General features: G+C 34.5%; 4 protein-coding genes and 2 long non-coding RNA genes across 23 annotated transcripts; 3 read left to right on the top strand and 3 right to left on the bottom strand.

The window, feature by feature from the left end:
* The first annotated feature begins 7892 nt into the window (after positions 1–7892).
* Positions 7893–8561, top strand: LOC147404654 (protein FAR1-RELATED SEQUENCE 5-like). The gene has a single exon (XM_086437877.1). The coding sequence runs from the start codon at positions 7893–7895 to the stop codon at positions 8559–8561; it is 669 nt and encodes a 222-aa protein (XP_086294003.1).
* Positions 8562–11806: 3245 nt separating this feature from the next.
* Positions 11807–15266, top strand: LOC147404653 (oligopeptide transporter 6-like). 10 transcript variants are annotated; one of them, XM_086440692.1, is made up of 4 exons: positions 11807–12225; positions 14091–14217; positions 14332–14386; positions 14819–15266. In XM_086440692.1, exons 1-4 carry the CDS (start codon positions 12134–12136, stop codon positions 14851–14853), a joined length of 309 nt encoding a protein of 102 aa, XP_086296818.1. In that variant the 5' UTR covers positions 11807–12133; the 3' UTR covers positions 14854–15266. The 10 variants fall into 10 exon arrangements, 1 of the variants encoding a protein (XP_086296818.1); XR_015177852.1 differs by having other exon boundaries at positions 11810–12225; positions 14091–14233; XR_015177850.1 differs by having other exon boundaries at positions 11815–12225; positions 13822–14233.
* Positions 15267–16841: 1575 nt separating this feature from the next.
* On the bottom strand, positions 16842–21161 carry LOC147404652 (ABC transporter C family member 3-like). 5 transcript variants are annotated; one of them, XM_086440690.1, is made up of 8 exons: positions 20703–21126; positions 19281–19535; positions 18765–18909; positions 18437–18651; positions 18062–18347; positions 17704–17860; positions 17451–17620; positions 16842–17258 (listed from the first exon to the last, which is right to left on the bottom strand). In XM_086440690.1, the coding sequence occupies exons 3-5, from the start codon at positions 18904–18906 to the stop codon at positions 18273–18275; spliced, it is 432 nt and encodes a 143-aa protein (XP_086296816.1). In that variant the 5' UTR covers positions 18907–18909; positions 19281–19535; positions 20703–21126; the 3' UTR covers positions 16842–17258; positions 17451–17620; positions 17704–17860; positions 18062–18272. The 5 variants fall into 5 exon arrangements, with proteins under 5 accessions (XP_086296816.1, XP_086296815.1, XP_086296812.1 ...); XM_086440689.1 differs by lacking the exon at positions 17704–17860 and having other exon boundaries at positions 16842–17290; positions 17395–17675; positions 20703–21161; XM_086440686.1 differs by lacking the exon at positions 17704–17860 and having other exon boundaries at positions 17451–17675; positions 20703–21154.
* Positions 21162–21320: 159 nt separating this feature from the next.
* LOC147404651 (uncharacterized) lies at positions 21321–22482 on the top strand. The gene is made up of 3 exons (XR_015177845.1): positions 21321–21619; positions 21818–21886; positions 21975–22482. It is a non-coding gene; the product is annotated as an uncharacterized LOC147404651 (long non-coding RNA).
* Positions 22483–23018: 536 nt separating this feature from the next.
* On the bottom strand, positions 23019–25613 carry LOC147404650 (uncharacterized). Its single transcript, XR_015177844.1, has 6 exons — positions 24662–25613; positions 24398–24496; positions 24175–24287; positions 23794–24041; positions 23608–23697; positions 23019–23487 (listed from the first exon to the last, which is right to left on the bottom strand). It is a non-coding gene; the product is annotated as an uncharacterized LOC147404650 (long non-coding RNA).
* A 7469-nt stretch (positions 25614–33082) lies between these two features.
* On the bottom strand, positions 33083–53462 carry LOC147404649 (regulator of nonsense transcripts UPF3-like). 5 transcript variants are annotated; one of them, XM_086440693.1, is made up of 12 exons: positions 53094–53462; positions 52580–52686; positions 48353–48448; positions 48124–48222; positions 47896–47975; positions 46368–46481; positions 43672–43819; positions 39875–39948; positions 39081–39678; positions 38284–38408; positions 38144–38196; positions 33083–33901 (listed from the first exon to the last, which is right to left on the bottom strand). In XM_086440693.1, exons 1-11 carry the CDS (start codon positions 53231–53233, stop codon positions 38158–38160), a joined length of 1620 nt encoding a protein of 539 aa, XP_086296819.1. In that variant the 5' UTR covers positions 53234–53462; the 3' UTR covers positions 33083–33901; positions 38144–38157. The 5 variants fall into 5 exon arrangements, with proteins under 5 accessions (XP_086296819.1, XP_086296820.1, XP_086296821.1 ...); XM_086440694.1 differs by having other exon boundaries at positions 33083–33871; XM_086440695.1 differs by having other exon boundaries at positions 48368–48448.
* Positions 53463–61251: the final 7789 nt, after the last annotated feature.

The following is a 61251-nucleotide window of genomic DNA, read 5'->3' as shown; positions in this document are numbered from 1 at the left end:
TTAGTAAGACATATTAATAACTTATTACTATTAAAAGATATATACGTAAAGGGTTGGGATCAGTTAGACTCCTAAGAAAACTCAAGAAAAAAACATATGATCCCAACCCTTTAAATGCAAAATTCAGTGGTTGGGATTTATGAGTATCTTGATAACACAAATCTTGAAGATACTTGTCTCTAGGATAAATCTCAAGTATTGGATTTTGCATTTAAAGGGTTGGGATCATGTGTTTTTTTATAAGTCATTCTTAAATATATATATAGGATCAGGTTTGGAAGCCAACAATAGGGATCCAATTGACGTTAGGGATCTAATACGTTTGTCTTATGAGGCTTAAAAGTTTCGGATTGAGGAGATCATCCTCACCAAAACTCAGCTGAATATGAAGCTTCTAAGTCCATCAAAAGTGGTTTAGAATTGTGAACCGTCGATTTTTTATCAAAAATTGGAAACGACTTTTGGTGGACTTGGAAATTTCAGATTTAGCTGATTTTTTATGAGGGTGATCTCCTCACCATAGAGATCATCCTTACAAAAAATCAGCTCAATTCAAAACTTTTAAGCAACATAGGACAAACGTGTTGACTCTCTAATGTTGGAGGCCCTAAAGAGAGCCAAACATTTTTTTAAACATGGTTTAGAAGTTTTGAAATAAGCTGATTTTTTGTGAGAATGATCTCTATGATGAAAAGATCATCCTCACAAAAAATTAGCTCATTTTGAAACTTTTAACCCTAGTTTACAAGTTGAAGAATCGTGGACCGTCCAATTTTTGTAAACCACTTTTGATGGAGTTAGAAGTTTCAGAACGGGCTGATTTTTGGTGATAATGATCTCCTCATTATAGAGATCATCCTCACATAAAATCAGCCCATTCCAAAACTTCTAACCCATACCTTGGAAAAATATTTGGCTCTTTTTAGGGCATCCGAACACCACCCTATATATAAATATGGTGGCGTTCAGAGGCCCCAAAGAGAGTCAAACATTTTTTCAAGTAGTGGTTAGAAGTTTTGGAATGAACTGATTTTTTGTGCGGATGATCTCTACAACCAAAAATCAGCCCATTACAAAACTTCTAACCCCATCAAAAGTAGTATGCAAAAATTGGATGATCTACAATTCTTCAACTTGTAAATTAGGGTTAGAAGTTTCAGAATGAGCTGATTTTTTATGAGTATGATCTCTTCACCATAGAGAAAATCCTCACAAAAAATCAGCTCATTCCAAACTTCCAACCCATATATATATATATATATATATATATATATGGGAAATGTTCAGCACTAAACATTTTGGCAAAACATTTTTCAAAACATGGGTTAGAAGTTTTGGAATGGGCGATTTTTGGTGAGGATGATCTCCTCACTGTAGAGATCATCCTCACCAAAAATCAGCCGATTCCAAAACTTCTAACCCCATCAAAAATGGTTTACAAAAAATGGACGGTCCACGATTTTTCAACTTGTAAACATGGGGCTAGAAGTTTTGGAATGGGCTGATTTTTGGTGAGGATGATCTCCTCACCGTAGAGATCATCCTTACCAAAAATCAGCCCATTCCAAAACTTCTAACTCATGTTTTGAAAAATGTTTTGCCAAAAAGTTAGCCATTGAACGTTACCCTATATATATATATATATATATATATATAGGAAGCGTTCGGAGGCCCTAAAGAAAGTCAAACATTTTTTTAAATTGAGGTTAGAAGTTTCAAAATGAGCTAATTTTTTGTGAGGATGATCTCTATGGTGAAGAGATCATCCTCACCAAAAATCAGCTCATTCCGAAACTTCTAACCCAAGTTTACTTGAAAATTTGTGGACCACCTGATTTTTATAATACACTTTTCAATGAGGTTAGAAGTTTCGGAATGGGCTGATTTTTTGTGACGATGATCTCTTCATCATAGAGATCATCCTCGCAAAAAATCAGTCCATTTTGAAACCTTTAACCCATACATAGAAAAAATATTTGGCACAATTTTTGACTCTCTTTAGGGCCTCTGAATGCCACCCTTTATATATTTGTTTATTGTAATTATGAAATATTATTATTCTCGTTAAAACATATAGTTGTTTTAGGTGTCAAACTCTTAGATACTCATATGCCAATGTAACAAAATGTTACCCAATTTCATAGAAACTCTTAAGATACTCATGCCTAAGTATAACAAAATGTTATCAAGTTTCACTTCTACAATTCATATAACTGTTTATTATAGTTTGATGACATAAGTGTATTTAATCATTTTCAATGAAAACTTCTTAACATTTCATAATATTTCCATCATTTCCTTAAAATTGTATTGATTTCTACATTTGTTCAAAATATTTTCATTTCCAAGATAATCGAAATAGACATCAAAATCAAAATTTAATGCCTTGGTTATAAGGACATGTGGAGCTCAGGTTAAGGAGGCGGGAAGGATATATGTATATATATATATATATACTTTACCAAACAATCTGCATCACAATTACCTTTCTGATTATCAAAATCATTTTTTTTTTTTTTTTTTTTTGTGCCTCCATTATATGAGTAGTACATTAATCTTGTAGTATACTTATACATAATGGTAGTTAGCTCGAAAAATTAATTAGTTGTGGTAGGGTACGCAACTGAAACATGTCCCTATTTGACAGCCAAGGAGACTCATTGACCAAAAAAAAATCCAACCCGAATGTTTTTAGGGCCGGACATGGATAGGCATCCTATCTAATCCGAATATCCGTTTATCTGAATTAATATGATAAATTCACAATAAAAATATGTGTATAACTCAAAATTAAGAATTTTCCATCATCTTCTCAATAATATATATATATATATATATATATATATATATATATATAGGGGGGCGTTCAATGGCCAACTTTTTAGCAAACTTTTTGGCAAAACATTTTTCAAAACATGAGTTAGAGGTTTTGGAATGGGTTGATTTTTGGTGAGGATGATCTCTATGGTGAGGAGATCATCATCACCAAAAATCAGCCCATTCCAAAACTTCTAACCCCATCAAAAACAGTTTACAAAAAATGGACGGTCCATGATTTTTCAACTGGTAAACATGGGTTAGAAGTTTTGGAATGGGCTGATTTTTGGTGAGGATGATCTACTCACCGTAGAGATCATCCTCACCAAAAATCAGCCCATTCCAAGACCTCTAACCCATGTTTTGAAAAATGTTTTGCCAAAAAGTTTGCTAAAAAGTTTGCCCTTGAACGCTACCCATATATATATATATATATATATATATGGGTCCCGTTCGGCACCCTAAGTTTTACCACACACTTTAACAAACGCGTTTTGTCTTACATGGGTTAGAAGTTTCGGAATGAGCTGATTTTTGGTGAGGATGATCTCTATGGTGAGGAGATCATCCTCACCAAAAATCAGCTCATTTCAAAACTTCTAACTCCATCAAAATTGATTTACAAAAAATGGACGGTCCACAATTTTTCAACGTGTAAACATGGGGCTAAACATTTCGGAATGGGCTGATTTTTGGGGAGGATGATCTTCTAATCATAGAGATCATCCTCACCAAAAATCAGCTCATTCCAAAACTTCTAACCCATGTAGGACAAAAAACGTTTGTTAAAATGTGTGGTAAAACTTAGGGTGCTGAACATTTCCCTATATATATATATATATCCGACTTTAATATACATTTGAAATTTGGGTACAAGTCGGATACGGATATCCTTTAAAAAAGTGGATAAATAGTCAGATATAGATATCCTTAGCATAAGTGGGTAAAAAATTGGATATGGATAATCGGTTATAGAGTTGGATAAGGATATGGAGATAGTGTCACCCGACCCATTGCCAGCCCTAATCATGGGATAATTCTAACCATTGCTTAGTAATGTTTTATTTTGTTTAGTGGTTCAAAAAAGAAATTGCAATTTGTTGGATGCTTAGGATCATCATAAATGACTGAATTTCAAACTAGAGATTCTAATAGGATTTATGAATAGAAGATAGTAAAAATTATAAAAAATGACTCTAGTAGAGGGTTCTTTTTAAGTAGTCCCGAAGTTTTGGATGGTAACTTGATAGTCCATTTAGTAATTTTTTTATTTCAACCTTATCTCATGTTATAATGTTCTTTGAAATATTCAAACTGTCATTTTTCTCATCTTCAAATATTTTCAATTTGCGATTGCAATTATTTCCAACATTTTTTATTTATTGTGAATGACAAATGGAAATAATATACTTCTAATTTTTGAATATTTAGATGTATTTTATTTATTTATTATGATGATGTATAACAAAATTTAAGAATGAAATTAAGATTCCAAAATTTTTATAGTGTTGAGGTCACCACTTTTAATTAAAAAATATCAAAGTCTACAATAAAAATACTGAACACAATAATAATAAGTGGTGACCTCGACACAAGTAAAACTGATTCGTTTTCATTTTTTCGACTAAAATACATGAAAAGATCAACTAAAAACTTGATAGTGATTGATTTTATGTAAATGATTTGAATTGTGAGAAATACAAGGAAATGGAATATTAAAACTAAAACTTAGGGATTAATTAAAAAGAAATCCCTCAGTTGGAGTCCTTTTTAAATATTTTTTCCTAGAAGGTACAGCCGCCATCACTAGGGCGAAACCACATTTTAGGCCCAGATTCCATTTTCCAAAGTGTATCTATTGCACTTTAATGCGTGCCTTTAGGGCACACGTTAAGAAGACCCAACTTTGGTGTATGTTCATGAATAATGGGTTAAAAAAATACCACATTATTCTGCATCTTAAAATTGGGTAGAATATCTACCTGCTACATCCAACATATTTATTTTTCCCTTAAATGGAAAATGGGTTGAAAATTTACATTTTATGTGTTTGATTGGATTTTTCCATAAAAAATTAATTTTTACATTCAGTACAAAAATCCAATTAAGACTAGATTTTATTTTCTCACTCATACCCATAGAAAAAAATGAAATTCACCCCCAAATCAAAATCCTAATCTTATCTTCCTCCTCCCCTATCAACCACCATCACCCTTCTCTCTCTCTCTCTCTCTCCCTTCTTCTTCTTCTACCTCTATCCCTGCTCATCTCTGTCTGTCTTCTTGTTATCCTCTTGCTAGGGATGTACATTCCGGTAGAACCAAACCAAATTTTCAAGTTTGATTTAAGTAAGATTGAAATCGAAATCGAACTAAAATTTTTGGATTTTATTCCAAAAGCAAGACCCAAAACCGAACTGAACCAAAAATTTACAATTCAATTCAGTTTTGGGTTCGAGTAAACCGAATTTTTTTGCATTTCAATTTTTTTTTTTTTAATAAAATAATATATACATGATTTATAATAACTTCTTTATATTTTTATCATAAAATAGTTGCTTTTGGTGCCCATTGTATAAAAATAAAGTTAGAAACAAATTTTTTATTCTATTGCCTATTTTATATATAAAGTATGAAAATAGAACATTTTGTATTCTATTTGATAATTATTTATTACAATTAAATTGTACAAATTACATATATGGGAACGGATCAAGGGACATACGAAAAAACATATGTAAAAACAATGTAACATTAATAAATTTTCAAAATATGGGTTAGAAGTTTCGGATTGAGCTGATTTTTTGTGAGTATGATCTCTATGATGGAACGATCATCCGGAAAAAAAAAAATCAGTCCAATCTGAAACTTTTAACCCCATTAAAAGTGATTTAGAATGTGGACCATCGACTTTTCGCCAATTTTTGCCTATACATTGTAAATCACTTTTGATGGATTTAGAAGTTTCAAATTGAGTTGATTTTTTGTGAGAATGATCTTCTTATCATAGTGACCATCCTCGCAAAAAATCAGCTCAATCCAAAACATCCAACCCATATTTTGAAAAACCATTGTTTTTACATATGTTTTTACATATGTCCCATGAACCACCCCATATATATATATAGGGAGCGGTTCAACGGCCCTAAAGTTTAACAAGTTCCGTGCCAAGTTTTTTCAACCATTAGATCTCCACGCATCCGATGGTTCGGATATGAAAACCGTGTTTTAACATTAAAACTAAAGTAATTACAAGTTGCCCCCTATTTAATTTCTAATTCTTTCATAAATCCCTCTTCTTCTTCGACAGAAGTCTCTCTTCTTCTTCGCACTCTCTTTCCCACTTCTTACACAGAACCCTCTTCTTCTTCGACCTCTCTTTCCGAAACTTCGACGTCAACTGAAACTCTCACTCCCTATTAGAGGCCCTCTCCCTTAACAGGAACCCTCTCTTCTTCGACTCTTTTGTTTCTTCGTTCAGAAACGAAATACTTGCAGACCTAACGAATCCCTCTCGTTAAGTTAGTTCTCTAGGAGAAGGAACAGTAGCCAGGGTGGAGTCAGTGCTCTCTCTCTCTCTCTCTCTCTCTCTCTCTCTCTCTCTCTCTCTCTCTAGATCTGGTTAGAACGACCGTCTGTTCAAAAGTTTCGGAACGACCGAACGGTTCTCTCACCGTCGCCATCAATCTCTCTCAACCCTTTCTCGAAAGGGTAATTCTTTTACTCTCGAATCCTGCGGAAATCGATTAGTTTTTTTTATTTTTTTTATCTCTATTTTTTTTTTTTAGTTGTTGAACTTGATGACAAATTGTTTACCAAATTGATGACAATTTTTGTTGATTATACAAAAATTGATGATAAATGGTTTACCAAACTGTTTCCCAATGGCAGGGCACTCAAGTTTATGTTGAATTGATAATCCCTTTGTGAACTATAGTTCACCCTCATTGAAGTAAGAATTTTGAGTTTTAAGTTTTCAAATCCTAGTTATGAAATATAACATCCACAAACTAACATCTTTTAAATACATTATATCAAAAGAAGATAATACAAGCAAGCATAAGGATACCACCAAAAGACTATGGTAATTCTATGAAACTAGCACACACTTTCATATTACAATTCCATGCTTTAGAATTAGCTTCCAATTGATATTTTATTAATAGAAGAAAGGTGAGACACATTAGGACATTCAAATATCTTACCTGAGTATTGGCTTCTGAAACAGACCCAGTATTGGTGGAATCTACACAAGATTATAATGGAAGATATGGAGAACTATGTTTAGGGGATAGAAACCAGTGTTCATCTGAAGCCAGTGATGGTGATGGACCAATTATTTGATCTATTTTCTTAGCTAATTATTTGTTGATCTGTATTTGGATGCCATCCTTCATGTTCATGTATGGTTTTAAAAACTGGTATCTCATCTCGTCTGTCGCAGAAGCCAAGTTGACTCGTCTGATATGGTGATGAGACAAGACTTTTTCCTCTACTAAGAGTGCAGAGTTATGTCCTCAAACCGAACATACTATCATAAACTTCCACAGTGAACAACAAATGATTTTTTTTTTTTTAAATTGTCCAATTAGCTTATCTGGTAAGAATGTAATCATGAAATGGTCTGGCAAGAATCTAAACCCTTGAGGCTACTTCTATAGTTTATATTCATAAACATTTCAGTGCAATAAAATTGAAAATAGAAGTCATAGGTGAATAAACAAATGAATTACACTCTCTTGATTTTTTCTCGATTCTTAGGAAAATAATTGGATCTGAAGGTATTCATTTGTTTGACTTAACTTGAAAGATAATGTTAAGTCTTTTTGATTTTTTTCTCTATTCTTAGGAAAATAATTGGATGTTTGATATATTGAGTAAATGAATATTTGATAGTGAAATAGGTGGTGTTGTTTATGATCCTTGGTTTCTCTAAAGATAGTTTATGTTATGATTAATGGTGAATTGGAAGAATTTGTAGGTAACATATACGACTAACTATTGTAAGAAATAATGAAATGTTAAAATTGAATTATTTGAAGTTTATTGATCTTTTATCAGTTGTAGCAATCTATCATGGATAAGATTGGTGTTGACAAAGATGAGGGAATGCCTATTGATGACATTGTGGGATCGTCGATGGTCGAAGTAGATAGTGATGAATATGCTGATTATCAAAGTCCTAACAAAGACATTGAAGATCTAAAAGCACCTTATGTGGGGATGTTATTTGACTCAAGTGAAGAAGCTCAAAAGTATTATGAGGATTATGGACGTCGACAAGGATTTTGGATTCGAACTCGAACCACTACTAAGTCACGACGGGGTTCAGATGAGCCAACTGGAATAACATATGTTTGCTCACATGAAGGTAAATTTCAACCAAAGAAGGTAGAAGAAGAAAATGAAATCGAGAAAAAAAGAAGTTGTTCCACTGTTAAATGTAGTTGTAACGCAACTATGCGTATTTTAAATGACAGATGGACTACTAGATGGAAAATATCGATTTTTAAGGATGACCATAATCATAAGGTAGTTACACCAGCTAGGAGAATGAAAATGAGGTCAAACCGAACCATGCCAAAAGCAGCTAAGAATATAGTCGAAGCATTCCATAGAGAAAATATGCCAGCTGGGAAAATGTCATCAATTTTGAGTGGGGACATGATCGGTTTCGATAACAGAGATTGTTACAACCACTTGAGAGATGTTAGACACATGAAACTAGAAGGGGGTGATGCATAATCAGTATTGAACTATTTCAAGAAGAAGCAAGCCCAAAATTCACAATTTTTTTATGCGATGACGAATGCAGGGCAGTTAACTTTTTTTGGATTGATTCTCGATCACGAATGGCATATGAATATTTTGGGGATGTGGTATCATTTGACACAACTTATCGGACAAACAAGTATAATATGTCGTTTGTCCCATTTACTGGAGTAAATCATCACCTTCAGTCAATACAATTTGGGGGTGCTCTTCTACAAGATGAGACAAAGGTAACGTTCATATGGTTGTTTGAGACATGGCTAGAAGCAATGAGAGGACGTCATCCGATATCCATAATCACAGACCAAGATTTAGCAATGTGGAATGCAATTGCCAAAGTGTTTTCCAACACCCGTCATCGTCTTTGTATTTGGCATATCGAGAAGAAATTCGTTGAGAAATTGTCACATATATACTCTCAAAATACTAACTTCAAAGGTAAAATGAAAAATTGTATATGGTCAACATACACGATTGAGGACTTTGAAAATCAATGGAAGTCAGTGATCGTGGAAAATAGATTGGAACACAATGAATGGCTTCAACAATTATTTGAAATAAGGGAGTCGTGGGTGCCAGTCTATAATCGTCAAACATTTTTTGCTGATATGAATACCACCGGTCGTAGTGAAAGTATCAATGCCTTTTTCGATGGGTTTGTTACTTCAAGGTCAAATCTCACCGAATGTATTGTTAAGCATTAGCAAGCATTGCAAAGAAATGTAGATGCAGAGAGCAAAGAAGATTTCATTTCAGAGCATAAGTTTTGATGTGTTCATAAGGGTGAGTTACTTTTAAAGCACGTGGCAAAATCATACACCAAGAATGTGTTTGAGAAATTTAAGCAAGAATGGGTCAAAGTGATTCGATTTAGAATTGAAGAAGAACGGGAAATCGAGAATGGATATAAATTGTATGTGGTGAAAAGTAAATATGATGTACCTGAGGAGTTCATGGTCAAGTTTAATACGAGGGTACCTGTGAATGCAAAAAATTTGAATTTTTTGGAATACTTTGTCGACATTTGTTAAAGGTTTTCGCTCGTCATGACATTGATATTATCCCGTCCCACTATATTCTCGAAAAATAGGGACAAGAAGCCAATCGTAAATTCAGAATCACGGGTTCATATACAATGGGCAATGAGAATGAACAGTCGGATGCAATGAGAATTAACTACTTATGTCAACAGACTACTAGATTGGCTTGTATTGTAGGAACTTCAATTGAGGGATACAAAATCTTTTTGGATGACTTAAATGAAACATCCAAAAAAATTGGAGAAATGAAACTTATAGTTGATACATCTTATAATAAAGATGAGAAAAGTAATAATGACCAAATGGATTTGTTACTTTTGGATCCAAATGTCTCACAAACAAAAGGTAGGAAGAAGGATGAGAAGGGAAAAGAAAAAGTTCAGTATGTTGGTAGATTGAAAAGCAGTGTCGAGTTGGCCCAACAGAAGAAAAAAAAGGAAGTGTGCATTATGTCAAAAACTTGGGCATGACAAGCGGATTTGTCCTGCAAATCCAAATAAAAGGCAGATTGGATGTATCGAAGGTAATTAAATTAATGTTTGTAAGATAATATGCATATATATCTATTGAAATATGACATAAGGTTTTTTTTTCCTTATTTATTATTTTCAGTTAATGAAGAAGTACAAGATTTAGACCAAGAAATTGAAGGGGCTGCGACAGTGCCAATGGATGGACATTGAGGGAGATAAGTATCAAGTATGTTTTGATATATAATTCTTCCACTATTTGGAATTTTGTAAGGTTTCAGAATGGGCTGATTTTTGGTAAAGAGGATCTTCTAATCGTAGAGATCATCCTCACCAAAAATCAGCCCATTCCAAAACTTCTAACCCATGTATGACAAAACACGTTTGGTAAAGCGTAGGGTAAATTGTAAGGTGTTGACTATTTCCCTATATATATATATACCCTATAGGGTGTTGACCATTTCCCATATATATATATATATATGGAAATGTTCAGCACCCTAAGCTTTACCCTACACTTTAACAAACGTGTTTTGTCTTACATGGGTTAGAAGTATTGGAATGGGCTTATTTTTGGTGAGGATGATCTTCTGGCTTATTTTTGGTGAGGATGATCTCTATGATTAGAAGATCATCCTCACCAAAAATCAGTCCATTCCGAAATTTTTAGCCCCGTGTTTACAAGTTGAAAAATCGTGGACCGTCCATTTTTTGTAAACCATTTTTTATGGGATTAGAAGTTTTGGAATGAGCTGATTTTTGGTGAGGATGATCTCCTCACCATAGAGATCATCCTCACTAAAAATCAGCCCATTCCAAAACTTCTAACACATGTAGGACAAAACACGTTTGTTAAAGTGTGGGGTAAAGCTTAGGGTGGGGAACAGGACCCATATATATATATATATAGGGAAATGTTCAGCACCCTAAGTTTTACCACACACTTTAACAAACGTTTTTTGTCCTACATGGGTTAGAAGTTTTGGAATGAGCTGATTTTTGGTGAGGATGATCTCTATGATTAGAAGATCATCCTCCCCAAAAATCAGCCCATTCCGAAATGTTTAGCCCCATGTTTACACGTTGAAAAATCGTGGACCATCCATTTTTTGTAAATCAATTTTGATGGGGTTAGAAGTTTTGGAATGAGCTGATTTTTGGTGAGGATGATCTCCTCACCATAGAGATCATCCTCACCAAAAATCAGCTCATTCCGAAACTTCTAACCCATGTAAGACAAAACGCGTTTGTTAAAGTGTGTGGTAAAACTAAGGGTGGCGAACGGGACCCATATATATATATATATAGGGAAATGTTCAGCAACAAACATTTTGGCAAACATTTTTCAAAACATGGGTTAGAGGTTTTGGAATGGGCTGATTTTTGGTGAGGATGATCTCTATGGTGAGGAGATCATTATCACCAAAAATCAGCCCATTCCAAAACTTCTAACCCCATCAAAAATGGTTTCAAAAAATGGACGATCCACGATTTTTCAACTTGTAAACATGGGGCTAGAAGTTTTGGAATGGGCTGATTTTTTATGAGCATGATCTCCTCACCGTAGAGATCATCCTCACCAAAAATCAGCCCATTCCAAAACTTCTAACCCATGTAGGACAAAAATGGTTGGCTAAAATGTTGGCCAAAATGTTTGGTGCTAAACCGGCCCCATATATATATAGGGTCGCGTTCCTAAGACTCATATTGCGACTCACATCGCGACTCACCATTTCAGCCGTTCGATATCGATCAGATCTACGGTTCAGATCGTGTGTAACGTTGCAAACGTTTGTAAACAAATACGTTTCCATATTTGCAATTACCTCCCCGTGAAAACGAGTTTTTCTTTCCTCTTTTTCTCTTGCTTTCGATTTCTTCCTTCCTCATCTCTCCAAATCAGAAACTCAACAGTCAACTGAGCTCTCTTCCTCATCTCTTTGATTCACTCTCTCTACAACGCTTCTTCCTCATCTCTCTCTCTCTCTCTCGATTTCTTTCGGCGATTCACTGCGTCTGCTGGAAAACGACTCACATGACGACAATGACGACAACATCTACAAATCTGCTCCTCATCGACGGCGTCTTCCTCATCGACAGCAATCTACTCCTCTCAGATTTGCGACGGTTCATTTCTAAATGACTTCTTCCTGACTCTCACGCCATTTCTGTGGATATATGGTGATCTTTTTTGTTGAATTTTAGGGTTTCATACCCAATTTTAATCTGGGTTTGGTTTTCTGAGTAGATCTGGTACCTATGAGTTCTTGCTTTCATTCTAAGAGATTATGGAAATGTTGCATAATTTTGTGATTTTGATGAGGTTGCATTCTGGAGGTTTTCTTCAAATGTGTTCTTTTAATGGGGGGTTAGTGTTTATATTGTTTGTATTTTTCTTACTGATTTTGATTTTCTTTCATTATGGTTGAATTGATGTCTTCTGAATAAATTTCTTTTTTTTTTTTTTTTTTTTCTCTTGGCTTATGGTGTAAAATTTACTGAATTTCTTTAATAATACATTTATTTGAATTGAGTTTCTAATGCAGAAACTTGGTGGGTTTAATAAATTTTAGATTTTTCATAGCTTGTACAACCTGAGTTTGGTTTGTTTGGTTCTCCCTTATCAATGCTTTTATAGCTGTACTTGGATTTTATGGGATTACAAGGTTCTCTATTGCTCTTGTTTGGAACTAAGATCAATTTCGCAATTGATGCTCTATTTAGTGTTAGTGGATGGACAGACCAATCATGCTTGGTTAAAGGGTCTTTCAAATGTGTAGGTCCTGGATATTTAGTCAACAAAAAACTATGCTGCAATTGTGTATATTGAACTAGTTTGCTTGTGTATTAATCCATTTGAGTACATTTTGGAGTGTCATCTCATCCTCATCCTCATCAAAGCCTTGTATAAAAAATTTGGGGTCTGTTGAAGGAATCTTATTCCTCCATTCAATCCAGTCTAAATCATAGTTCTGTTAGTTGAATTTTGTTAATTTGGATATCATACTGAATCAAGTGTGCATTGCTTGCCTTTTTCTTTTATTTACTTTTATTCATCCTTTCTTCCTTCCTTTGTGACGACCACCCGTTTAAAGTAGATGTTTGCTACTTTGTTAAAAATGAAATATTTAGATGTTTGCTGCTGCATTGTTCCTCCTTCATATAATTTGCAATTATTGTTGCCCCCTTTTTATATATATATATATCTATTGGTAATTGTACACAGTGGATATAACATACATGATACCTGAATCACTCTTCGAATATTTGATTGCTTTGGCATAGATGTTAGCTGGAAGATATGTGCTTTTTGTTCTTCCTTCCCTATTTTTTCATTTTTAATAATATATTTTAAGCTGCTGCAGTTATCTCTGAGGGGGCTTGTATACCTATTGCTTTGTTTAGTTCAATGAGTTGCATATTTGCATTTAGTTTCCCTTTGGTCTTTCTTGGTTTATCTTCTAGTTGTTCTCGCAAAGGCTCTATTCATGGATGTATATATTTTTTTATTCAGCTTTCTCCCACAAGTATCATATGGTTAATTTCACTATCTCAAACCATGAGACTAGGAGCACTTGGTTATGTTCCTCAGTTTGGCATATCTCAAAGTTTGACAGATGGACCGCAGTTGCCTTGATTTTGTTCATATAATCTGCATTTTATAGAAATAATTCCTTTTTAAAAATTAAAAAAATTGGGAACTCTTGTAATTGTGTTTTCTAGGTGGTTGGTGCTCATCTCTGGAGCTCTTTAAAGAGCCGAATAGAAAAGTTGAGAATAGGTCAGTTCAAAATGTAACGTGGCAAACCAGCTACACTTCCTCATCTGGGTCAGATCAGTCCCCTTCTAGTTCAAACTCTGATGCTCAGGCAATTCTGTTCCACTGAAACCTGTTTTGTCTTAGATTTTTCTGTATTTATGTTGTGTTATGTTCCTTCCCAACGTTGATGCTGCTATTGTGGGATTGAAATGGCTGTATTTTGCTTTTCTAGTATCGTCAATTCCAACTTCAACATTGACCTCAATGCCTATAAGCGTACTGGACCACTATACCTCAGCACCTTATTTGCCATGTCCTATGGGATCGGTTTTGCTGCTCTTCCTGCTACCATTGTCCATGTCGGCATCTTTCATGGTTTAATTATTTGGTTTCTTTCTCCCTGCAATTGGTATTTTATTAATCAAACATAAAGTCGTTATTTACATACTGAAATATCTTTTCTATGTGATTAGTCATTGTCAAACACCATAGAAGGAGGAACCAGATGGCTGGTTAATAAATTCAAAGGTGAATTTCACTATCCCTTGTTAGTTTCCAATATTTTCTTTTCCTAGCATGTAAAGCAATCCAGTAATACATTATAGCAAGTTTAACAATAAGTTGACATTTTCTTTGTAGTTCATTGACTAAAATTAATTCCTTGTAAGTCATAAGAAGCTATAGCTGCACGAATTGAACCACAATACACTAAAGGCATGCCAATATAATACCAAGTTCAATGCACTTTAGCCTTTATGACACAGTTGTGAGATGGTATGGAGATTAGGTGTTCTTTTACTTGAATAGTTTTATTTATGCTGCTTTGGTAGTTTAATGGAATTGAATTGAGAATGTGAGTCATGTTTCCGAGTAGGATGGCATTGACATGTAACTTTTTTTTCTTCTTCTCTGAAAAGGATTCTTCAACTTTTTAATGAAATGGAGATTTGTTTTTCACAGGGAAATTGCAAAAGCCACTGCTGGAGTTATTATAGGAATATGACATGGAAGTAGGCATCTTTCCTCGAGATGCCACGAACTTCGAGTTCAATGAAGAGACAAAGAAGCTAACTGTATTCATACCTTCTGTATGTGAAGTCGGGTACAAGGATTCATCTGTCTTGCGTTTCTTTACCACCATGACTGGGTATCTGGAGAAAGGAAAGCTAGCTGATATCTAGAGAGGCTTATGAGGTTCTAAAAGATGGAGTGTGTGTGGATAAGTTTTAGGAGGGTCTCTTTTAAATGGGTATTGATCTGTTGGAAAAATCTCTATTTTTGTGATGGTTGTAAAGTGTCCATCTATTGAGATTATATCTGTTTGTTTCTGTAACGTCTCCTAACAACAAATTGGATACTTATTAAGCCAATTGTCTGAAACTTATGAAATGCTTGTTTTTAAGGCTCATGATGGAGTTGGTCTATACATACTTAACTCCACCTTGTGGAGTGTATTATCTATATGGGTGACTCTAACTTGATTTCTCAAAATGCTTGTTTGTTGTTACGCATGTTTGAAGTCTGGATCAAACCAAACCAAATAATTTGCCATGTCCTATGGGATAGGTTTGTTTGTTGAGAAAGTGAAGCAATGTGTGGCATCAGGTTTGGACCCATTCAATAACATACAAAACCTTGTGATGGATATGTATAACAAACCTATCATTGCCCAACCTTTGAACATGGGTGGTGGTTGCCTGTGTTTTTATCCAGACCTAGGAATTAGAGACCTGGATTATGTGTCATATGGGGGAGTTAGCTTCTAGTCATTTTTTATGCCCCTTATTAGCTTGAATTGTATTTCGGTTTTAATACACAACAAGAGTTAAATTAAAGAACACAATTTACAACTTATCCTTCACAATAGACTGATTTTTTTTGCCTTTTAAAAAAAAAAAAAAATCATAAAGTTGTTACTTTGCATAACTGTATATCGACCAAGTGAAACTGATTTTGTTACAAAATCCAGTCAAACTTTAGTCAGTCCTCCTCAGTTTGGGAGGAGCAGAACCCTTTCCCTTTTCACAGTGTGTTTGGACCACATTTTGGTGAATATTTGTGGTACCTCCATTTGTGGAATGGAAGAACTGTAAGTATAAATTTTGTTCTTGGTGTTGCTCACACACTCTTGGCCCTCTCCCTCCATTTATAAATATATGCACTATCTAATGATCAAGAACTGATCAAAAAGTATTTGACAAATGTAAAAGGTGACAAATTTATCAACGTGAAAACTGTTTGATATCGTGTTAAGGATTATTTTGAGGTGGAAGGAATTAAGTTAGAACTTAACCTTAAACATTTTTGGAACATGGGTCAAGACGAGAGGTTCATGCAATCAATATCTATATATTGTGTTCTTTCTCAGTTATTCCAAACTGAAATGTATATGATGATACCCTTCATTGGTAGAAAATAAGTTTGCTATCTGAAAAGACCAATGAGTTGGATGGGAAAAGGGAGAAAGCTCTCTTTTCTTGGTTCTCCTGTTACAGATGAACTGTGGCATTCTTCCCTAGGAAGATGGGAGATTTTTTTAATATTTCAATCATGTTAATAAAAGATCTAAAGTCGGTTTTGCGGCTGATTTAGTTATAATAAATTATCCAACTGTTCATCCCTGTTGGTTCAAAACGACAGAGTTTAGTGTATTTGACTGCAGAAATTTTGTGAATGTGCCAAAACCTCATAATTCATGTTGATAATTGTTGGATCCATGTGGTTAATCTTTCTGGAACTCATCTAGTTTGACAATGATAGAGTTTGCTTGAAATCATTCGAAGAGGTTGTCAGATGGTTTCTATACATTTTAGGGAGGCATTTGTTTCAGTGCAAATAATTCTGGTAAAATTAAGCTTGTTTAGGCCTGAACTGAAGGTAATCAATGGTGTATCTTGTTCCTGGTGGTGTTGGTTGATTTGAGACATTTTTATTCTATATACACTCTTACATCTATAATTACCATGTCACTGCCCAAGCTGTGTTATTGGAAATTCATAAATAAATATTTTATGAACAATACAACTGGCTTATTAGAATATATTTACCTATAATTAAGTCCACACAATTGCACAAAGATTCCTTGCATAAATATGCTCCCAACACAGCCACATCATGCACTCAACCTACTCCCACATCACTATTTCTTACACCAAGTATACATAAAAAAGGGAAGAATACAAATTGAAAAAAGAATTAAAGTTGTAGCCATTGATCTCCATCTATGAAATTTCTATCTAAAAAAGGTCTTGCTTCATCGTAGCTGAATGCTATTGCCCATTTCACCCGTCTATGCAAATCAACTCCTCTATCTCGACATTTGTATTCCCCAAACCTCCATTGTTGTTTGTATGCGCTTGTTTCTCCGTGGATTCATCGGCAGATTGATAATTCTACTTATCTGCTCAAGAGATCATACAACAGAACAAGAATCTTAATGGAGTTAGTAGTACCAAGCAAAGGATCAAAACCAGGCATGAAGTCTAGAAAAAAAAATACATAAAAGTATGCAATTTTATGGTTTAGTCTTTAATAACCTTTGTTGCCTTTTGTTCATGATATTAGAAAACAAAGAAAATAATACAACTCATACATGTATATATGCATGAATTAGATTTGTAAAGTTGCATCCAACAGTCTGCCTGACTGCATTGCTGAGCGTGTTTCCGAAGGAGCTCAACCAATAGTTCCCCTACACCTTCCCATGGAACATCAACCAATGTTGGGCATCCTTGTACTCCTTTCTTTCGAGCATCACACAGCCTAAATGGACAAAACAGGTTGATGCTAAAGCACTCATTCCTTCGAAGAATAAACCCTGAAAAGAAAAAAGAAGTTCAACATACTAGTACTGTGTTGATTTGATTACTACTGTATGTGCTGGTAAGTTGATTCCATGTGCAAGAGTATTAGTAGTGCATAGAATTTGAACATCTCCCCTAAGGAAAAGACCTTCAATGAGGTTTCAATCCTTCATACAAAGCCCACCATTGTGATAACTAACTGCAAATAACACAAGCTTATCATTGAAGACATAACTTGAAATAAAGTACAACAATACCAAACAAACTAAACCGAACCAAGTTGCACCCCAAATTTTGAGCTATGAAATAGCATCTATGCAGAAGAGTGTCCTATTGGTGAAACCTTTGTGCAAGTTAAAGTTCAACACAATTTTTAGTATTCGTATAAATGAAAACCCACCTCCCACATCTGTTCATTACTGTACTCTTTGAGTGGGACGAGGTTGCTTCGTATAGTCCCCTCAAACATGGTTGGGTCTTGTGGAATTATGCTTAACTTGGACTGCAAGTCGTGCAGACCAATCGGGGAGATGTTGATACCATCTATCAGAATCTGACCAGCGGCGGGTTCGACAATGCGAAAGAGTGTCTGAATTAGAGTTGATTTACCACTACCCGTTCTCCCAACAATACCCGTCTTGCACGTGAGCCCGTAAGACAAGTGGCATGTGTGGGGCATAACGGACCTACATACATGTGGCATAGAGATTCGGTATGACTAGGAGTCATGTGTACAAGTGAGCATTGCTTATGTTTGACATAGAACACATAGTACCTGCAGATCACAAATATCGACTTCTCCATTTGATGGCCAACGACTGTCTGGCCTATTTGCTTCTATAATAAGAGGAGGTTCACTTGGGATACCTGTGTACTGAAGTATTCTCTCCACAGATATAATTCTGTTATCAGCATTGCAAGGATTCCATATGAGTCTGGCTTGTAACATGTTCAAATTAAGTCCATATGTCACCGCTAATCCCGCAATGCCTATAAAACAAAAGAGAGAAAAAAAAATAGATTAATGTTCTTTCAGTGGGTCAATCGCTCATAGTGCTTCACAATAATGGTGTCATAAATGATTTCAAATGGGATCGACTTACTGGGATCAATTACTCCCTCTGGCACAAAGATCAAGAATATTAAAGAGAAGGCAAATGTGATTAACGACAACATATCCAAGCGAAAGCATAGCCATTCCATTGCAAGAGAAGCATTAAATTTGGGCCGGGAATAACCATCCATCAGCTTCAGGTTCATGTGAAATAGATACAAAAGCCACATGTCATGTTATTTCCTTCTTATGCTGCCATTTATTAATTCTTGTTGAAACAAATGGATTCGCAATTGAAGAGTTTGCAAGCATGTGTCAACATCACTAGAGCTCTATACATACATACATACATTAAGGGAACCAACGTTGGGAACCAAAATTTGTCCTATATGGGAAAAGTTTCGGATTTGGCTGATTTTTTGTTTGGATGATCTCCTCGCCAAAAAGATCCACACAAACAATCAGCCCATTCCTAAACTTCTAACCCATATAGGAAATATTTTGACTCCCAAATGTATGCTGCCGAACATTTCCCTATATATATATAGTGGAAATTGAGTCTTACTTGTTTCTCAAGCTTATACAACTTGAGGCGGAAGTCGATCCGTTTTCGGTCCAACCTTTCCTGCTTTAAACGGATTTCCTCCTTCAAAAACTCCAAATTGTCCAACTTCTTCTGTCATGAAGGTGGAGCCTTAGGACCATTTGTCATCCCAGGTGCAGAACCAACCTTCGGAGCTATGGATGGGAGATTTTCTTTTCCTCTATTAGAAACAGATGTCACACCACTCGGAGCTGCAGATGCAGTATTGGCCCCACCCTAGTTAAATATTAAAACACACAATCCAAACATTACAAAAGCTTGGTTCAACTAATTATTTCAACATTACAAAGCGTCATAACACATTGAAACAACTTTAGCAGTCATTTACAATTAGGATTAGGCTTATATAAAATCCTAAATCTCATAAATGGAAATCTTTATAAATAAATAAAAAAAGACAAAATAATGAGAGAGTGTGTTTCTATTGGCACCCCAACTTTTACCTATTCTCAACATTACAAAGTGTTATAACACATTGACACAACTTCAATAGTTATTTACAATTAGGATTAGGCCCATATCAAATCTTAAATCTAACAAATAGAAATCTAAAACAAAACAAAAAATTTGAGAGTGTGTTTCTATTGGCACCTCAATTTTCACTTATTCTTTTCACTTATTCTCAATGATGACTTATTTTTTTAAGGGGTGAATCTCCATTTCGTACCCTGAATATGAAAAAATTTCGGATTCGGTACAATGATCATTTTAACTCCCAAAACATGTTTTTACAGTGAATTCGTCACTTTTATAATCTACGAATTCATGAATTCTGTCAAGTCTATGAATTCTGTCAGGTTAAAAATCCATGTCAATAGACAAAATTCTAAAACTAAAAAAATTTGGTTGTAGGAGTTTTAAATTAAATTTTCTTCCATTACATCATTATTTCTTTATCTGTTTTTGATAGGTAAAAATTACATATTTAACAGAAATGATAAAGTTTTAATATAGAAGTCATTAAACTCTCTCATGGACATCATCATTTCAATCTAGGGATTTCTTTTTTTCTTTGTCTTTGGGTGTAAACTCTTTAAGGAATTCAAGAGTGGCATTTTTTTCAAGATTTCTTAGGTAGATGGGTAAATCTCTACAACCTTGGTTATCCGGTTGTAGAAAAATCTAAGAATAGAGGTTGAAAGCCCTAAGTCACCACCAACCTTGTCTCTGTAATAAAAAATTTGCTTTTTAAAAAAAAAAAAATCCAACAAGAAAGTGAAATAATTGAAAGCCCTAAGTCACCACCCAAAACACACTAAAAACCGAAGAAGAAGAAGACGAAAATGGAGATGGAGATACTCAGCAAAAAAATTAAAAAGAAAAATTATTAAACAAATAAAAGTGCAAAAAAAAAAAAAAAAACAAGGGTTTGTGATTTGTTACCTTAGGGTTTCTGTCGAGCTCTTCGTTTGTGTGAGTCGTCGTCTGTTCTAGATAGAGAGAGAGAGAGAGAGGGAATAGAGATGAGGAAGAAGCGATGTAAAGAGAAACAAAAGAGAGGGCAGAAACGAAGAAGACGAGTTTTCGTTCGTTCTGATTTTCTTTCCTCTTCGTTTCTTTCGATTTTGTTTAGCAAGCAAGTCGATCGATCTGAAATTTCGTTCAATCGCAATGAACACAAGAAGATTTCTCTCAGATTTCTCTCTGCGTTTTGAAATCAGATCTGAAAGTTGCGAAGAAGACGAAGTTTCGGCTGAGCTGAAATTTCGTTTTTAGTTTTTATTTTTTATTTTGTTATCGGGGAGGTAGTTGTAAATAACGAAATTTTATCGTTTTAAAAATAGGTCGCGATCTGAACCGTAGATCTGATCGATATCGAACGGTTGAAATGGTGAGTCGCGATGTGAGTCGCAATATGAGTCTTAGGAACGCGACCCATATATATATATAGGGAGCGGTTCAGCGGCCCTAAAGTTTAACAAGTTCTGTGCCAAGCTTTTTTGACCGTTCGATCAAAATGCATCCGACGGTTCAGCTAGATTTTTACGGTTTTAGAAAAAAACATATTTAATTACAACCAGCTCCCTGTAATCTTAATTTTTTGTTTTAAATCCCTCTTTTTTAAAACAAAGCCCTTCTTCTTCAAAGGCCTCTCCCTGTAACCTAAACAGACAGACGCCCTCTCTCTCTCTCTCTCTATCTCTTTCTCGTTACAGCTCGAAAGACCCCTCCCATCTCTCCCTCTCTCTCTCTTTCTAGATCTGGTAAGAACGACCGTTTGTTCAAAAGTTTTGGGATGACCAAATGGTTCTCTCACCGTCGTCGTCGCCATCAATCTCTCTCAACCCTCTCTCGAAAGGGTAATTCTTTCACTTTAGATGTTTTTGCTATTTTTCGGCATCCAGTCAGTCCCATGGTTCACCAACCACAATTTTTTTTTTCAACCTTGAGAAGTATGTCAGTTAACTGACAGTTTTGTTTATGTATCAATTTATGGATTTTTCTATCTTGGATGGCTGTGCAATATTACATTAAATTTCCTTATTTCCATTTTGCAGAATGAGCTAGCTATTCTGGAATTCATACATCTGTTAGTTGAAACCATGGATCGCCATTTTGGGAATGTGGTAAGTCTTTCACTTGTTGATCTTTTGATTAATATTCTTGGAATTTGTTTTGTTTGCCACATTCTCTCTGATAAACTAAATTATGCAGTGTGAACTAGACATCATGTTCCATCTAGAGAAGACACATTTCATGCTGGAGGAAATGGTCATGAATGGGTGTGTCATTGAAACAAACAAATCAACCATTCTGCCACCGATACAGCTGATGGACAAAGCTTCGTAGTAGCCCATTCCAATCAGATACAATCAGTTCTTTGTTGTTGTTTCAAAGTGGGACACTCTTTGATTAGAATGAATGGCTGAGATGGAATCGTCTAGCTTCCAAATTTCTTATGTTCTTAAGGTGGCTGAGCCATCGTTTCGTTTGGACGATTTAGTTTACTTGGTAAATGTTGTGTATCAAACTGAGCCATCATTACGTTCCTTTATTTTTGGTTGATCGGTTAATAATTGCATTCCTTCATCTCAGATTATTTGTATTTTGTAATACCTTGATTCTGTCCTTGATGCCTTATATATGGCATTCGAGGGATCGTACAGCCTAAGAAACATAGAGTTGAGGCCCGTAAAATGTGGCATTGCTAGCAAAATATGTCCCAAAACATGTTGTTGCCACCTCAATTCCTTGGGGTTCTATTGATAATCCCCATTGAAGAAAACACCAAAATCCCAAAGATCAACAGAAATTAAGAGAATCCCCATAAAGAAATCTGAAGAAAACTTCAAGAAACCAATAAAAATAAAATGAGCCAATGGAGCATAAATCAATCTCCTTACATCAACTGAATACAGCATTATTCATTGTCTGACTTAAGCATTAAGAGGTTCTATATCAAGTACCCTGTTGGCATGAAGGGTTGGTTTCATTACGACCTCACCAGAGAGTGCAGATAGCGTGAAGTAATGACTTATGAATGTCTCCAGTAGGTATTCCAAGTGCTTTTCCAAATGAAACCCAGAGTCCGTCAATACCATTTCAACCCAGTTCACTTTCGGTACACATCGATCTTTGTGGCAAGTTCTACAAAATCTTGTTTTATTTTTGGCTGTAAACCCTCATCTGATTTTCATTGGAAATAGAGATCCCACATGTTGGGAGCTCTCCGACTGCCACAATTGGAAAAAAAAAATCTAGCTCAAGCGCAATATACAAATTTCCATAATAGAATAAATGATGCAAGTTTTGTTGCCAGTGGAGTCTTTATTTACAAAATCGTAATACATGTAAACAAGAATTGCAGATTAAATACTTCTTTTTCATTTGCCCCAACAAAGATTCCAAGATTTGATGCTCAAGCCGAAAATGCAAAGCCATTGGCTTATCTCGCCATTAAGATCTCCCATGGATGGTTTAGGAGAAAGACTCATAGAGTGTAAACCTAAATGCTTGAGTCTTCTTGAGCGCATATCTTCTATCATGGATTTCCCAACGAAGATTTAGAAATGTTCATCTTTTCCTTTGCAGGAATCTCAAATTCTTACTCATTTTATAATTTGAATTGGCCTCGGAAGAAAAATCTCTTTCAGGTGAGCTTCTCAATCAGTGTATCCTCTTCGTCATTATTCCCATATGTTCTAAGATATGCCTCTTCACCTTCATCCTGATAAGAGAAACTCAGTTCATTATATACACAAAGAAAGGCCAATCTCAAAATAAAGATGGGATTCCTGTTAACATGTATTTAATATGATATGGTAGGCTACAAAACACACTCACGCACCTCCTCAAAGTCATCATCAGAATTATAAGCATCATTCAACCTCAAGTACAGTTTTTCATTACCCGTTTCCTTAACAATCTCGATCTGATCCTGTAAAATTCATGGTGTTGGGAGAAATGGTCATAAGAAGACAGGTATGTTCATGTCATCAAACATAAATTACCTATCAACGAAAATAAATCATACCAATTCAGATTTTAGCTACTCAATTATATCCTGAAGATCTGAAATATGATGCTTGAGTGCCTGCATATAGTAATGATTTGCTGCCATTGTTTCAGCTAGGGTACCAGCCACCAAAGGACCTATCTGAGCCTTTGCAATTTTAAGCTCCAACTCTTCTTCATACTTTGGCAACTCTTTTTTTTGAATGCCGAGGTTGGTTTAAAATTAACAAGTGCAAGAAGAGCAATAAGAAGCATGTTCTCCCATATCTAAGAAAATATTGATCAGCAAAAATAACATTAAAATTTTGATTGGAATTATATCAATTTGAAGATCATCAATAGAGTTTTCACACAAGCATCACAATGCTACAAGTTGCAGAATGTTGGGACCAGAACTTACTTCTTATTAATCAAACTCTGCTAGAAGAACAGCCATCCCCTTCTTGTCAGACCTCATAAGTGGTTTCTTAAGCTCTTTTTCAACTTTCTCCAATGCATCCATCATCGTAGCCTCTGCACCAAGTTCATCGGTGAGGCCTCTCTTGTAAAAACATATAGTACATAAGGTATGAGTTGCAATGCACATACTATAAGAAAACGTCCAATTATCTAAAGGAACATACCTTATTCCTTATATCTCTAGTCATTTTTGCATTAGTAGCCTCTTGAGCAAGCTGCATATCCATATGTGCCTCTACTTCCTATTCTTTTCGTTTGGTTTCCTGCAAGCAACCAGCCTTGAATGTTAACATGTGCCTATGTCATGAAAGTCATTATTTGTATTTGCATTCTTGAAAACCAACTATGAAATGCTTCTAGAAATGCCTTCACACCACTATGAAATAAAAAATAAGATAAATTAAAGCAATAAAAACAAACAAACTCACCAGTCTGCTGTCATTCCATCCTTGCTTGTGACAGCTCTAAGAGCAACAACATGAGAATGTGTTCTTTGATCACCTTGCACACCAACTGATCTTATTGGCAAAAACACTGCAAAAGCTTGCCAGATGGAATCATAAAGTCCTGCGTCCTTGATTGACTGAATATGCAGATTTCCAAATATCCATATTGAGATGTTTTGAAGGGCAGATATTATACAAAAGAAGAAAAAAAAAATCCAGAGTATGTGAAGACGGCGATGGCAAGAATCGTCCGTTTGGTCGTTCTCTCTGATGAAGGTTTCAAAGGGGGTTTTGAGAGAGACAGAGAGAGAGAGATTGATTCGTTAGGGTCTCTGCTCGTATTTTGTTTCTGAACGAAGGAAGAAGAGAGGGATTTGTGAGGGACTTAAAACTGACAATGGCGAGATCTAGGTTCGTTCGAACTGGGTTCTCTTGAGAGAGAGAGAGAGAGAAATAGGGATTTGAAGTAGAGCTCCTCTTCGTTTCTGAACGAAGGAAGAAGAGAGTCGAAGAAGAGAGGTTCCTGTTAAGGGAGAGGGCCTCCAAACAGAATACAAAGATGTTTGAGGGGGCAGTTTGTAAAAATACAATTATTTAAGTTAAAACCGTGTATTCAATTTGACCTGTCGGATGTGTTTTGATCGAACGGTCGGAAAAGCTTGGCACAAAACTTGTTAAACTTTAGGGCCGCTGAACCGCTCCCATATATATATATATGGGAAATGTTCAGCACCCTAAGTTTTATCACACACTTTAACAAACGTTTTTTGTCCTACATGGGTTAGAAGTTTTGGAATGAGCTGATTTTTGGTGAGGATGATCTCTATGATTAGAAGATCATCCTCCCCAAAAATCAGCCCATTCCGAAATGTTTAGCCCCATGTTTACACGTTGAAAAATCGTGGACCGTCCATTTTTTGTAAATCAATTTTGATGGGGCTAGAAGTTTTGGAATGAGCTGATTTTTGGTGAGGATGATCTCCTCACCATAGAGATCATCCTCACCAAAAATCAGCTCATTCCGAAACTTCTAACCCATGTAAGACAAAACGCGTTTGTTAAAGTGTGTGGTAAAACTTAGGGTGCCGAACGGGACCCTATATATATATATATATATATATATATGGGAAATGTTCAGCAACAAACATTTTGACAAACATTTTGGCAAAACATTTTTCAAAATATGGGTTAGAGGTTTTGGAATGGGCTGATTTTTGGTGAGGATGATCTCTACGGTGAGGAGATCATCATCACCAAAAATCAGCCCATTCCAAAACCTCTTACCCATCAAAAATGGCTTACAAAAAATGGACGGTCCACGATTTCCCAACTTGTAAACATGGAGCTAGAAGTTTTGGAATGGGCTGATTTTTGATGAGGATGATCTCCTCACCATAGAGATCATCCTCACCAAAAATCAGCCCATTCCAAAACCTCTAACCTATGTTTTGAAAAATGTTTTGCCAAAATGTTTGCCAAAATGTTTGTTGCTGAAAGGGACCCTATATATATATATATATATATATATATATATATATATATATATATATATAGGGTCAGGTTCAAGGGCCGTCTGAGAAAACATATAAGAAACCTTTCGTTTTTTATAAAATTTTAAAATATGAGTTAGAAATTTTGGATTGAGCTGATTTTTTGTGAGGATGATCTCTATGATGGGAAGATCATCCAAAAAAAAAAATCAGCTCAATCTGAAACTTCTAACCCCATTAAAAGTGATTTAGAATGTGGACCGTCGATTTTTTACCACTTTTTATCACTAATTTGTAAATTACTTTTGATGGATTTAGAAGTTTCTGATTGAGCTGATTTTTTGTGAGGATGATCTTCTCATCATAGTGACCATCCTTGCAAAAAATCAGCTCAATCCAAAACCTCTAACCCTTATTTTGAAAAACGAAAGGTTTCTTATACGTTTTCTCAGATGGCCCTTGAACCGCCCCCGCCCCCATATATATATATATATATAGGGTCCCGTTCGGCACCCTAAGTTTTACCACACACTTTAACAAACGCGTTTTGTCTTACATGGGTTAGAAGTTTCGGAATGAGCTGATTTTTGGTGAGGATGATCTCTATGGTGAGGAGATCATCCTCACCAAAAATCAGCTCATTCCAAAACTTCTAGCCCCATCAAAATTGATTTACAAAAAATGGACGGTCCACGATTTTTCAACGTGTAAACATGGGGCTAAACATTTCGGAATGGGCTGATTTTTGGGGAAGATGATCTTCTAATCATAGAGATCATCCTCACCAAAAATCAGCTCATTCCAAAACTTCTAACCCATGTAGGGCAAAAAACGTTTGTTAAAGTGTGTGGTAAAACTTAGGGTGCTGAACATTTCCCTATATATATATATATATATATGGGTCCCGTTCGCCACCCTTAGTTTTACCACACACTTTAACAAACGCGTTTTGTCTTACATGGGTTAGAAGTTTCGGAATGAGTTGATTTTTGGTGAGGATGATCTCTATGGTGAGGAGATCATCCTCACCAAAAATCAGCTCATTCCAAAACTTCTAACCCCATCAAAATTGATTTACAAAAAATGGACGGTCCACGATTTTTCAACGTGTAAACATGGGGCTAAACATTTCGGAATGGGCTGATTTTTGGGAGGATGATCTTCTAATCATAGAGATCATCCTCACCAAAAATCAGCCCATTCCAATACTTCTAACCCATGTAGGACAAAAAACGTTTGTTAAAGTGTGTGGTAAAACTTAGGGTGCTGAACATTTCCCTATATATATATATATATATATATGGGTAGCGTTCAAGGGCCAACTTTTTAGCAAACTTTTTGGCAAAACATTTTTCAAAACATATGTTAGAGGTTTTGGAATGGGCTGATTTTTGGTGAGGATGATCTCTACGGTGAGGAGATCATCCTCACCAAAAATCAGCCCATTCCAAAACTTCTAACCCATGTTTACAAGCTGAAAAATCGTGGACCGTCCATTTTTTGTAAACTGTTTTTTATGGGGTTAGAAGTTTTGGAATGGGCTGATTTTTGGTGAGGATGATGTCCTCACCGTAGAGATCATCCTCACCAAAAATCAGCCCATTCCAAAACCTCTAACCCATGTTTTGAAAAATGTTTTGCCAAAAAGTTTGCTAAAAAGTTGGCCATTGAACGCCCCTATATATATATATATATATATATATGGGGGGCGTTCAAGGGCCAACTTGTTAGCAAACTTTTTGGCAAAACATTTTTCAAAACATGGGTTAGAAGTATTGGAATTGGATGATTTTTGGTGAGGATGATCTCTACGGTGAGGAGATCATCATCACCAAAAATCAGCCCATTCAAAAACTTCTAACCCCATCAAAAACAGTTTATAAAAAATGGACGGTCCACGATTTTTCAACTTGTAAACATGGGTTAGAAGTTTTGGAATGGGCTGATTTTTGGCGAGGATGATCTCCTCACCATAGAGATCATCCTCACCAAAAATCAGCCCATTCCAAAACCTCTAACCCATGTTTTGAAAAATGTTTTGCCAAAAAGTTTGCTAAAAAGTTGGCCCTTGAACGCCACCCTATATATATATATATATATATATATATATATATATATATATATATATATATATGGGAACGGTTCGGCAGCCCTAAAGTTTGCCAAGTTTTGTGCCAAACATTTTTTATAAATCACTTTTGATGGGGTTAGAAATTTTGGAATAGGCTGATTTTTGATGATGATGATCTCTACAATGAAGAGATCATCCTTACAAAAAATCAGCTCATTTTGAAACTTCTAACCCTAGTTTACAAGTTGAAGAATCATGGACCGTCCAATTTTTGTAAATCGCTTTTGATGGGGTTAGAAGTTTTGGAATAGGCTGATTTTTGGTCAGGATGATCTCCTCATCATAGAGATCATCCTCACAAAAAATCAGCTCATTCCAAAGCTTCTAACTCATATTTTGAAAAATGTTTGACACCAAACTTGGCAAACTTTAGGGCTGCTGAACCGTCCCCTATATATATATATATATATATATATATATATATATGGGTCCCGTTCAACACCCTAAGCTTTACCACACACTTTAACAAATGTGTTTTGTCTTACATGGGTTAGAAGTTTTGGAATGGGCTGATTTTTGGTGAGGATGATCTCTATGGTGAGGAGATCATCCTCACCAAAAATCAGCTCATTCCAAAACTTCTAACCCCATCAAAATTGGTTTACAAAAAGTGGACAGTCCACGATTTTTCAACGTGTAAACATGGGGCTAAACATTTCGGAATGGGCTGATTTTTGGGGAGGATGATCTTCTAATCAGAGAGATCATCCTCACCAAAAATAAGTCCATTTCAAAACTTCTAACCCATGTAGGACAAAAAACGTTTGTTAAAGTGTGTGGTAAAACTTAGGGTGCTGAACATTTCCCTATATATATATATATATGGGTCACGTTCCTAAGACTCATATTGAGACTCACATTGCGACACACCGTTTTGTCTTATATGGGCAAAAATGTTTGGAATGAGCTGATTTTTTGTGAGGATGATCTCTGTGATGAGGGGATCATCCTGGCAAAAAATCATCCCATTCCAAAACTTCTAACCCCATCAAAATTGATTTACAAAAATTTGACGGTCTATAATTTTTCAACAAAAATTGGACGGTCTAGAAGTTTCATAATGAGCTGATTTTTGGCAAGGATGATCTCCTCACCATAGAGATCATCCTCACAAAAAATCAGCCCATTCCAAATATTTTTGCCTATATAAGACAAAATGGTGTGTCGTAATGTGAGTCCCAATATGAGTCTTAGGAACGCTGTTCTATATATATATATGGGTCAGGTTCAAACGACAACCATTTCTACACACATATAGACAACATGTTTTGTCTTATATGGGCAAAAATGTTTGGAATGGGCTGATTTTTTGTGAGGATGATCTCTATGGTGAGGAGATCATCCTTGCCAAAAATCAGCTCATTATGAAACTTCTAGACCGTCCAATTTTTGTAAATCAATTTTGATGGAGTTACAAGTTTTGGAATGGGATGATTTTTTGCCAGGATGATCCACTCATCACAGAGATCATCCTCACAAAAAATAAGCCCATTCCAAACATTTTTGCCCATATAAGACAAACACGTTGTCTATATGTGTGTCGCAATGTGTGTCGCAGGAACCCGACCCCATATATATATATATATATATATATATATATGGGGGCGTTCAATGGCCAACTTTTTGGCAAAACATTTTTCAAAACATGAGTTAGAGGTTTTGGAATGGGCTGATTTTTGGTGAGGATGATCTCTACGGTGAGGAGATCATCCTCACCAAAAATCAGCCCATTCCAAAACTTCTAACCCATGTTTACAAGCTGAAATATTGTGGACCGTCCATTTTTTGTAAACTGTTTTTGATGGTGTTAGAAGTTTTGGAATGGGCTGATTTTTGGTGATGATGATCTCCTCACCGTAGAGATCATCCTCACCAAAAATTAGCCCATTCCAAAACCTCTAACTCATGTTTTGAAAAATGTTTTGCCAAAAAGTTTGCTAAAAAGTTTGCCATTGAACTCTACCCTATATATATCTATATATGGGTGGTGTTCAAGGGCCAACTTTTTGGCAAACTTTTTGGCAAAACATTTTTCAAAACATGAGTTAGAGGTTTTGGAATGGGCTGATTTTTGGTGAGGATGATCTCTACAGTGAGGAGATCATCCTCACCAAAAATCAGCCCATTCCAAAACTTCTAACCCATGTTCACAAGCTGAAAAATTGTGGACCGTCCATTTTTTGTAAACTGTTTTTGATGGGTTTAGAAGTTTTGGAATGGGCTGATTTTTTGTGATGATGATCTCCTCACCGTAGAGATCATCCTCACCAAAAATCAGCCCATTCCAAAACCTCTAACTCATGTTTTGAAAAATGTTTTGCCAAAAAGTTTGTTAAAAAGTTTGCCATTGAACGCCCCCCTCTATATATATATATGGGTCCCGTTCGCCACCCTTAGTTTTACCACACACTTTAAAAAACGCGTTTTGTCTTACATGGGTTAGAAGTTTCGGAATGAGCTGATTTTTGGTGAGGATGATCTCTATGGTGAGGAGATCATCCTCACCAAAAATCAGCTCATTCCAAAACTTCTAACCCCATCAAAATTGATTTACAAAAAATGGACGGTCCACGATTTTTCAACGTGTAAACATGGGGCTAAACCTTTCGGAATGGGCTGATTTTTGGGGATGATGATCTTCTAATCATAGAGATCATCCTCACCAAAAATCAGCTCATTCCAAAACTTCTAACCCATGTAGGACAAAAAACGTTTGTTAAAGTGTGTGGTAAAACTTAGGGTGCTGAACATTTCCCTATATATATATATATATATATATATATATATATGGGTCAGGTTCAAAGGACAACCATTTCTACACACATATAGACAACGTGTTTTGTCTTATATGGGAAAAAATGTTTGGAATGGACTGATTTTTTGTGAGGATGATCTCTGTGATGAGGGGATCATCCTGGCAAAAAATCATCTCATTCCAAAACTTGTAACCCCATCAAAATTGATTTACAAAAATTGGACGGTCTATAATTTTTCAACAAAAATTGGACGGTCTAGAAGTTTCATAATGAGCTGATTTTTGGCAAGGATGATCTCCTCATCACAGAGATCATCCTCACAAAAAATCAGTCCATTCCAAACATTTTTGCCCATATAAGACAAAACACGTTGTCTATATGTGTGTAGAAATGGTTGTCCTTTGAACCTGACCCTATATATATATATATATATATATATATATATATATATATATATATATATATGGGTAGTGTTCAATGGCAAACTTTTTAGCAAACTTTTTGGCAAAACATTTTTCAAAACATGAATTAGAGGTTTTGGAATGGGCTGATTTTTGGTGATGATGATCTCTACGGTGAGGAGATCATCATCACCAAAAATCAGCCCATTCCAAAACTTCTAACCCCATCAAAAATAGTTTACAAAAAATGGACGGTCCACAATTTTTCAGCTTGTAAACATGGGTTAGAAGTTTTAGAATGGACTGATTTTTGGTGAGGATGATCTCTACGGTCCAAAACCTCTAACTCATGTTTTGAAAAATGTTTTGCCAAAAAGTTGGCCATTGAACGCCCCCCTATATATATATGGGAAATGTTCAGCACCCTAAGTTTTATCACACGCTTTAACAAACGTTTTTTGTCCTACATGGGTTAAAAGTTTTGGAATGGGCTGATTTTTGGTGAGGATGATCTCTATGATTAGAAGATCATCCTCCCCAAAAATCAGCCCATTCCGAAATGTTTAGCCCCATGTTTACACGTTGAAAAATCGTGGACCGTCCATTTTTTGTAAATCATTTTTGATGGGGTTATAAGTTTTGGAATGGGCTGATTTTTGGTGAGGATGATCTCCTCACCATAGAGATCATCCTCACCAAAAATCAGCCCATTCCAAAACTTCTAACTCATGTAAGACAAAACACGTTTGTTAAAGTATGTGGTAAAGCTTAGGGTGCTGAACGGGACCCTATATATATATATATATATATAGGGAAATGTTCAGCACCCTAAGTTTTACCACACACTTTAACAAACGTTTTTTGTCCTACATGGATTAGAAGTATTGGAATAAGTTGATTTTTGGTGAGGATGATCTCTATGATTAGAAGATCATCCTCCCCAAAAATCAGCCCATTCCGAAATGTTTAGCCCCATGTTTACACGTTGAAAAATCGTGGACCGTCTATTTTTTGTAAATTAATTTTGATGGGGTTAGAAGTTTTGGAATGAGCTGATTTTTGGTGAGGATGATCTCCTCACCATAGAGATCATCCTCACCAAAAATCAGCTCATTCCAAAACTTCTAACCCCATCAAAAATGATTTACAAAAAATGGACGGTCCACGATTTTTCAACTTGTAAACATGGGGCTAAACATTTCGGAATGGGCTGATTTTTGGGGAGGATGATCTTCTAATCATAGAGATCATCCTCACCAAAAATCAGCCCATTCCAAAACTTCTAACCCATGTAGGACAAAACACGTTTGGTAAAGCATAAAGTGTAGGGTGTTGAACATTTCCCTATTTAAAATTACCTTCCATTATCCTGCAGAAGCCAGAATCTAAAAGATGATCCAGGATTCGAAGTGCTTCCCACTTCTGCAGAGATAGCAGAAAGCAGAAACTGAGAATGTATAACAGAATGCAAAAGATGATCCAGGATTGGAAGCGCTTCTGACTTCTGTAAATAACAGAAAGCAGAAACTGAGAATGTTACCAAACGGTTGGTTGACGAAAATACAACCAACACATCCATCCATCCATCCATAACACAAAATATTAAAAGCATAGAAAGTGAAAGATAACAAAAACTGATAACATGTCATATATCACCAAAAACCAATTATCTCATCAAGTCATACCCACACCCTAAACACCTCCAAACAAAACTCAAATCATTTACTCTCCACTCCTTCCATTCCCTACTTCTACACTCACAAGTCAAGGCTGCCATTCCTCAGAAGTTCTGTCTTTCATCTTCAGTCTTCACCCACACACAGATATTTACACACCAACTCTTATTTAACTATCACATATATGATGATTTCTAAACCAAACAGATCTACATAAGAAGCGAGTGCATGTAAACCCAGCACTTGCTGTCCCAAGGTTATATTTACATTTTAAAGTCAGAAAAGAAATCAACCTAAAACCCAAAGTGCCACTATACCAATTTGAATCAAGCCGAGCTCCCTTTTTACAATCTCCCAACAAGAAATCTGTGAGTGCATACCTTCGCTGGAGACCCCCCAATGAGAATCACCTTGTTATGTATGGTTATATCTGCTTATTCATCTTTGGCCGAACGAACAGATGATGAAAATTTTTCTTAATTGACAAAATAGGTAGCGACTTCAGTGTCTGCACCATTCAGTTAATTGAAACCTCCACTAGGGTCTGAAATATTACCCCTGCTTTATAACTTTGCTTACATTGGATCATCTTTTGAGAGATGACATTGTGTCTCCAACCACGTCAGACCTCAAAGATGGGAAATTACAGCAACCATTCACTGAAGAATTATAAGTCGTGCTGCTGAGAGTGGGAACAGTTGAAAGCCTCCTCTATTCTTTTACCATGTCATAATTTCTCTGATTTCATTGCATAGGAAAGAAAAAAACCTACAAATAAGTGAAACAGCTAATAATATTAGATAAAAGATTCAAAGAATTAGTGGTTAAAGAAATAACTCCCTTTCTACCAAATTGAACCTCTAAATGTAAAACGATTAGACAGGTGGAAAGAAGTATCGATTAAAGAAAATGAATACTCGCAATATTCTATAGAGAACCATTACTCAAAGTAATATATAGATGAAATGACTTGCTGTATATCAAATTCAAAATTGCCAAAATAACAATAGGAATAGTAGGCCTACAAATAAAGTTAAAAATCTGGTGGCATTCCCAATATTAGTGGAAGGCCTCACATTTCTCCAGTTAAATTCTTCAATTTTCAGAGTCAGAATTTTAGGTTAAAGAACAAAGCATCAACCAAATTAGAATAATTTCATGTTCGATGTACATTTAGAACTCTAAATGACCCACATGTCATTGGTTCTTTTGGTTGGCAAGAGTCATAATTGAGCACAACAAAATAGAAATTGGACATATCATTCTACATTTAGAACTCCCGAATTCTTGAGCTATCCAGTACGTGACTGTGATAAGATTATACTGAATTTAAAGTACTGTCTGTCAGCAGTGAAGCATTTGGAACCAAATTTGGCAAAAGAATGTCCAATATGTGTTATACTTATAAGGCTAATTTACCAAAACATGCACCAAAAATGGAAAAATTACCTAAACAGTGCACTATTCAAATTAATTCCAAAAATAGTAATTTAACATCTTCGGAAATAAGTTTTTTTACCAAAACGGTAAGAAATAAAATGAATAGTATTTTTTACAATTTCCGTACCTAAAATACTTTTTTTTAACTTTATATTGAAACTACATTTATACTGTTAGAAATATCGGTATTTTATATATGTGTCATAAGAGCATACATGTAATTTCATTTGTTCTTTAGTTTTACATACCACGGTTCATAGTGAGAGTCAAGTTCGACTCCTCCCACTTTATACATTCTTTTCTTCTTCTCTAGACCCTAATCTGATATTCTACATTGTTACAGAGCTTCTCTTATGTTAGATTTTGGTTCTCTGTCCTATTCTTCCGCATTTTTTTTCTTCTTTTCTTTTATAGTATAAAGTTTATAAACCAGATTTTTCTAATATTATTTGTACCTGAGATCCTCAGTGGTTAAAATCCTCTATTTATAAGATTTTGTCTTTGTAGTTGGATAATATCCCTAATGTGATCATAGAACAAGGGATTTTCGTCAATATTAGTAATTGGTTGTGGTATGATGTGGTGGTTAGATTTTAAAATGTGTTTTTGGCCTTCAAGGTCAATATTAGTAATTGGTTGAGAGCCTTCTCTACTCATATGAGGAAATAACCTTAGTTGAATCCACCCTCAACAGAAGCAACCTCATTGTTTGATCCCATTCTTCACTTCGCTCACCATCACCTTGCACACACATTGGTACATTACTTGGAACAAGGAGGAAAGTCTACGGTGTGAAGCTCAAGAAGAGAAAGTCGATGATGAAAGTGAAGCTCAAAGACATCAAGAACTCAAGCATGGATTAAAGGATCTTTAGAGTTGAGTCAAGTCCTTGCGAATGTTTTTTTTTTTTTTTTCTTTTTTCAATCTAAAGGTTCTTGGTTCCTAGTCAAAACTAAACTCTTGATAGAGTTGAGGACTCTACTCAAGAGAACAAGATTGTAGATTCCATTTGAACAAAATCCACAAGTTTGAGAAATAATGTTTCTTTCTCAAACCTATAGGTTTAGATGAACCATAAACCTATCTTAGATAGTGAAGTCCAAGACCCTAGAGAAGGGTACTTGGTAGTGGATGTAAGCAAGTTGTCGAACCACTATACATCTTGTCTCTCTTTTATATTTATGCTTAGATCTAATTTGCAATGAATGTACTTGAATAATGAGGAATGCCTTGACATGAATGACATGCTTGAATTTGTATAACTTTAAGTACATTTGTTGTTCTAACATAATCTTGAGACCTTGAATTGTTTCTCTTGTTTGTTGTTATGCCTCTATTAATTTACACTTAGATGAATGTCATGTATGACATGTTGAGCATGCTTGTATGCTTTAATTGAATGCCTTGAATGAATGTCATGTATGACATGTTGAGCATGCTTGTATGCTTTAATTGAATGCCTTGAATGAATGTCATGTATGACACGTTGAGCATCCTTAGAATCTAAGTGAACATCACTTGCATTACAAACTAGAGACTTACAACTTTCGGGAATCGATGAATGAACCTACGTGATCTCATAGTTAAATTAAAACACTTAAGAGAATTTTGATAATTGGAAGAAATTTTTTATTATCCTAATCACCTCCCCTCTAGTACTAGACACTGTACAAAGTATTCAATTTCACTCTTCAGTTGCGAAAATTACTTCGTTTAGAGTGTTGATTGCATTAACTGCTATGTCTAACTAGCTCTTGTATCAGTTAGATGTTAAAAATGTCTTCCTACATGATGATTTACATGAGTCGGTGTATATGGAACAACCTCTTGGGTTCGTTGCTTAGGGGAAGACTGGGAAAGTGTGTAAGCTTTAGAAAACACTCTATGGTTTGAAACAATCTTCATGGGCATGATTTGGTAAGTTCAATGATGCGGTTCTTGCATTTGGGATGATGAAGTGTTAGACATATCATTCAGTTTTCCATCAAAAAATTGAAAAGGAGTATGTGTTGCTAATAGTCTATGCTGAGGACATTGTATTTACTGGTAGTGATGCTAATGGGATATAGAGATTTGAAGTCTTATCTACAATAACAATTTCATACCAAGGACTTGCGAAAATTGAGGTATCTCCTTAGTATTAAGGTGGCTCGTTCAAGTCGTGGTATTAGTCTCTTTCAAAGAAAGTATGTACTAGATTTGTTAGAAGAAACAGGATTACTTGGGTTCAAACAAGTGAGTAACCCCATGGATCAGAAGTTGAAATTTACAGTTGAATAGGGAGATGTGTTTGATGATCCCAGTAGATGCAAGAGGTTATTTGGAAAGTTGAATTACCTTACCATCACAAGACCAGACATCTCACATGTTAGCATTGTGAGTCAATTTATAGAAGCACCTAGGATGTCACACGGGGTAGTTGTTCAGCGTATTATGAGATACCTAAAGGGATTTCCAGAACGTGATTTGTTGTACAAGCCTAATGATCATACTCAGATTGAGAGATGTATAGATGTAGATTGGGTTAGTTCTCTCTTGGACAGGAGGTGTACCACAGGTTATAGTACCTTCATAGAAGGTAATCTTGTATTATGAAAAAGCAAGAAGCAAACAATGGTGGCCAGGTCGAGTGTACAGAGCCATGTCTCATATTTCCTGTGAACTTTGGTTGGGACATTTTCTCCAGGAGTTTGGTTTCACAGTAGAGACACCTATGAGTCTTTTATATGATAACCAGGCAGCCATGTATATATCTTCCAATCCGATGTTTCCAAGCAGACGAAACATACTGAGGTGGACTGTCATTTTGTTTGTGAAAAGCTTATGAGAGGTGAAATTGCCACAACGTATATCAAGTCTGGATATCAACTTACTGATCTGTTTACTAAGTCATTGGGAAGTGATAGGGTTACATTTTTGTGTAAAAAGTTGGGATTATATGATATATATTCTCCGGCTTGAGGGAGAGTGTTAGATATATCGGCATTATCTATATATATATATATATATATGTATGTGTGTGTTTCATAAGGGCATATGTGTAATTTCATTTGTTTTTTAATTTTATATATACCACGGTTCATAGTGAGAGAGTCAAGTTCGACTCCTCCCACTTTTTCCATTCTTTTCTTCTTCTCTTCTTCTCTTCTTCTCTTCTTCTCTTCTTCTCTAAACCCTAATCCAATTTTCTATAATACCCCTCCTATCTTTATTATATAAAAGAGTTTGGTTTTGATAAATGTGAAGGGTAAAAATGGTAAAAAGGTAAAAGAATGAGAAAAAGGCATTTTTGGTATGAAAAATGTAGAAATTACTATTCATTTTATTTTTTACCTTTTCAGTAAAAAAAAACTTATTTCCAAAAACGGTAAATTACTATTTTCGGAATTAATTTGAATAGTACACAGTTTTGGGAATTTTTCAATTTTCGTGCTCCGTTTTGGTAATTTGCTCTACTTTTAATGTGAACAATTCAATTAGTGACAACTTAATCGAATATGAAAATCTAAATATGTCATTTCCAGTGTGAGATGAGAGGCAAAGTGTAATACACATGGTATAAGGGTGTACCAGTTTAAGAAACATTAAGAACCAGAGCCCGCCTTCTGAACCCATACTTGCCTCTGCAGGTGCATTAGAGTGATACTCAAGACTATAAAAACAGAAAATAGAAGGCGATTAATACAGAAAAGTTATATATATTACTGCACCTCATGGGGACTGTAGCCAGTGGCACCTCCTCTTTTGGAAGGCTTTCCCTCACTTAAATTCAGGGAGCCACCATGATCCTTAACTCCTTCTGTTGGTCCACGACGACCAACATGTCTAAGGGTACCTAAATAAAATGTATACACATGTGAGCATAGTAACCAAGTTGGAGATCGGGAATAAGTCGGTAAGAGGAAATATCAAAAAATTCTGTAACATCCGAAACAGTCAAGTTAGGTTTAGGACTATGTAATTGTTTCTACTAAGTGGTCATGTTATATTATTAAATACCATATTGAACTCAAATCTCATATTGATTTCACCCATGCACGCACAACAAGTAACCACAGGTCCACAATATGGTCAAGTTTTATATTCTTCAAAATATAAAAGTGATAACAATCACAAGTCCAAGTTAGGATCCATCAACTGGTCAAAATCAATGTCATCCTCATTTGCATCATTATAAATCTTATGATTTATTGGTAAAATGGACACCATCATCTCCATCAAGGTCATGTTCTCTTACTAGTGCATCAATGTCATATTTATTTTTTCCTAATTTAATCGCAAAGTTTGTGATTTAATCGTGAAGTTCGTAAAAGTTGTGCGTTAATAAAATGTCATAATTAAGTTGTGATTAAATCAGTGAACAAAAAAGTCACAATTTAATAGCAAATTTTTCAATAAGTCGGAGACTTTGGTGACTATGCATGTGAGTTGAAGAACATAAACCACAAGAATCATGTTAAATATGACACGTATAATCAATGTGGATTTTGATAGCCAAAAAACTAACCATTCTCTAAAGAAAAGAAACTCCTGCGCCCGCTCCCAAGGGTTTTCACTTCCCCGTGCATGTGGTCATGCACATTTTCAGTAATGGTCATGCATTCCAAAGAATCTGACAGCTGTGTAGCAGAAGTAGAGGAAGATGACAAGGACTCCTCGCGTGCATGCGATCCATCTGAACGACGAAGAGACCAAACACCACAATCAGGTCTATCCTTATTTCTAGTGTGTTTTCCTTGCTTCTCACTACTGATAGAACCAAAAGCATGCAGATCACTCCCAATAACCTTATCCTCTAGAGGTTTTCTTGAATCACAATCCATACTGCATGCAACCTGGGAAACACTTGAAAGATGATTCTTCAAAACCGAACGCACATTGGTGGACCGAGGTGGTTGCTTTCCCTTCTCTAAATTCAAGCTCTGGCTTTGCTGCTCAGACAGAATCCCTATAGATTGACTCTGACGTGCTTCCTTGTTTGAAATTATGCTCCTTATCATCCTTCCACTCGCCTCACGCCGCTGGTTCTGTTTGAAAGAGGTTGATGAACCTGTGTTTCTCACTGTAGATGTTACACTCTGCTGTTCTGAAACACACCCACACACCTGTGCAATGCATTGTGAAAAGTAGTTGATAAGACATTTGCACTTGTAAATGACATTTTTTCAAATGCAGACAAGTTACATTCAGAATGAGCAAGAAACAATCCCTGTCAATATATAACAAGATCATAACAAATTTAAAGAATTTTTTTTAGCCTGAAAATGGGAAATGGAAGAAGAATATGAAATAAAAGCTTACCTGAGATATCTCTCGCTCTTTCCCTTTCAGAAGCAGGATTTTCTTCTTTCCAGAATCAACAGCCAAAGAAGATCCTGAAATAGTGCGTCAGTGCCTGGAACTGCTTATTCATTAAATACATATAGCATAGATAATAATTATCTATTGCAAGGTAGGGGGGGGGGGGGGGGGGGGGGGGGAGGGGAAGACGGGTTGGAACCTAAAATGAAGTATGTATGACCCGTAGAGTTGAGAAAAAAAATCATTTACTCTTTAACTTTTCCAGGCCCACCACAGCCCAATGAGCATGGCCACATGCATGATAGTGTTTATACCCAGCAGATGTTTTAGTCAAATAGGAGATTCTGAATTTTGTCTTTTCCTTTCTTAAAAACATTTTTATAAGTATAATGTATTCAGAGAATTAGAAAAGAGTGCAGTTCACACACTCAATCCACGAGGACAAAATGACATACAAAGGGAAAAAATAAAACCAGAAGAGGGACAATCTAAATAACCAAGGAAAAAAAGGGAGAACTACATTTTAGAAAAAAAGACCTATTTCTCCTAGTTAATGTTCTCAATTTTTAAACAAAGGGAATAGGATGAATTGAGTTTGTGTTCTAAAAAGGGGTGCTCTCAATTGTGTTGCCAGAGCACAGTGAATTGAGATCAAGAGCAACACAGATAAAGAGACCAATGCACACCCAAAAGACTTGATCTTCTCAAAAGACCGCAGTTCACCATGCTCCACCCTTGAGAAAGGGTTAGATGGGAGCATGTAAAATGTGCAATTAATCTTTTGGTCAAACACATGTCATGTCTATACAAAAGAGATACATTTCAGCTCTTACGAGCTGGCCAGATGTGATCCAACGATTATTTCTCTAAGATAAATAGAAACAATTTAATAGTAATAACGAAGCGTAATAAATAAATAAATAATTAAAGCATGGTAAGAGCAATAAATGAAAAATGGCAATAAAAAGTCAAGCATGTGAAGGAATTGCGAAGAATTTTAACAGGGCTTAAGATGTCACTTAATAAGAAACTGGACCAAATTAACTTTACGAGTTTACTAATTTAAATTCATTTATTTTAATTGACTACTTTTTTGATACCTAGTTATCAATACAATTTCTTATTTTGAGGTGAAATGCCTGGAAAAATAAAAAACCGTGGTTGGGAAAGTCATAGTAGCAAAAGCAAGGGGGGAGAGGCTTCGAAGAACTCCAAAAATAGGAGGTGATGGTGAGATTTGAAAGGCCATGGTATGTAAAGAAATGCTTGTAACATTTTGCAAATAGTGGATTGGCTCTCTAGATCCCAAGGATATCATCACCAATTTTGGACAATGAATCTCGTCAACAAATCCAAGGTCACCCAACTTCTTTCTTTCCCTTTTCTCAAATTTGTTTTATATTGCAGGATTTCCCCACACCCTTTTGAGATGGGACTAGTCCCTTCTCTAAACTTCTCCTAGTTTATGTGTATTTTTGTGGATTCATGTGCACATGTGTGCATGTTTGGTGCATTACAAGTCTGAGAAACATGATTGTTGGGAGCAAATCTTGAGTAATCGAAAAAATGTGCAAAACAGTTTCCCAATGGATTGGTTAGTATTGATGGCCATTAGATACCCTGAAGCAATAATTTTTTCATAGTTATATAATCCATAAGAAGGGAGAGAGATTGAGGATAATGTCGTCCATAGTATTAGAGTTGGGTGGTTGAAATCAAGCGCATTTCGAGAATGCCATCTAATCGACACACATCGACCAAACTTTGGGAGGAAAACCTACAATGCAATGTGTGCATGCTTTTTTTTTCATCAATAAGTTGGGGTTAGATAATTTTAATAAGAGAGGGGTGCAACACAAAAGAGTAACTAAGGTACACATGCTCGGTGGAAAATTTTGGTGTTGCCACCTGGTAAGCCTGTTTTAAATGAGATCAGTAACTATCAGCCAGGGAGAATTGAATCCAGGTCAATAGTATCATCACTCAAAGATTTTACCAACTAAGCTAACTGGCACCTACATAATGTGTGCATGCTATTTAACCTATGGCAACAACACCCGAGGAAAACCAGACAATTCTATGACCCTCCCCATAGCAAGCTTGCTATTAGAAACTCGGTGCCACAACTTACAATGAAAAGAAGCCTCTACCTCTTCAATGCTACAACACAGGCATAAGGACATTTTTCTTGTATTTGGAGAAGACCTCCTATCACTTGTGATTTAGCTCTACCATTCATGAGTGTAAGAAAACAGAAAGAGCCACCTCTGAGTATCTCCAAGCCATCAATTTTAGCTAGCACACCGAAGTTGAACTCCATAAATTCCGTATTCGTCAGACTTATTTTCCTTGGAACCCAAAGCATTCCTCTAGAGTTCTAGTTGTGAATTTATTATTTTATAGTACAACGAACTTCTCTTCTAGAGGTAGGATTATTAGGAGATATGACTTTACCCCCTTTTTAGTCTCCTCAACTAACACTTTCTCATCTATAAATACATAATCAAAAGGACTCCTTGAAATGACTATTTACTTCTTTTTATATGTAAAGGGAAAAAAACCAGTGTGGATTCAAGGCATTCTCAGTCAGTATTGTAAAATAGCATATGTTGTGTGCATATATGGTCATATCACACAATTATTATTTTTCTAAATAGAGAAAATAAGAAAATAGAAAAACGAAAAAATAGGATAATATGCAATTATTACAATAACTCCAGAAAAATATTTTTACAACTTTTCATTACAATTTACTATATTTTCATGCTAAACAAGAACAATTATTTGAGAAAGCCTAAACTGAAAATTTTGTTACAAAAAAACAAAAAACAAAAATGGAATATTTTATTAATTAAACGTTGATTTATGAACATATATATACAAATATACAATGACTCATCAAAGAAAAATATAAGTAGTGAATGTAGCATAGAGTAGTGAATGTAGCTTATTAGAAGTAATGAATGTAGCTTTGTGTGGAAATTTAAGTTAGAAATAAGCTTAAATGAGAGTACTAAAAGTGAAATTCAGTTAGAATGTTATAGGATTTGTTGGGGGGAGGGGGAGGGGACATTTATTGCAGAAGGTTAAGAAGCAATATTTTTAGCTTCAAAGGTAAACAATTTGATGAGCATAAGCAGTTGGCAGCATAATGACCAAGGCTCATAAAATCGCATGTATTGCATTTGAAACTATGCTCCTAGTGCAAACTTATGGTCAACGGGAACTTCATTTGTCTCACCACCACTTGTTCTTAGACTAGCCACCGATACCTCATATACGTCCTTTATGATGTCAATGTATTCATTTGAAAATCCTTTCTTTCCCAAGACCTGCCCAGTTAACTCTTTAGTAACTCTTGTCATCTGTTTTGGGCACATGTTATTGGACCCAAGCCCAAATATAGGAAAGATATGTCACATTGGCAGCAAGTGTAAATTTTCTCCATGTCCTATCATGAATGTTCAATCATTTCATATATCTATCTATGAAAGGATCACCCGAAGGAAATTAAATTTGAGGTTCCTCACAACTCAGAAGAAGGTTACAGAAATCACCTTAGTTGAGAAACTTGAACATGGAAAAAGCTCATTCTCATGAAAAAATTATGAATAACACAAGGACCAAAAACTAAAATCAAAATTCACAAACTTGAATGTGTGAAAGACAATCAGTACTCCATGCAAAACTTACTTACATCAATTGGATTCAATTTCAAATCAGGCTTATGTAATGTAACTAAAGAAAGTTTGTGAAAATGTTAGTGAATGATTCAGAAATCAATTTCCATGCCATACCACTTCCATCTTCTATTGTTTCTGTTGCAGATGTGGCAGCTACAGAGGCAGATCTATCTGAAATCTGTTGATCCATTCGTCCTGGTACTAAAATGTACGTTGATTTCTCTTTGGTACGTGCATTCCTTGCACTGTCCCTTAAAACATACTGTGACCAAACAAGGAAAATGAGTAAGAACCAGCCTTATTCCACCGCCTTACCTTATCTTGATCAAGGACAAAGGTGAACACAACTAAGAGTTGAGGGAAGATCAATCAAAGCAACTGAAAGGGATTTAGCATTTCGTTACAGCTAGGAACTCACATAAAGTGTAGAAAAATCATGGATGAGAAAGGAAAAGTTCAGAAGAATATGGATGGATGATACTAAAAGAACAAAAAACCTGAAAAGATTATATAAATGAATTGCCAAAGTTGTTCTCTTATCTAGATTTTTAGACTACAAGAATGCATGATGACTTGATCTACAATAGAAAATTTCAATTCAAAAATTAAGCTTGATACTCATAATAAAATAAGTTTGCATGCTCCAAGAAAAGCCTATCAGTGAGAAGATGTAGCTACCCTTTACACCAATTCCAAAAGTACTGATTATCATAAACTAGACCAAGTGGTATGCACCAATTGTATGGTTCTCTCCCTACTCAGAAAAGCTAGTTCGTATTAATTGAAATCTTAAAAACAGACAAATATCGTAACAAGTTAATACAATAATAATTGACCAAAAAAATATATATTAACAGCAATGTGGTCAAAAGCATTAGGAGACAAGGGTTCTTTAGGCAAAATAACACCTACATGAAGCCTAAATGACAAGAACATTAGATAAACAATAATAAAGCACATAGGCATATAATGCCGAACTCTGCCTATGTATTGTTTCCTTTACGCTACTACATAGGTTGACCCACCCCTAATGACATAACAGTCATGCCCAATGGAAATTATCCATCATATATCAGAATCTTCTTATGGATCTATTGCTCTTGAGAGCACGAAAAGCCTTCTCATGCTAGGAGTAGTTCCCTCCACGACACATTGAAACCAAGAAGAGCAAAGATTATTGGAAGAGTCTAGGCAACACAAATGGCAAGTTGCACATTGGTGGATTATTGGACCCAAGGAGAGGATTGTAGGCAAGTGGAAACACTAACACAAGTGTTGCCATCTATATAAATGTCTGATATCCTAAACATCATGCAACATTCTCTAGATTTAAAATATACTCAACAACTTCAATTCCTCTCGAAGAATTAGAGTATAATTTTATGGTCTTGAGAAGAAACTCACGGAAATGTAACTTCTTAAGTTTGTCTACTTTGCAAGATTTATCTGGTCTATTTTCTTCTTCCTTAAATAATTTTATGGTTTTACCAATTAAACCCAAGGGCAAACTAGTTTCAAACATCCCCAAGATTCTATTGCCCAAAATGAGGAAAAAAAGATACTAGCAACTAAATCAGAATTTTCATTAAGAATGTCCATAGTCAACATTATTCTTAGCACAAATATGACATCCAAGATTAGACCTTACACAGCTAACAATCTTTTGGCTTGGCTACATAGCTAAAGTTACCAAGAGGTTGCTGCAAAAGTTTCCAAAGAACCTCACAAACATTTGTCAATATAACATTATACTTCATATATAAAAAAAATTATGTGGCCTTTCACAGATTACAAACACCAATGACTCTTACCAATGGGCAAATAGCTATAGTTAGATTTAGCCGTGTGTCAATGTCCCTGTCGTATCTTAATGACTTTATCCAGACCTTTAAATTATGAGGAGACACATAGAGAGGAGTATACATTAAACAAACAAGGATTAGAATTCAAATGAAATAATGATATTGGATTTTCCACTACTTGGAGAACAAGTGAATCACCAAAAAAGTATTTTTTTGATAACCAATTACCAAACAAGTATGCTTGAAAGCTTCTAGTTTTTTTTTGTGCAAGTCATTCACAATCCTACTGTTTCAAATCATACTAAATAGCTTTTATGATAATTTCCAGGCGCAATAATGCATTGAAAAAAGATATAATAAACGTGGAACTAACACTTTTGAAAAGTCACAATCAAATAAAATACTCTTAACACCTAGGTGGGACAAAAACTCCTAGTGAGTAGTGACCAGAAAACCCGGCTTGAATAGTAACTTTCAAAAGTTACCATGACACTCGCTCTCACTCCCGGGCATCCACAAAATCCTGCCAACTCTCAATATATGATTTTGTGAATTTCTTGCATAAGAGTTTATAATTATGAAATACACAGAGGCGCAACAATTTAAAGCAACTGGCCAGAACAATGCTTTAACCACATGGATGTGTATGATACCTCAATTTAATGCAATTACAAAAATAGTCATTAAACAATTCCAACACCACCCCTCCCAGTCCCCCACCACCAAATTCAAAATTAGTGGTTTCCCTTATTTTAATATTTGGCCAAAAAACAAAAAAATAAATAAAAATAAAAATAAAAAATAGATTGATTAAACTTGAGATTCCAGGGAATCCATTAAATATCGATCACACCGCCAGGAAATTCACGGCATATGAACCCAATATAAGAATGAAGCAATCAACAACTTTAGAATACTAACTTCAGGAAGAAGGGAAGCATTGACATCCAAGTCAAGAAGTTTATCTAGTTTTTCTGGAAGACAAGTACTAGGAAGAAACAAATATACCGTTGAGGTGGATGCCCTTCTCTTCCCAAGACCCCGTTTAGTGGAAGCTGATCTTGAATTGCCAAACGAAGCCCCCACAGCTCTTCTACTAAGTTTCCCGTTAGATGATGGCCTCTGTCATAATCATATACTAAAATTCAGCAAATGCTTTCCATGAGTTAAAGGAATATGACATGATTTAAAAGAGAAATGGTCATAATGGAAGCAATGGAAGTAATGGAGTCTTTTCTTTTATACAGTGAGCGAGTTAGTGGTTAGTAGGTGTAAGCAAGTTATGAACCCAGGTCGTGGTATCAAACATGGTTTAAAATATCGTATCGATTGAATGTTTCAGTTAATGAAAAGACCAATACGGTATCGGCTGATACATTCAATACAAATCGATACATAGCCGACACACTCCCACAACATTCAATGTTTTGAGGCACAGTTATGACTTATTGCCATTAACCATGTGAAGGATCAAGATATTTCTTGCTCTCCTAGTTCCAAAATATGCTCAGATAAAACATCAAATGATCTTAGCCTGAAACAATTTGTGCATAAGGGCACAGTACAATGTAAAAATAAGGACGCAATTAAGTTCACCCTCTATGGCAATGGACTATTACTAAACTTTTTGAGCATTTTGACATTAGTAAAGTTCCAACCCAGCAGGCACAAGGAGCCTTAAAATGGAAACAAAATATTGCATGAGGGATTATACAGCTTACTAGGTTATACTAATGACATTCTGTATAAGTGAATGCTTCTTCAAAATGGTCATAGGTTGAATGTTTTTATTTCATTGCCATATTTTATTAAAGGATACATATTGAAAAAGATAATAACCAACATTGATAAGTAGAACTCCTCAAGAAAGTGATATTAGTATCTTTAATATTGAGAAATAAGACAAACTAGGCCATTTAAATTATAATCTTGAAGAAAACATTATGCATAAGACAGAATGCAACCATGGGAGTATTGCCATCTTTGGAACTTCATACAACCATTGATTAAGAAATAAACAACATATATTCAATGACTCAGTGATCTTACCTTTGCTATTAGTGTCATCATGTTTAGCATTAGACTTGCGAATTATGAAACATTTTGCAACAAACAACACTCTATGTTATCATACATAAACACTCTAATTTCATTACCTCTAAAACTACATGTATAAATACATTATTATATATACAAATATGCTGTGGTGTTTAGAATAATTCAAGTTATCTTCAAAAATGTATGGAGCATGACTAAGACTTTGTGATTTAGTTGACATTACGCCCTTTAATAATCACAGTTTTCATCTACAGTTTATTAAGGAGTTGGTCTAGAGAATCCAGTTATATATATATAGGGGGCGGTTCAGCAGCCCTAAAGTTTGCCAAACATTTTTCAAAACATGGGTTAGAAGCTTTGGAATGAGCTGATTTTTTGTGAGGAACAATGTTTGGCAAACTTTAGGGCTGCTGAACCATATATATATATATATATATATATATATGTAGAGAGAGAGAGAGAGAGAGAACAAATTTACCTGAGAGCCACCCTTTGCAGCTCTTTTCTGACGAATAAAATCCATTAAGGGTGTAATTATGGGAGTCTCTCTTGCAGAACCTGGAGAACCAACGGAAGAAAATATTACGTCAATAAACCCTATCATATTAGTAATTCTTAAATTTGAAGCTGCTTTATTTTTTCTTATAATATCGTTGGTTTGATAAACATATGTGTGCGTAAAGGTTCCAAAAGTGCAAAGACTAACCTATTCGTTCTGCTTCTCTTTTTTCCAATTGTATCTCTGCACTAGGAAGATTCTCAACAGGTTTTGCAAGAAATTCGAGGAACTCGAGATAATCGGGATCTAGTTAATCATCAAAAACTGTTTGTGATTAAAACAGAAAACAGCTAACATATATGAGTAATCATGCACACTGGGACTAGATAAAAGCATAGACTTCCAATAAACAGATAAACATATGCATCAGTAATACCTTTAAATATGGTACCTTCACGACCATCGCTTTTGGACCACATTTTTGGAACACGCTGTGAAGGAGCATATTCTACCCTAGTCTTAAATTGAGCACCTAACAACAAAAACGATAACAATGTTGTTCAAATGTATCAGTAATTTTTTTGATAAGTATACAAATGTATCAGTATTTCGAACCATCAATCTTTACAATTGCTTTTACACAATAAATGAGAATCCCAGTCAATTTCAAAGGGCAAGGTTTAATAACAGCCATTATAACATTCTGAGTTACAACCTGTTGTGTTACCTATGTAACTAACATGTTTTCAAAGTACTAAATTTTTATTTTTTTATTTTTTGACAGGTAAAATTGTATTAATAAGGAAAAGGAGGGAGGTTGAGAAGACCATCCCACAAACAATACAAGCACTCAAAAACTACACCAATGATAAATTACTAACCCAATCCCATCTAACTAACAAGTCTAAGAAGAAAACCCCTTTGAAATATTCAAAGACTTTTCCCCAAAAGAACAAAATACCTTTAATTGAATACGACTATTTCTCTCCTTTAATTGAATGATCAACTCCTCTAAATACTACTCCTTTCCTTCAAAAATAGGACTATTTCTCTCCTTTCAAAACGTGACCCCCCAATGGAGCCAAGAGTGAACCAGTGCCCTTTTGTGCCAAGAAAATGCCCAACAATGCCAAACAACAAGAGACAATGTGAGCCACCTCAGAATGAATAAGGATGTGATTCGTCGTCTCCCCACTCTTCTTCCATAGATAACAAAATTTGGGTGCAATATATCCTCCCCTAATGATTTGATTTAAGGTAGGGCTCCTCCCCAAAGCAATCAACCACAAGAAGAACGACATTTTGGAAGGACCTTCAAGCCTCAAATAACCAACACATGGAAAGAAAAGAGGGAAGGGTGGATCAAAGAGTGATAGACTGATCTCAGAGATAATACCCCATTCCTCGAACCCTCCCAAAGCATACAGTCTTCTATTCCCTCACCAATCTAAGCCAAATCGATTTATCTAATCAATCTATCAACCTCTTCCACCTCCTAATCGTTGAAAGATCTCTTAAACCTGAAATCCAAAGCAATCACACTATTCTCTTTAACCATAATGGACAAGATAGGAAGACCTTTCTCCCTATATAGTTCAAAATGACCAGAAAATTGCTCTTTTGAAGGCATCTTCCCATAAGCGGACCCTATTTCCATTACCCACTTTAAACCTCACTTTCTTCTAGAAGCAGGGAAGAATCTTTACCTTTCCACACTCCACGCCCATATGACCCACCTTCAACCCCACTCTCCAACCCATTATCTTGCAATCCAAATTTGCCCACCATGACCTTCCTCCACAGACTACCTTCCCTCAACCGCAAATCTCCAAAGTTACTTGCCTAAAAGAGTTTTATTCATCCAACACACCTTCCTGAAGCAAAAACCACCATGATTCTTTGGATAGCAAATATGATGTCATCCAACCATATGGAACTTTATTTTCCCCTCCTTATCACTCTTAAGAAAGTCTCGAAATAGTTTACCAAGCTTCATTTCCATACTATGAGGAATGGAGAACAAAGAAATGTAATAGTTTGGGATACTTGACAAAGTACTCTTTACAAGTGTCAATTTTCATTCCTTAGATAAAGGTAATAATACTAAATTTCAACATATTTCCATGAAATCATAGTAAATTAAAATATACCAAAATATTTTCATTTCCACAAGGCTCGACACGAAATTTAACCAATGGTTTACCTTTTGGATATATTTCACTGGAAATCAATATCCATTTCACAAAATATTTCGATGAATAATAAATTTTGATTGAAAAATCAAAATTCAAATATGAAAATAAAATGCAAGATTTCGATGGAAAATTTCAATGAAAAGTAAATTTAGACTAACATATTCTGCTATGAAAAAAAATTCTAAAATGAGTGATAAAATTTATTTATTTATTTAAAAAAAGGGAAAACACTAGCCTCAACCCATAGTTGAGGCTTCAAACTGACGGTTGAGTTGCTAGGGATTCCTAAGAAAATTGTATCCCTATGAAAACCTTAACTAATCCCTCTTGTGTTTAACCTCTTATACTAACGTCTATTTGATGAAAAGCCTCAACCCAGAAAATCCTAAAAAAATAACAAAAATAAATAAATTACAAGCATAAAGGACTTGTAAATTATTCTAAATATTTATTCATTAGAAGAAACAAATTATAATTTGAATATTATCTTATTACAATTTTTCTAAGCATGTGAACACGTTCAAAAAAATACACACACGTAATTGTCCATGTTCTGCTTACTTTATTATTTAATTAGTAATTTGTTCATAAGCATTAAAAATAAATATAATAATGTGATAATTTTATATTTGATAGTTTGTTTATTTAAGCAATGATTTTAACATGAAGGTGTATGTAGATAGTATAACATAATTATTCTCCTTTTGATGTAAAATATTATTGTTTTTGGTTGTTGAGCTCTTGATACCAACCTCAATGCAAAGTAAAACACTATTGATTTTTATTTTTCACACTTCATATGGTGTTTACTAATGCAAGTGTTTTCATGTCAATTTTATCACCTCTTGCAATTTCAATAAAAACTTCTTCTATATTTCCCTCATTTCTGCAACATTCCATTATCTCCATGAAAACTAGATTTACTTTTACACTGATTGGAATATTTCCATTTCCAGATTAACCAAAATAGACACCAAAACCAAAATGTAATACCTAGGATGAAATATACCAAAATATCAAATTTACTTCTACACTAGTCAAATAGATACCAAAATCGAAATTTAATACCATGCATGAAATATACCAAAATCTTTTCATTTTCAAGAGGACCAACACCAAAATTTAATCAACAGTATATTTTTTGTACATATTTCAGTGGAATCCACTATTCATTTCGCGAAAGATTTTGGTGAATAGTGTATGTCAATCGAAATATAATTAAATTTTAGGTATACAAATATTAGATTTTCGTGGAAATATTTGGATCAATAATCTTCGGCCAAAATATTCTGTTTTGAAAAAATCTAAAAACATTTATAAAATTAACATCAATAATAAAAATAATAAACTTTTTGAATAAAGGAAATGTAAAATACACATAATAATGGTAATAATACTTAATTTTAATGCACAAAATATCCATTCATTAGTATGATTTAATTATAATTACTTAGGTAACTCTATCATCTTATTTTGACATATTCCAACATATTTTTATGTTTATATAAGCATGCACACAACACAATCATCCATGTTTTAATTAGTTGGATATATTAGTAATTTATTCATATTAAACTACTAACGAAGGTGCCAACTTACTAAGTTTGTTAAAAGTCTAGGTGTGATACCCACCTACTAGTTAATAATCATTAACCATCTTGCTTATCAAAAGAAATGTAGTATTTAATAGCTTTTACATTTAAGCAAGTGTTTTAAATATTATGGCACATGTAGTTGATGTGACATTATTATTATTATTATTATTTTCATGTAAAAAATTATTTTTGTAAATGTCACTCTCTATTACTTGCAGTGCATGTCGGGCAGAACGTTGTTTAACTCCACATGGTTGTCATTGTATTTTAATGACTTAATGTGTTTTACGCTTGTTTTCTCAATTCTTGTAGTGTCGATGCAAGTTTCCTCAATATTTTCGTAATTTTCACAATATTCACATCACTTCCTTAAAAATTGTAATGATTTTCGTATTGATCAAAGTATTTCATTTCCAGACTAACCGAAATAGCACCGGAGTCCAAATTTAATACCTCTTTTTAATGGATAGCTAGTCTTGAACCAACTAAGCTATGGGTCTAAGCCCAAAAGAGGGAGGGGGGAGCAACACGATAATATCTCAGTTGTTATTAACCATCACCCCAATTATAATAAAGTAACCAAAATTTTAGGACAATTATTGAACATCATAATATTATTTTCTTTGTTTTTCAAAATGGAGCGTATGTAAATCATGGTTATATAAGATATTGCCATGATATTGAAAATATAGTAAGTATGCATGCCATTACCATCACAATGGGCAAGGTCCATGGTCCACCAGTATGGACCCATTATTTCCTTTTTCTAAACCGTGCTCAAATGCCAAACACGAGTTCTATCAGATATTTATGTTACATTAGTTGCATCTAGGGTAACAAAAATTTGGTAAAGCCTGCAAAAGAGATAATTACCTTTCTCATTAACAAACACGTGCCCATCAAAGAACTCGGCAAACTCAACAACATCCTCTGGCCTCTTGAAATCAATGTAGGCACGGGAATATCTATGATGCTTCTGGCTGCAAAAATCAAGTTAGAAAAATTCAAATTGTTGCTACGCTACCATTTGTCTAAACTCCTGTAGGGCCACCCATCAAGGAGAGTTGTCCAACCAAAAGTCAGCTCCTCTGGATGATCCTAATTCCTAACCACACAATGACACAATCAATTGTATTCTTTCTGGACTGACATAAGTATCAGGTTGGTACTTAAAAATATTTTCAGATTGCTGGAACCCTAATCGACTTCTCATTCATTAAATAGTTCTTAATACCTAAAAAGATATTATTACGAACTTATTTAAATTATAAAAAATAAAAAAATAAAAAGATTTATCACGATAGATAGAAACGAAAATTCTATAACAAAAAGGATATAAAGGAACTTGAAATTCAACTAAAATAATTAGAAAAAAAAAAAAAAAAACCTGTTCTTGCCAGGGAGAAACGAAATCCAGTTGTAAAGAGCAGAGAAGCGAGCATCAATTTGGTCCAACAGCGCAGACTGGTCGAACGCAGGAGGCAAGTGCCGCATCACTACTTTGGTTCGATCGAAAGGATCCTTCATGTGTGAAACCCCAAAAAATCGATTGGTTGTTCGATGAAGACGAAGACGAAAAACAGTAAAAATATGGGAGATTAGACGGTTTGGATTTCTAATCAACCACAAATTCTATCTCCTGATGAAATCACATCTTCTCTTACTCGTGATTTTAGGGAAATAATTTGGGATTTGGGTTTTCGTTTGATCCTTGGACATGCAGGAGGGGAGCTCAACAGTGGGTATATTTACTTGAGAAAGAGAAGAACACGAAAATTAAAATGAGGAAAATGTCACCGTCAAATGACGTGTGTTAGAGAATTTCAGATGAACGGTTAAGATGGAAAGAAAACGCAGGTTTTTTAAGAAATTCTATTTTAATAGAATCCCTAGGAATTTCTCTTTCATGTCAGCCGTACGTTTCATTGTCTTCGCCAAACGTCACTTGAATGTCACATAATTTTTGACGGTTTGAGGTTTCGATTCTCTCTCTATTGTCTTACGTCACATTCCTAAAAGAGAAATTATCAAAATAATTAATTATCAAAATGATAAATTATAGTAATTAATTCCGAAAATGATAAATTTATCACTTTGAAAATTAATTTTTTATTAAAATAATAAAAAATAAATATTTTATACTGAAAATATATGTTTTTGTTTTAAGTATGCATTTACAATTATAACCTTTACAGTAATTCAAAATCCTAGTAAATTTTTGTATTCACTCTCTTGTTCAATAATAAAAATAGGGAAAATCCTTGCTCGATAGAACTTCGTCTTCTCCGTCTCTCAAATCCAAGTAAATATTTGGATACACTCTTTTCTTCAACAATAAAAAGATAGGAAAACTCTTGCTTGACAGTATTTTGTCTTCTCCATCTCTCAAATCCCAGTAAATCTTTGAATTCACTCTCTTGCTCGACAGTAAAAAAAGAGGGAAACTATTGGTCGATTGCACTTCGTCTTTTCCAACTCTTTGTCTAAAATATCGTCGTCTCATTTTATTGTTTGAGAGAGTAAAACTCTTACTCTATTGACTATTGATCTCCTTTCTTAGGTAATTTTATTTTTCACATATTTAAATCTATATTTATTTGGCTACTAGTTCAACTTTATTATTTTTTTATTTAGGATTATTTTTGTATACATTGTGATTAATTAATAGTTCAACTAAATTTCATTTTGTTCATGGTTAATTTTATTTTTTTTACATATTTAAAATTTTTTTATTGATTAATAGTTCAATTAAATTTCTTATTATATTTTATTTTTTTATATTTTAACCTACATTTGTACTTGTTGACGACTCAACTAAATTCCTTCACATTGGTCTAGGCAATTGTTTTTATTTTTTTATTTTTTACATATTTAAACCAACAAAAATAAAATCATGAGATTTTGTTTTTAGGTTATTTTTTTATATATTGTGATTGATTAATAGTTCAACTAAATTCCATTTTTTAGGATTAATTTTGTTTTTTTAAATATTTAAAACATTTTTTATTAATTAATAACTCAATTAAATTTCTTATTATGTTTTATATTTTTTTATATTTTAACCTACATTTGTATTTGTTGACGACTCAACTAAATTCATTCATGTTGGTTTAGGCAATTATTTTTTACATATTTAAACTAACAAAATCATTAGATTTTGAGCTATATTGTAATTAATTAATAATTTAATTAAATTTCATTCTATTTTAGGGTTAATTATGATTTTTTTACATATTTAATTTATTTTTATTGATTAATAGCTCAATTAAATTCCTTTGTTCTTGTCGTTTAAGGAATTTTTTTACACATTTAATTTATTTATATTGATTAATAACTCAATGTATTTACGTCTTCATCTTCTGACATGAGATTAAAATGTGTATTTATACAATGTTAGAAGGATCTTTCTAACATTCAATTCATAAAAAAAAAATATTTATTCTATCAAAATGATTCAAGTGTACGTTTTCATACTATGAACTCATTATTACAAGAATTAACATTTGTCAATAAGTATTCATTTATACATTTGATTCTATGGACACTTGAATACAATGAAGAAACTCAATATCAGAAGACTCCTTTTGACATTGTATACAATACATTCTGATCTAATGTCAAAAAGATCATTTTGACATTTTAGAAAATAAATTATAATATAATATCAAAAAAGATTCTTCTGACACTATATTCAAGTGTCCATAGAACGAAATGTACAAAGAGAACCTTATTAAAATATATTGATCTTTTTATTGTATTAGAAGTATCCATATAAATCCTTTTGATATAAGTAATTTTTCTAATGAATGTCAAAATGATCATTCTAACATTGTATTCAAATGTCTATATAGGATCTGTAGACACCTCAATTTGAACGGACCACTACTCGAAAGGGCCCAAAAATACAGATTTTTCAAATAAATGGGCCAACGGGCCTCAAGGACTCAAGTCATTGAAAAGTGACATTTTGATCGAACCAAGGCCCCTAAGACTTCCTAATGGTTTGGGAGGCCCGCTAAGAGGACTCGGCTAACCCTCCGCTTTCCCAATATTCACCGCTCCGCTTTCAAAACCAAAAATGCCACATTTTCGATAAAGTTCATCAACGGGCCTAAAAAGCCCGATTTGCCAACACGTGGCATTTTGATTAATTCAATAATTTCAAAATCTAAAAAAAATGGATAAAACTAAAAATGTGAGACTTGGGACATCTATCACTTCCTCTACCTTCACCGCTCCGCTCCCGAATCTAATTACCCTAAGCCCACCTAAAGCCCACAAACCCTCAATACTCACAAATTACATTTCTCACCTCCTCCCTAACCTAAACTCAATCTCACATCACCTAAGATCTAAAACTAACCTACACCCTTAAAAATCCAATCCAAAACAAACCCTACCCAATCCAATAACCCAAAATCATTCCATAACCCAAGCCCAATACACTAAAAAGTTCACAAGCCTTTATCCATATCCAATTCACATCCAACCCATAATCCTAACCTACAAACCACAACCCACATCAACCAATCACTATTTTATCATCAAAAGGTGACACATGTCATCACCCCATCTCACCTCCCTCATCCAACTACCTATCCCATTAATTTTCTTTAAACCCCATCTACCCACACATCAACCCATCACATTTTCTCTCAAATCAAACACATTTATCCACACCCCTAACATATACCTCATCTAATCTACCCACATCAACCCATCACCTTTTCTCTAAAAAAATCTAATCTACCCACACCCCTAACATATACCTCCCCTAATCTACCCACATCAACCCATCACCTTTTCTCTAAAAAAATCTAATCTACCCACACCCCTAACATATACCTCCCCTAATCTACCCACATCAACCCATCACATTTTCTCTAAAAAAATCTAATTTACCCACACCCCTAACCTATACCTCCCCCTAATCTACCCTCATCATTCCCTATAAAACCCACATCTACAACCTAAACCTACACCCATCATCTCAAGTCAAACACTCAACCTCTCCCATCAACCCATCTCAACCCTTCATCTCCACCCATTTTGACACATGACATCATCTCCCACACCCTCCCAAAATATCATCAACCACCTTCTTACACAATCCTTCTTTTAATTAAAATCTCATCCATTTAACTCACTTCACCAATTAATTACTCTCTTACACAATCCTATCCTCTCAACCACTTTCATTTATTTTATTCCATCTAATACTCAACCCAAATGGGTTGAAAGATCCAACCCATTTGGGTTGTAAAACAACCCATTTACCCTTCTTACACAAATGCCCTTCAATCATCTCTAATTTACCCTCACCTTTCTCTTAAACCCCACACCATTCTACTACTTCTCTTCATTTTACCCCATTATATCCCTAAAATAACTCCTCAACATCTATAAATACCCTCATCCTCTTCCCAAAAAAGGTAAAAACTTTCACTACAAAAATTCTCCCCCCAACTCTCACTACCAACCACTATTATCAATTCTCTCTTATTAACTCTACACCAAGTCTCACACAAAAAAAGAACTCAAATCTCTATTCACCTCTCATCTACTATTCTACCTTCACAATAATCTTCTAAAAAAATATATACACTCTCTCTCATAGTTTACTAAGGATTCAAGAAGACATAAAAGAAGAAAGAAAGAAGAGAAGAGAAGCTTCAATGTGGGTTCAAGACTCCATACCTCCTCTTCTCTTTACCCTCTCATCCTCCCTCTTCTATTATCCCATCTTCTCTTCATTTATTTTAAATGGATTTAAGATGAGTGGATCTCAAGGCAAATGATCCATTAGGATCATCTCTTTCAATGAGATGATCCTATGATCGAGCCAAAAGTAAATCCCTACTTAGGGTACAAATGCACACACGTGGCACTTTATTTTTTGCATTTTCTTAAATCAAATGACCGAGTTGAGTTGAGGTTATCTCCACTTGGCGGAGAAAAAATGATGCCTAACACCTTCCCTTTTCTCTAACCGAGCCGCTTACCCCGAATCTCAAGATTTGATCCGTACCTTATCCATCGAGAGTCACTAAACGTTAAAATGTCACTTTTTCAAAAAAATGCATATCGGGTGACCATTCACATCCACTTACAATATGAATGGTGGCGACTCCTAACCTTAATAGATGTGATCATCATAATGACGAAACCACGTATCTACATGATCAAATATAAATTGTAAATAAGAAATCATTTTGATATAATTTTTTTTTTTTATAAATTTAATATCAGAAGGATCTTTCTGATATTGTCTTTTTTTTTTTTTGGATCTTATGTTAGAAGGGTCATTCCGACATTATATACAATACATTTTGATATAATGTCAAAAGTATCATTCTGACATTATATTTAAAATATTATACACAAATGTCCATAAGATGAAATGTACAAAGGAATCATATATTTATGAAACATATCAAGAATTTACTTTTTTTTTTAAACATGAGCAATGAATGAAAATTACCTCAAAGTTATAGTTGTGGTTAAGTTTAAATTCTCTTCACATGTATAGATAAATATGACACTAATTGTAAATATTACTAAGTACATGAAATAACTATGGTTTATAAAAATTTAAGGTTATATTGTATTGTTTATTAAATTAATTAATTATTTTTTATTAGTCTATGTTAGGTCAATCGTGTTACAAATTATTTTTCATTTATGTTTACATGGTATGTTATCCTCTTTTTATGATATTAAGTTTTATATTTTTTGTACATTTTGAAAAATAACATGACATATCAATATATATTTTTTAGGCGCGTGTTGTGTGACGTGGAAAGATTTGACCAATTCTTCTCAAATTTAACATCTGAGCAGAAGACATGTTTAAATTCTATGAGTTTTGCTCCATTACTATCTATACCACATGTCCCAATGTGTAGCAATTTGATTTTTCTCCTCATAGAGAAATTTAATCTTAAAAATGGTTATTTTTCATTTGAAATTTAAAATATTTTTATTTAAGAAGGTGAAATTGCATTGATATTAGCTTTGGGAAGTTTGTATAGTAGTGATGGAATTGGTTCTCTCTCAATGGAAAACGAACTTTGTGTACAATTATTTTGGAATAAGTACTTTGATATGCCAACAAAGATAACATTAGATTCTTTTAAGACTGTACTTAATATAATTTTAAAAAATAAAAATATTGTTGAATTTAAAAGATTATTTTTATTGTACATAGTTGTTACATTTTTACTTCCTAAGGACACATTGAAGATTAGTAAAGAATTTTTAAGTATGGTATGGTGCGATAAGATTTTCAATAGGATCTCATAGGGCAGATTAATACACAATCACATTTTTAATATGCGACGAAGTTTAAGGAAACTAGTAAATATGAACATTTCGTTGGTTGTGCATTGGCGCTTCAGGTAGTTAAAGAAAAATTCAAGTTATTAATTTCATCTTAGTTCGAAGTACTACTTTTATAAATATTGATATTTATTTAAATACTTATCATGTATTCTTATGCACTTGTAGGTATGGGCATTTGAACATGTCCCGATAATAACCCCCCGCACATTTCCCAATCATTTTTCAAGGTACCTGAAATACCCTTATTATTTTAATAAGGAACGAGAATTTTACGTTGAAAAGTTTGTCAATTGCGAACTACAATTTTAATCATATATATACCTCCATCTAAAATACTAATTTTTTATATGTACGTATCATCTTGAATATGTTATCAATAAGTTAAAATTAACCGATTCAAAACTTTGTAAGGCTATCCTTGCTCCATTTTGTAAGGGTTATAAGAGAAAAGAGGAAAATGGTCTTCAGCCCAAAAAAGAAAAACTCAAAGGTTGATACGTTGAAGAAGAAAATAACAGTGATGGAATAGAAGTTAAAAAATCATTTTAAAGTTATCCAAGAATTGAAAAATAACATCAAATGTTTGAAGTAATATAATGAATCTGTCCCTAAGGTATTGTCTCTGTAGACACCCCATTTTTGCATCCGCCTGATTAATCAACTCGTCAACCCGATCGCAATGATTCCCAATGATAGATGTTTATTCCATTGCTTTATTTTATTACCAGATATGTTTCAGAAATCCGGATGAGTTATCTCAAACTGACAAAACTGTAGAAACCACGCTACGCTAGGAAAATATGACCCCCGAAACATAGAAATCATCATTTTTCAGACAAAAAGAAGGTTCACGATAAAAATCACTAAAAAATGATCAAATTACAAAAATATCCCTAACATCAAAATATCCCTAGAGCCTACATTATGCTTAGGAAAACCCATTCAAACACATAAAATAACAAATCGAAACCAAATAAATTATTTCGCCAATTTTCACAGAATTTGATGAAATTACGAAAATGCCCCTCATAAAGTTCACAATAATTTCACACAAAAAACTTTATAAATGACACAAACTAATATTTCCATCAAATTCCTTACGAAAAATCGATTCTAAAACATCCTGGAACATAAAAAACCGACTTAAAACGCGAAAAATCCTCTTCGGGGGCAAAACGGTAATTTCATAATTTTTATAATTAAAAATTTTAAAATTAATAAATAAAACATTAAATAATTAAATTGAAACATTAATGAAATTAATTTAAAATTTTGAACTAAAAAAATCGATCAATCAGGCTCTCAGGCAAAATTATTGAGGGTTCGCAAGATATTTCTTCAAGGACCCCTCCATTTGGGGGTCCAAAGAATTAAAGATATAATAGAGGGGGGTTCTCCAAAAAAATTAAAGTCAACCAAACAAGACTAAATTCAAGATATTAAAGTCAATCAAGTAAGACTAAAGTCAAAATTAAAGTCAATTAAGCAAGACTAAAGTCAAAATCTTAAAGTCAATCAATTAAGACTAAAGTGAAAATCTTAAAGTCAATCAAATAAGACCAAAAATCAAAATCCTAATAGAGTTCTAATTAAATAATAACTCTACCTAAATGAGTTTTAATTAAAATACAACTCTACCTAAAACAATTCTAATTAAAATACAACTCTACCTAAAACAATTCTAACTAAAACACAATTCTAACTAAAAGAATTCTAATTAAACACTAATTCTATCTAAATCAACCCTTAAAAAATCTATAAATAGGATCCTCACACCCTATTTTCGTATCAAATCATAAACCCTAAGAGAAGTAGGTCAAAAAGTCCCCCTAGCCTCCCATAAATCCTAGTTTTGGAGCCCCAACTCCTTACCTAACACCCATACTTCGATTTTAGCTTGAAAAACACCTAGAAGCCCTTCAAAAACACCCCAAAATCCATAGAAAAAATTCGAAGAACCCAGATCTAAGAAAAAGATACCTTGCCTTGGAGATTAGAAATCGGATCCGGAGACAAAACGAAGCGAGGAGTACTATACAAGGAGTTACTCAATCAGATCTGAGGGAACGATAAAGTTGTCTTCGAAAAGGTATAATTTCTTAATTTTTTTTATCTAGGTTTTTAGCAATACAATTTATTTGGGAAATCAATAGAGACCGGCTTTGGCCGGGCGGGGTTGGTGCCTAACACCTTCCAACCCCATT

The sequence above is a fragment of the Akebia trifoliata genome, chromosome 4 (assembly GCF_017979445.1).
Source record: "Akebia trifoliata isolate Shusen 1 chromosome 4, ASM1797944v1, whole genome shotgun sequence".
In the NCBI taxonomy this organism is placed as follows: Eukaryota; Viridiplantae; Streptophyta; class Magnoliopsida; order Ranunculales; family Lardizabalaceae; genus Akebia; species Akebia trifoliata.
This window is presented reverse-complemented; position numbering and strand designations above follow the sequence as displayed.

Excerpts from the sequence above, each read along its gene's own strand:
- LOC147404653 (XM_086440692.1), top strand. The coding sequence starts at position 12,134 with ATGACGACAATGACGACAACATCTACAAATCTGCTCCTCATCGACGGC. Across the intron at positions 14,218-14,331 it reads TTCCTGCTACCATTGTCCAT|TCATTGTCAAACACCATAGA; the intron begins GTCGGCATCTTT and ends CTATGTGATTAG. Across the intron at positions 14,387-14,818 it reads GCTGGTTAATAAATTCAAAG|GGAAATTGCAAAAGCCACTG; the intron begins GTGAATTTCACT and ends TGTTTTTCACAG.
- LOC147404654 (XM_086437877.1), top strand. The coding sequence starts at position 7,893 with ATGGATAAGATTGGTGTTGACAAAGATGAGGGAATGCCTATTGATGAC.
- LOC147404652 (XM_086440689.1), bottom strand. The coding sequence starts at position 18,465 with ATGGAGAAGTCGATATTTGTGATCTGCAG. Across the intron at positions 18,348-18,436 it reads TCGATATTTGTGATCTGCAG|GTCCGTTATGCCCCACACAT; the intron begins GTACTATGTGTT and ends ACATGTATGTAG. Across the intron at positions 17,676-18,061 it reads GTAATGAACAGATGTGGGAG|GGTTTATTCTTCGAAGGAAT; the intron begins GTGGGTTTTCAT and ends TTTTCTTTTCAG.
- LOC147404649 (XM_086440693.1), bottom strand. The coding sequence starts at position 53,233 with ATGAAGGATCCTTTCGATCGAACCAAAGTAGTGATGCGGCACTTGCCT. Across the intron at positions 48,223-48,352 it reads TGAAGGTACCATATTTAAAG|ATCCCGATTATCTCGAGTTC; the intron begins GTATTACTGATG and ends ATGATTAACTAG. Across the intron at positions 43,820-46,367 it reads GAAGGGCATCCACCTCAACG|TATGTTTTAAGGGACAGTGC; the intron begins GTATATTTGTTT and ends GTTTGGTCACAG.